The sequence below is a fragment of the Tamandua tetradactyla genome, chromosome 6 (assembly GCF_023851605.1).
Source record: "Tamandua tetradactyla isolate mTamTet1 chromosome 6, mTamTet1.pri, whole genome shotgun sequence".
NCBI classification, from domain to species: domain Eukaryota; kingdom Metazoa; phylum Chordata; class Mammalia; order Pilosa; family Myrmecophagidae; genus Tamandua; species Tamandua tetradactyla.
Genome location: NC_135332.1, coordinates 125,385,362 through 125,457,450, shown reverse-complemented (window position 1 = coordinate 125,457,450; position 72,089 = coordinate 125,385,362). Strand labels below are relative to the sequence as shown.

Below are 72,089 nucleotides of genomic sequence, written 5' to 3'. Positions count from 1 at the left end.
TTATAGAATGTCTTGTCCATACAGCATTGCTTCCGATCAAGGAACCCACTTCACAAAGTACAGGAATCGGTACAAGCTCATGGAATTCTCTGGTGTTACCATGTCCCCCATCATCCTGAAACAGCTGGATTGACAGAATAGTGGAATGGCCTTTTGAAGACCCAATTATGGTGCCAACTAGGTGGCAATACTTTGCAAAGCTGAAGCAATGTTCTCTAGAAGGCTGTGTATATTCTGAATCAGGATCCAATCTATTGTGATGTTTCTTCCATAGCCAGCAGTGACAGATCTAGAAACCAAGGAGTAGAAATGGGAGTGACACCACTCACTATTACCCCTAGTGATCCACCTGGAAAATTTTAGCTTCTTGTCCCTGAAACCTTGAGCTCTGCTGGTCTACAGATTTTAGTTCCAGAAGGAGTGCTTCTACTAGGAGAAACAGCAATGATTCAATTGAACTGGAAGTTAAAATTGCCACTGGCCACTTTGGACTACTCATACCCCTGGATCAACAGACAAAGAAGGAGATTACTATTCTACCTGGGGTGATTGACCCTGACTATCAAGAGGAAATAGGATGGCAATACACAATGAAGATAAGGAAAAGTTTTCCTGGAATACAGGAGTTCCCCTGGGGCATCTCTTAGTACTAGTATGCCCTGTGACTAAAGTCAATGAAAAACTACAATAACCTAAGCCAGGCAGGGCTGTAAATGGCTCAGAAACTTCAGGAATGAAGGCTTGGGCCACCCGAACAGGCAAAGAACCATGGCCAGCTGAGGTGATTGCTGAGGGTAAAGGAAACATGGAATGAGTAGTGGAAGCAGGTAGTAATAAATAAGAACTACAGCCATGTGACCAGTTATAAAATGAGGACTGTAATGATATGAATATTTCTTCCTTGGTTTGTGATGAGAATCTATGTATTTGTACAAAAAGCAAATATCTTTGTTTTCTTCTGTATTTTATCCCCTTTATCACATGACATAAGTTGCATTGTTCATGCTATAGTATTTAAGTTGTAGGACACCAAGTTTAAGAGTGAATATTACCCAAGGACTCATACCCTATCCTAGAGAGACTTAATGCGTTTTCAGTTGAATGCAGGACAGTTGAGTATTGTTAAGTGATTAAAAATATGTCTGTTATTGTTTTCTATTTAGAGGTTAAGTATCGTTTAAGGTAACATGTATAGCTGCCAAATTGACAAGGGTGGACTGTGTTTGTCAAGTTCATGTGTCAACTTGGTCAGGTGATGGTGCCCAGTTATCTCGTCAAGCAAGACACTGGCCTATCTGCTGCTCTGAGGATATTTCATTGACTTAAGTCATGAGCATACTGGTTATGTCCATAGCTGATTACATCTGCAATCAGCTAAGGGGAGTGTCTCCTGCAATGAGCAATACTTAATCTAATCACCCGAAGGCTTTTAATGAGAATTCAGAAGAGAGAATCTCTCTTTCCACTTCAGACAGCCAACCTCTCCTGGGGAGTTTGATGAAGACTTTCATTGGAGCTGCCAGCTCACAGCCTGCCCTACAGATTTTGGATTTTTACATCCCCATGATTGCATGAGACTCTTTTATAAATCTCACATTTACAATTAACTACTGTTGGTTCTGTTTCTCTAGAGAAGCCTGACTAATACAGATGTTTTTGAGAGGCACAAAATCCCTGAGCAACCTGAGGATAGTCATAATGATTTGGAGGTTTCTATGACCAAATACCATCCAGAAGCTGCACCATGACTATCATGCTCTCAAGTGTGGCCAGGAGGTAATTGTGGGAACCACTTCCCCAGATGGCTCAGGGACACAAGAGCCTGCAGGGATTGATGAACTGAGGCCCAAAGGACCACCACCCCTCCAATGCCTTAGTGCTTGAGAATTCCCTACCACCCTTCCCTGCAACTCAACTCTGGGCAAAGGAGGAAGGTATGCAAAACTGACATATTCCACTGGTTGATTAAGGGCTGGGAACAGAAGTTAAGATATTATTTAAAAATAAACCTAAATTGAACCTAATTGGGGCAAATCAAATTGAGCACTCAACTCTTATATCCTTAAGTGGATGTGCGAATTGCAATATCTTGGGGAGATATTCCTTTAGAAAACATGGAGAGGCTCTCCTGGATTTTACCTACTCTATGGTTTAAGGGCAGAATTTCTTATACCTAGGGCTTTCAGTTCTTTTTTCATTCAGAAAATAACAATCAAAAGATCTTCTGAGGAAGATCCTGGATTTGGATCTGGTTAAATAACCAAGTCTGCAGTTGCCTGTACTAGGGAAATTCTGGAAGAACTGGGCCAGGTCTGAACTTGTCTCTGGGCTGGTCAGGAGGCAGTAACAGCAATGGCCCCACCTGCCTGACTTGGCAGAAAGTTCATGCTTTTGATTTTCTGCTCGTTAATATCTGTTTTAGCAAGTGAGCAGTTCCAGATAGATTCAGCTCTTTTGGGGGATATGTGCAGATTGCAGATCAGGGCATACCTGGCCAGTTTGTCAAACATTCCTTGTTAATTATTTGATAACTCCAGGATTCTTTTCATTTTAGCCCACATAGGAACTTTTGAGTATTTTTTTTTTTAACCTCTTCCCAAATACAACTAATTTGCCTAGTACAGATAATTCTACAAGACAAAGGTCACCTAAGGCTTTATTGGGGCAACCTAATTGGGGCAAATCAAATTGAGCACTCAACTCTTAGGTCCCTAAGTGGATGCATGAAGTGCAATATCTTGGGGAGATACTCCTTTAGAAAACATAGAGTGGCTCCATGAACTTTCCAAGCATACTAAAGTTTAAAACATTATACACTTTGAATTACCAGCAATATACAAATAGATGAAATAATGAAAGCAAGCAGCTAAGCAGATCTAGGATTAAAGACACTAGACTTTCAGTGTCTTTCTTTGGACGCTTGGGCTATCCAGGCCAAACCTCAACCCAACATTCTCCACCCCCGTTTCCCCATCAACGATCCTGTTTTCACCCTATCTCCTGTCCACGACAAAAAATTGTCCTGTCCTTCCCTTGTGCTCTGGATCAAGAGACAATGCATACACAGATAAGACAATTTCAGCATTTAAAAAATAATGTTAGAGTCACATTGATTTTTTAAAATCTTAACATCATGCCTTCAATGAGCAGATTTTTGGAAGTATGCTCTGAGGGGATCAAAAATTATTGGAGGGCAACAAGAGGAAACATTTAAAATTAGTTTTATTCTGTAAAATCTACAATTAATGGTTTCTATCAATTAACCATATAGCCTTGTGTTTGTTAGTTTCATGGAATGCAAAGCAGTGGCTTTAAACAACCGTAGCATTTTGCTGATGAAGTTTTAAAAGACTGGAGCACAAAGAAAAGATTATGGTATTTTGAAACAGAAGATTTGGGTTCAAGTTTGGCTTCTGCCATTTACTAGCTATGTGACTTAGCCTCTCTAAAATTGAGCTGCTTCCTATATAAAAAAGGGAATAACTCTTGCTCATATAAAGTAAGATAACATATTTGAAAGCATTTTATAATGTAAAGAAAATGCTAGTTATTACCTGGAGGGAACTTTTTGTGACTAGCAAAAGGCTGCTGTTCTTTCTCATCAATAGTAAAAGAAACACATTTTATCCCTTAAACTCCTTGGAATCCATTGGACACTCTAACAACTGTCATAGTTCAGTACTGTTGACTCAACTTGAAATTAGCACTTTGTTCTTTTTTGCAGTTCCTTCAGTTTTGCCTCCTACTCTGATGAGAGATACAAACCTAGGGAGGCAGAATCCCTGTCTTCACTCTCTTTTAATCCTAATTAAAGAGGAAATTAAGGCAGAATTGCTAAGTCACTATTACTGTTACAACACTGTGGAATGAGACTTATTCTCGATGCCAGCTCTTGGGGCTCCCACGTTTAATGCTGTGTATCTCCATCTGACCTCATGACTGTTTAATCCGGCCACACCCCAGAACCACACAATAAACCACAGTGGTAAAAACCTGTTTGACAACCACCTTGGTTTCTACTAACGACTCTTTTGTTAAATCAGCGCTTTAAACACCAATAAATTTTAGAATATCATTCATCACACCAACGAGGCAAACACAATTAGTTTGCGCAATTTTATTATTTTCCAGGGCATGCATCAGAACTAACATATTGACCCAAATTTTCAATCTTAAGATTGAACTGTTATATGACATAGAATCCATTTGCTTTCTATTTATGAAGTATTTCCATATGAGCTACCATTATTTGATTCACTCAAAAAGACTAGTAGACAGTTACTCTCTTTTACGGATTTGGAAACGAGAACAATTAGGACTTGCCTAAGGTTTCATAGCCACTAAAGGTAAACGGGGACTTGAAGAGAGTTCTGCTGAATTTCCACCAAAACGCACTGATTCTAGGGATTGGGGAAGGTTCAGGAAGATTTCTGAGGAAAAGTTCAATAAAATCCCAGACATAGGCTCCAACCCATGGAGTGGGATGAGAGGACTCATGTGCTGGGAAAGGTGGATGGAAGGACAATTCCCACCTCAACACCTGGGAAAAGGAACACCTACATCCAGCTCATGTGGCAGGCAAAGGCCAATTCAGCAAGAAGGGTGATCATGGCTTCCTTTGCTTGTGGTGGAGAAAGAGCACAGCATAATCATTAGGAGCATGGTCTTAAGTGTCAGGGCATCATTTCCTAGCTCTGCCATCTTATTAGTTTGTATGCTCTTGGGGGAAGTCACTTAATCTCTCTAAGTTTCTGTTTCTATAAAATGAGGATAATGTTCTCTCTCTTATTGGGTTGTTGAGGGTATTAAACGGGACCAAACCTGGTTCAGGGACTGCTGCAGAGTTCTTGAGGAGCACAGAGGGAATGAAATATGGGTTGGAAGATCTCTGCAATACACTGCTTGTATTTTAGCATTTGGATTTGTAAAGTCAGTTCCTCTGGCTGCATGCAGCTCATAGATATGTTTTGTTTGGCCGAGGATGTAAAACAACTTTTCAGTGGTAAATAAAGCAAGGCCAGGAATGCCTTGCCTATGATTGAGAGGAGGTGCTGAAATTAATATATATTTTTTCAGTTTGTTAGTTTGGGGCTTTATTCCAGAATCTTCTCATAGGTGTGGGGGTTTACTGGGTCTCTCCATTTCCTGTCACCCCTCAGCACAAGTAAGGAGTGCAGGAGATAGAGAGTAAGAGTGACTGTCTGCCAAAGGGGAAGACAGTGGGTGCTACGGTGCTGCTTTAATTGCTTCTTCATTTCTAAACAGTTGATAATTCTTTAATGTAAGTCTTTGTCTGATAGCAGGAAATCATTGCTACAGTGTAGGTACATACAGCTGAGGGTATGCTAAGAGAAGATTTTGTTGGAAAAATATTTTCCTTGATGTTTTTCTCAAAGTGAGTTCAAGGAAAGAGATTGTGGTTTGGATGGGAATTGGAAAGCAGGGAAGGAAAGAATAAGTAAATAGAGCATATCACTTTTTCATGTAATGATGTCTGAACCTTCTTACTAAGAACTGTTTATACTACTTGGGAGTCCTTTCTTCCTGTGAATTATGATTCACTAGTTCAGAGATTAAATTGCTTCCTTTTAATTTAATAGGATAGTCAGTAGAGGTTGGTCACCTCAGCCTGCTGACAAAGTATAGCCTGCTAGAGCACCCGGTGGCTTTAACCTTTTTCCAGCCTTGGTAGCAGAAGTGTTACAATGTTAAATCAACCCTTCCTTGAACTCCCAGAAACAATGTGTTAGATCCTGAAATTTCTACCGAAAGCACAGTCTATATCACCAGGGCAAGACTTATCTTTACAGGTCTCAGGAAAGGGTAGGTCAAAAAACTCCCCACCTCATCTTTACTATAGTTGTAGAAAGTAAGACACATGACAAGTGGTGAGAAAAGGGCTCCTTTTTTTTTTTTTTTTTAACCACATTGCTATTGCAATCCCGATCCCTTCCCATCTTGGTCTAGTAAAAGGCAGTGGATCCTAGGACCATAAGTGAAAAGGAAAGAACCCAGGTCTGCTCTTTGCTGATGCCACATTTGAATCAACTGGCCAGCAGGGTATTTCCCAGAACACCACTCTGTAATGGGCACAAAACATTACTGAGAATGTCACAGGATGAAGGAAATTTTATCACTGGAACACCTTCCAGGGACAGAAGTGTTAAGTGTTGAGTGCAATGTTTTGATAGGCCTCTTAGAACAGGAACTGGGTAGGATGGACCTCACAGGGAAATGCTCAAGGAAGAAGGTGTGGGTGCTAACCTGCTTTCTAAGGAGAAAGGGTCAGGTTGAGCTGAGTGTGTATTGCTGAGTGGGGTACAAATTAAGAACCAGAGTGATATTTCTTGGGACATTAGAGAGGCTTCTCCCTGCCACCAGTGGCTCTCCTTCTCTGCCCTTTGCCCTGGAAATTCTGGCCCAGCCTCTATCCATATATATATGTGGACACGTGGTCCCCAAGGGCAGACAAGTCTTGATTGGCTCTGGGTGGCTTCATTGCCAGACTCAGGGCATGTGGCAGCCTGGAAAGGCAAGTGGGCGACAGACTCTGGCTTACTGTGATGCAGAAAAGATGGAGGAGTGTGGCTCTGGGAAATGTGGACTGGGTCTTCCCAACTTCTACTTTTACCCTTCTAGAGCTGCATATAAAGTTCAAAATCCAAGTTCTGAAAGGGTAGAATTCTTACTCTAAACTCTGTGCACCCTCCTCAGTACACATAGGAGAGACCTTCTCATGACTTAGGTGAGTGAGGAGGGTTGGGTGGGATGTGTCCTTGTGTGCCCTTATGGCTGTTTCCTCTCTTTCCCCTTCTGGGGGAGGATACTAACATTCTCCCTCCTTTCAAGGCCCAGGGTGGAGCAGCAAGGGGCAGGTCAAAGGAAACTGGTTCTTCCTATTTGCCAATAGTGATGTTCATGCAATCCTCATGTCCTTTGGGCCTAGGGGGAAGCTTGGGCAATCATGTTCTACTGTGTTCCAGTGGCTTCTTACCCAGCTGGCTTCTCAGGCTCCCCTCACCGAGACTTCCACAGCTGACCTAAGGCCTCCACAGTCTTTCAGCCCAGGGAGGCCTGAGGCAACAGGCATCAGGGTGTAGCTTTCAGGACTCAGGACTGAGCACGAGTATTTACCTGATCAGAGTTGTATAAGACTAAAACCAGATATAAGTGATTACAGAATAAACCTTGTTCCTTATAATAAGTGACTCACTTTTATCCTTCTGTTAATAAATAAAAGACTTGCTGTAGAAAACAAATGGAAAATAATAGTCTTAATTGTGACCCAACCGAGTTAATTGTTACCTCTTAGAAAAAATAGGTGCTCAGTTAGTTCTGGAGACTGGCTCTAGCAAATCCAAGAGAAAGTTAACAATGAGAATGAGTTTTCAATCACCATGGCCAGACATATCTATTTTACGTCTAACCTTTCTTTTCAAATACATAACCTTTCACCCCAAACTTTGCGCATATGCACATTTGACAACTCACCCTCCATATCATCCTTTAAATCACTGGTTAAAACATTAAACAGAATGAGAATAGATATGGTTTTCCTGCTAGTTTCCATCAAATTAGTAATCAATGTTATACAATTAGGATTGAAACTCACTAACTCTAGTGTTACATATACAAGTTTAAAAACCTTATTTATACAGATATCATGAAGATTTACAGAAATGACCTACAGATATCAAGGTACTATATTTGTAGCATGTTTTGAACTCCTCCTTAAAATAGTATGACATTATTAGTGCACTCACGATCCCCTGGTGATCATTTCCTACATTATATTTAAGAATTATTCAAGGAAGAATTCATTATAGCAATTTTCCAGAATTCCAATTTGCTTAATTTTTTGAAAATTAGAACTTTTTCTAGATTCTTCTAGACTCTCAAGCTAACTTTTGTGTTCTAATGTCTCTGGTGATGAAATACTTTTTCCTGGAATATTTATTTTTCTTCATTTCCTCTTCTTAGCTATTTTTTCCAAACTGCAGTTCAACAGAACTAACTATATTTTAACTATTACATAGGATGTTACTTTAACTGATTTGATGCTAATAAAGGATATTTGTAAAAAACTAAAAATTATAATTGTGATGTCCACCTAAATATAGTAAAGTTTAGAAAAAGCATTTAAAAATGGAGAATTATCCTATGCCACTGTATACTTTCTATTGCTTTCATGAAAACTTTATCAGTACTGAATACAGTTGCACTTTAAAACAAGGTTTCAATTTTCAAAGCATTATCTTGCTAATTAGAAAAAAAGAAAAGGAAATAGAAGTTATTCCTTCCCAACTGAACCATTGTCTGGCACTAGTACTTTGGACTTTAAAGTTTTCCAACTGTTATTAAAATTGGGCTTTCTAAATACTAGGCTAATTGTTCAACTTTTATGTTTATTGCCTATAGTTTTCTACCCCTTGGAATGTAAGCTTTTAGAGAGCATGAGATTTACCTCTCTTGCCTTCTGCTGTGTGCCCAGGCCTAGAACAATCAATGCCTGACATAGAGTAGAGGATAAATATATTTTGGCTAACTAGCTAATAGTTATATTCTCTGGCTATTTTAAAAATTATGACCAGGGGTGCAAGGGTAGTTCAGTAGTAGAATTCTCGCCTGCCATGCAGGAGACCTGTGTTTGATTCCCTGCCCATGCACTTCCCAAACAAACAAACAAGCAAAAATTCAACAAACGGTGCTACAATAATGGGATGTTTCACGTAGAAAAGGATGATCCTGCCATACAGTATACAAAAAAAAAAAAAAATGACCATGTGATTATCTCTCAAAGAGTATGACTTCCTTTTTAGCCAGTAATTTTCCCTTGTCGGTTTGGAATGCAGTATAAAGTAACAGTTTTCCTCATTATTTTTTTTTAATATTTTGAAAGAGAAATTTGTCAGCAAAGCAATTCATAGAAAGAAAACATGAAAGTGTTGGCTTTGACCTCATTCCACCTCTAATTCCTGTGGGAGAAGTTCAGGCCACGACTCTGGGCATCAGTGCAGGACCACTTTCTCTGAGACACTGACTCAAGATTCGTTTGTTCCCTGCGGACCCAGGAGATTCGGCTGGTCTTGGTGCCTGAAGATGGTAAATTTTCAGGGAGGCAGGGAAGGTGCTTTACCAGCCCTTGAACAAGTAGAAAGTGGTTCCTTGTAAAAGTGATGTGTCCTTATTTACTGAGAGATTAGCAAAAGATTGAATTTCAAAATGAACAACAACAACAAAAATAAAGGTAGGCTTTACAATCAGACAGCACTGGTTTCAAATCCTGACTCTGACATTGATGGACTGTGTGCCATTGGGAAAATTGTCCCAAATCTCTATTTCTTGGTTTCCCTTCTGCACAGTTATTAACAGGATTAAAATAAGATTGTATAAGCAAGCCACAGGTACAGTGCATTCTACACAGAGGCCTTCAAAAATGGGATCTGTCATTCTCCCATACAGTCAGAGAATCCATGTACCCCCAAATTATTGTTGGTATCCTCCAAAAGCTTAGGTTCCTGAATAACTGAGAACTGCTTCCTCAAAATAGTCATGCCAGTGGAGAAAAGGGCAGAATATAGCATCATAGGTTCATGCCAGGAGAAATTGTGACATGTCCCCTGAAGGTCCCCTGTAGAAAAATAGAGTCCTCTCCAGGGTCTTTAAATAACTTGGGGGAATACTTCTTGCATAAATCAGACTGTGGGAATTTGCAGATATTTAGGTTATCATAAACTATGATATATAAACATATGTATTTATAAACATGCACATATAGGTGTATATATAATGTTTGTTATTGATTTTTTACAATAATACTTACTTCTGTACACTGTGTGGATGCTGGTGAAGGGGGTTGAATTTGCCTACAGAATAGGTCATTTAAGAAGTTTTCCAGAGCCAATATGACAGCTTAATGAAGTACTTAGTGTCTCCCTGTTGTCTACATACTTGACACCAAAGTTATACAAGTGAAGGAAATGTTTGCTATGTTGCTATGTTGATGTATTGTCCACTCCTTTTGTACAATTGCCCTGCAGCCTCCAGAGCATTAGCTCCAGGGTTCCTTGTCCCCTTCTTGACATCTGGAGCAAGTAGTAAGTGTAGCGAGGGTTAGGAAACAATATGAAAGTAATAGTCTTTACCTTTAAGGAGTTTTAATCTATGTGAGCACAGAATTGAAGCACATAAACATGTGAGAAAGTGATGAGAATGATAGTGATAAGCTAGAAGAATGATGTTCCAGTCACCATTCTGCTAACGAACGGTCTTGGGTAAGTCACTTATTCCCTTTGTAAAATAAAAGCATGATATAAGATGCTTTCAATGGGCTCTTCCCGTTATAAAAGTTGATCTTTCTGCTCTGTAGAACAAAAATGATAATGATTACAATCCAGTTAAGTGGTTGTGAAAAATCTATAGACTGTGAGATATGCTTACCATATTAAATAACAATATAGTATAAATGGATTCCTTAGCACTGTCCCTAACTCCGAAGTCTTTGTTGGGTTATAACGATAAAGGGTAGAGTAAATGAGTGATCACCCAGGTATACTATATTAGAACATTAAGGGTTTTTAAAAATTGTAGAAGCCAACTCCCTCCTTCTTGAGATAAGATCAATCAAACAAGAGCTACCAGAAGACACAGGTCTTGCAAAGAAGATGAGAGCTAGGTATTTTTGGAGAGGGACAGAAATCCCTTCTCCTCTAGGTCACTCGGACATCAGTGTTCATCAGGGTGCCGTCCCAGCCCTCCTGTCTGCCTCTGCTTACCTGCATGGTGACCTCAACCAGGATCAGGGCTTCCATTTTCATCTGTATGTTGAAGACTCATGGATACCCAGCCCAGATCTTTCTCCTGGGTTCTCACTACCTCTTTCACATTTCCCTCAGGTGTTCAAAGAGATCTCAAACTAAACAAGTCTAAAGCATAACTGATCACTTTGCTCCTGCACCTACACACAGCGCTGCCTATCTCAGTTAAGGGCACCACTAACTCTCCCCTTTCCCAAGCCAAGCACTTTGGCAATACTCTTAACTCATTTTTCTAATTTACGTGCTATATCCAATTACTCCATTCAACAAATATTCATTGATCTTTTGCTATGTGCCAGGCTCTATTCAAGGCCTGTGGGATACATCAGTGATCAAAATAAGCCAAAAAAATAAAAAATCACCTTCTTCCATGGAACTTAAATTACACACCAGTCCTCTCAATTCTTCTAAAAATTCTCACAAATTCATCCATTTTTCTTCATGCCACTATGGTTATCCTAGGTCCAAGTATTTTCCAGTCTCAATTCCTTTAACAACCTTTAACAATGTCTGCTTTCATCTAGCCTCCAATCCACAATTCACACAGTAGCCTGAATGAACTTATTAAAATTCAAATAGGATCAAATTACACTGAGCTCAACGCTCTTCAACAGTTTCCGATTGCCCTAGGATACCACCTAATTTCCTTTAAATCATAACTTATGATATGGCTGGCCCTTCTTTTATATTGCAGTATTCCCCACCTTAGCACCACCTGTTCTTATCATGCTGAACTTCTAGCTCCCCTGTAGGACCTTGCTCTCTTTCTCACATCCTGGAGTATTTGTACTTCTTGTCCTCTCTGTGTGGAATTTGCATCCACACTTTTTTTTGCTATTCCTGTTCATCCTTCAGGTTACTGTTTATATGTCACTTTCTCAGGAAAGCTTTTTCTGGTTCCCAGAAACTGGTCAAGTGACCTGTGTTCAGCCTCTCAAGCCTCCTACATCAGACCTTTCCTGGCATGTATCACAGATTCTTGTCTTCCTTGTTTGCTTGTATGTGTTCCATATTGTACCAAAGGACCTAGAATAGTATAGGGCCCATTGTAGACATTCAAATATTTGTTACATGAATGAATTAATGAATTAATAAATACATAAATAAATGAGTGAAGTGAATATTTAGAGGAGAAGCCACACAGACCCAGATGAAGCCAGAACGAAGGTGGAAAAGAGAAAACTTGAGGGACATAGTGAGAAATGATTCATGAGATGGAAAATTGCTTTTTTCCTCTTGTGTCTGAAATATATTAGAATAACTATAGGGGTAAGAGAATAATTTAGTTGCATAATGCAATTTTGTTTTATAAAATTCCTGGGAATAATTTAAATTCCTGGGATTTAATAATTAAGTTCCTCTGCATTTTGGAAGAGAGGAGAATTTTCCTTAACTTTGAACCCACCTCTTAGAAATGCATCAACATAATTTTCTGCTTTCCCAAAAGTGGGTAACCCAAAAAAAATAATAGAGAACATAAGACATGCTCCATAGATTGGAATTCTCCAGATTGAACTATGAAATGGGAGCATTACTCCACTCTTTTCATGAGTTATTTTGCCTGAAAAATTATTTGCAATGTTAATTCTAACTAAATACAGAAAAACTCACTCTAAGACAGATGAAATACTTGGAGTATGAGTAAATCCTTCTCCAAAGACAACTGCCAGAATTGGCCCTTCTGCTCATGTTATAACATGAGTCCAATGATTCTAGTTTTTCCATAAACTTTCCCAAGGTTTCAGATTTTCTAAATCCCTCAGACTCAAGCCCTGGGAATAATTTTGACTCATCTTTGTTCTTTTCTACCTACTTAGTACCAATGACTAATTCTTGTTGGTTCTTATTCCACAATACCTCTTTCGTATACCTCATTGTTTTTCTTTGCACAATCATCAAAGGAATAAAGGCTCTCATGATCTTGCGGATAAGTTATTGCAAAACCGTCCTACTTGGTCTTCCTTCCACTAATCATTCCTTCCCATTCTGCAACCACCAACAAAATAATGTTCATAAAATGTCACCCTCAGGAACTTTGGGGTATCGTTATCTAGAAGTTAAAGTAGGAATTTGAAGCACTCATTTGTCTGGTTCCATTGAACTAACCCAGTGTTCTTTCCCAGGATGCTACAACATCACACTCATATTCCATCCAGCCAGTTCCTTCATTATTTTTTTTTTTTATTTTTTTTATTTTTTATTTTTTTTTAAAGGAAAGACAGAGAGAAGGAAGGAAGGATAGAAGGAAGGAAGGAAGGAAGAAAGGGAAACATTTTTTAAACATTTTCTTGTTTTATTGTATTTTGTTTCTTTGTTTTTGTTACATGGGCTGGGGCCGGGAATCGAACCGAGGTCCTCCGGCATAGCCGGCAAGCACTTTGCCCGCTGAGCCACCGCGGCCCGCCCCCTTCATTATTTTTTACACACCAATACTCATCACCAGCTTTGCATCATTTCTCCAGCATCATGTCTCTTTTTGTAATATTGCCACACTTCTTGTCCCCACGTCTTTCTGACTGAATTTTACTTACCTGACCTCCTCCTTCTCCAGAAAGCTCTCTTGATCACTACATTTAAAGTCTATCTCAGAAAGATTCCCTTAGTTTAAATAATTTGAATTCCTCAGTTTTGAAACTTCACATTGATTAGTGCTGTTATTGTGTGTGTGTGTGTGTGTGTGTTTCTATTCTAAGTTGGAAGTCCTTCTTTCTTATTCCCTTAAATCATGGCAATTTTTGAAGTTTCTCTTTTTTTATGTATTAGGTCAATGTATATATTTGAAGATCATATTAGAGTTTAAGATAGTTACATTTGGATAGAATTTCAAGTTCTCAGAATTTTGGTCCAAAATTTATTGTCACTGTAACTGCACACTTTTGTTTTGCTAAATAAGCTCAGTATACATCCCCACAAGACTTTGTGCCAGCATGTTCAGTCTTTAGATGAACCCAAACACAGTACTTCACAGTGTACCCTAAACTTTCTCTGTCTCAAGACCTTTCATAAAATAAGTTTTCAATTTCTGAAATGTATTAACCAACAATGATTAATAGCACTTGGTTGGCATAAATGCTTCTTGAATTCTGAGAATGCTGGGACCTTCCTTCCTGGAGTCCAAAATTTATAGAGACAAAACTTAGAGAATAACAGTTATGAGCATTTGCAACATCGGAGAATGCAGATCATATTTGGAATACCCTTGATCTGTGGCTAGATCTCACTCTTGTCCAGTGATTCCTAATCCCAGCTTCACATTAGAATGACTTGGAGAGCTTTTAAAAATCCAATTAAGTCAGACCAATCATAATCACTGGGGGGGGGGGGGTGAGAATCAGGTGTTGTTAGCATTTAAGCTCCCTAGTTGATTCTAATGAGAACCACTGCTGTAGCCCATAAGACAAACATATGAAATGGTTAAATAGCAGCATCCTGGGCTTCTGTGTCCAAAAGGGGCCAGTTAATATTGTTATAGCAGGAAGCTTCTTGGTTGTCTCTATTTTTGCCCATAAGGGATCCATTTTCAACTCAAACACTATTTCCCCACACAAAGGGGAGACTAGTTGTCCTGACAATGAGAAACTGGAGTTGTATAGCCATGAAAATAAGAAAAGCTTATTATTATGTCTTATGTCTTCTGGAGTATTTAATAGCAGACATTTTATAAAAAGGAAACATGTTGTCCTATCAGATTAAGACTGGGTGGTCCGAGTAAGTGCATGAAGAAAACGTGAATATTTTCTTTTAATAGTAGTAAAGATACTTCTATTTGGTTCCTTTTCTGATTTTCCAGACCAAGTGAGGTCCCTCTGTCATTGCTATAAATGGCTTTCATTCATTGCACTTCCTAGAATTAGAGTTTACATTTCTTTGTATCAATCTTCACTCCTGTCTCTCACTTACACTACTGTAGGGATTCAAACATCTTTATTAAAGGAAAGAGAGGAGAGAGTGGTGAACTGAAGAAGGAGTTCCATTTCATGGATTCATCATCTCCATCCATGAAAGTTCTACTCCGTGAAGTTTCAAGAAATCAAGCACCCACAAAGAAAATCTGCAACATACTCGCAAATCACTGCAATCTCATCAAATGACTGAAAGCATTTCTGTATATCTCATACTTTGAGATGTCATTTTAAGATATCATAAGAATATAATAGGAACAAAATTGTGTCTTGTCTTGTTCAACACTGCATTCTCAACACTGAACACAGTACCATTTCCACAGTTTAGATATTTGTCATAGCAGCACCTAACTCTCAGTACCAAAAAACTGTATTAGTTTCCTGCTGCTAACAGAGATAGTACATAATGGCTCAAAATTTTGAGGCTAGAAGTATAATATTGAAGTATCAGCTTTTCCCTGAAGACTGTGGCTGCTGCATTGAGTCCTTGCCTTTTCTGTGATGTGGCAAAGCACATGGTGATGTCCAGTCCTTTCCCTTCCAGGTTCCACTTACTTCCACCTTCTTGCTTCTCCACATAGCCTTCTCTTCATAAAGCTTCCAGTATTAGGATTAGTCTCAACCTCATTCAATTGGGCTACACTTTAACTAAAAGTAGCATCTTCAAAAGGTCCTTTTTACAATGGATTCACACCCACAGGAATGCATTAAAATTAAGAATACGCTAACTCTGAGGTTGGTGGTGCTATTCACATATGTCCTTCTATGCCGGACCCTTCTGCAGGCTTCTAAAGGTCTCTCTGCTTTATTAGGTCAACTATGGTTGTGGGTGCCATCTTTGACCTTCTGGTGACACTTCCTTACTCTGCCTTGATCCTCATCTCCCTATCTCAGGTGCAACCTCACCCACATCTGCCCCTCAGGATCCAAACTTTCCCTCCCTAAACTAGAGACCTTCATACACTATTGCCCCAGAGGATACCTTAGCTGAACATAATGCCGCTGATCTGGCCTCCAGAACTCCTAATCCATAATGGGCTAAGAATTCTCTGAACTCTTAAATTCTTAATTTGTGCCACCTGAGCTGCCACTTACTGCTCTAATGACTCCTCTTCCTGTTTCCTCGTGTCAGGAATGGTTAGCTGACTGTGGTAGATTGAATTGTTTACCCCCAAAAACACATGTTTTTGGTCTTGGTCAACATTCCTGTAGGTGTGAACTCATTACAAATAGAATTTCTTGAAGATGTTATTTTAAATTAAGGTGTGGCCCAACTGAATGAGGTCAGGCCACTGATTACTGGAGTCCTTTATAAGCAGAAGGAATTCACACATAGAGAGAGCCACGGGGAGGAACAGAAGCTGACAGCCTATGCAACAGGGAAGAGAAAAGAGAGGCTATCACTATGGGACAAGAAAGCCAAGACAACCCCCGAGGACTGTTCACCAGCCAGAACAGTACCAGCCCCAGGAGGAAGCAAGCATTCTAGTCTCTGAAACCATAAGCCAATAAATTCTTGAGGTTTAAGTAAAATAAATAAATAAATAAATAAGAATACGCTTCTTTCTGAGGTGCATAATTCAACCTACCACTCAATACATATTTATTTAATACATTCTGAATGGAATGAATAAATATATGAATGATTGGAGTGGCATCTCACTGCAGATTAGTGTAGAAAACTGAAAAAGAGAACTGACAGATTTTAGACAAATTAAGAAAATCCGTATTGATCTAGAACAGAGAAATGATGTTTAACTACATAGCCACAACAAAGGCCTAACAAACCCAGATGAGTTCAACAACACTACTTGAACAAATGCATGTTTAGTGTCTTTTGCAGCCTTCTGATGGCATTAGGGGTGCAAAATCTATGTGGGCAGAAGTCCTTAGAAGCCAAGTCTGAGCCATAAGTAATAAAATTCCTAGGGTTCTCTGTTTGAAGCCTTTGAAGTACAACTTGATTTATGTTAGCTTTAAAACTCCAGGCTATCTTTCGTGGTTACTATATCAAGAGTACAGATCTCATGCCACACAAAATAACAACAGAACATAGGTTTAGTACCAGTGTCAAGGATTTGAAATCCATAGCCTCATTTAAAAAATAATAATAAACTTAGATTCAGAGAAAAATTGTGCAGGAAGTACAGAAGTGTCCATATTAATACAACCCCCCGACACACAGTTGCCTTTATATACAGCCTCGTTTTTCATTACCCTATTACAGTCTCCTCTTGTACTTTATCCCTGTGATATATTGGCAGCACCTTGACATAGCAAAGAAGAAAGTTTACAGCTTAGTACACTTTTAAAGTTTGCTCTTACAAGTTACGTGTTTCTGAATAGTTGCTGCTTATTCTCTGATGTCAGTTTAAAAAGTAAAGAACAATAGGTAGTAAGCCACTGATGTTTTCTCTGTTGGTGAGTGCCAAAGGCAAAACCTACCTCTGGAGACTCACCTAATTTATCTGAACACTTCTATATGTCCAATCAGATAAAAAGCAAGCTCTTTAGCTTTTCCATCAAGACTTTTCTTTTATGTATTCTGTCATGTTTCCAATTTCTTCTTCAATCTACAATTATGTAGATTTCCTTAACATCATCAACCACCTCATTTCCCCACACATACCATACTCATAGCCTCTTTTTATCCCTCTAACACCTGCCTTTTAACCTGCCAATAATGTCCTACACTTTGCCATGCTTGAGCCTAGGGTTCTTTACCTTTGGTGCATACTAGAATCAGCAGGAGAACAACTAAAGAACAGAGACCTAAGCTTGTAGAAGTAGAATAGGGCCTGGGCATCTGCATTTTATCCTGTTTGGCAGGTGACTCTGATACACAGTAAAGTTTGAGAGCCGTTTCCCTAGTCAAAATTGTACCCTACCTTCAGGTGGTCTCCATATTGTCCATTCCTTTATGAAATTACACATCTATGAACCCATCTCAATTCCAAAAATAAGTTTTAATTTTGTAAATTTGAACACTTTAAATATATACCATACAATGCTGAATTTCCTTAAAACTGCATTCCAAGTGTGTTTTATTTATATGCATTTATCTCTAACTTTCGTACAGCATCAGATTTTTGAGCACGGTGATCTTATATGCAGCATCAATTAAAAAACTAAACAATTCTCAGTCCTGGATGCACATTAGCATCACATAGTGAACTTAAGACTACTTAAGTCTGGACTCTACTTCTAGAATTCTGATTTAAGTACTAAGGGTAGGCACTGGGTTGGTATATTTTAGAAATTCCCCAGGTGATTCTAATACATAGTTAGAGTTGAGGCCCATAGTTATAAGGGAAAGAAATCAGGGAAAAGGACTTTTGCTGATTTTGTATCACGGTATATTCTAGCATGTGGTAAGTGGTCAATTAATATTTGATTGACTGAATCTAGTTTTCATTATTTTCTAGCTGTGTGAACTCTGTGAAAGTTCTTTTACTTCTTTAAACCTCAGTTTCTCATATTTATAAAAAGGTGATAGTAATATCTGTATCAATGGGGTGTGGCTTTGAAGTATAGATGAAATGACAGAAAAATTTTATTTGGCATATAGTTGATATTCATCAAAAGTTAACTCTCATCCCTCCAAAAGTTGCTGTTTTCATGCTATTTCTGACACTGGCAGGAACATTGTGGACACATTAACTTAAGTACACACTGTATTGAGTGAATGAATCAGTTACGGAAAATTAAGTGATAGATACAGCTTTGAGTGATTTAAACTGAGATTTAAAAGTGATAATTGAAAATGCAGCTTTCTCAATAGGAGAAAATATTGGGAAACCACATATCTGTTAAGGATTTGATATCCACAATAAATAAAGTAATCCTGCAACTGAATGAAAAGATAAATAACAATGAAAAGATAAGCAACCCGATTTTAAAATGGTTAAAAGACATGAATAGACATTTTTCCAAAGAGGAAATATAAATGGGTAAGAAAGACATGAGAGTATGTTCATCTTTGCCAGCTATTAGGGAGGTGCAAATCAAAACCATAATGAGATATCATTTCATACCCACTAGTATGGTCACTATTAAACAAACAGGAGGGGCAAGGTGGCAGTGTAGGGAGGAGTGGAATTTAGTTAGTCCCCTAGAGAAGCTAGAAAATAACCAGGAACTGTCTGGAACAACTGTTTGAGGTATATCCACGGCTAGATACACATCATACATCAATCTGGAATGGATGGAAGGGCTGAGATCACAGTGCATAACTATAAGTAAAGCCCCTGGTGTGTGGAGGCTAGTGTCCTTCTTCCACTGGCAGGGCAATGGCTGGAGACACTTTACAGTGGGAAAAAGAAGCAGACACTACTAAGAGCAAGGGAAGGTAACTCAACCAAGCTCAAACTGCAGTTTTCATTGACAAATTTGGACTGCTGAATACAAGCTTTGAGCACAGATAAGTCCTGAGAAAGCAGGAAATTAACCCTGAGGCCTTCTCTCTGGCAGAGAGGAGGGAGCTGTAAAAGAAAAAAATAAATAAACAAAGGCTTTTGGAGTCAGCCAGGCTCAGCATACTTGAAAAGGGCTATGACTCTTGAAAAGAAAAGGGCTCTTTAAATCTGGATACCAACTCTGACTCTTGAATGGTGAATCTTGGGATTGGGGGCTGGCTCTTAAAAGGGATTGTATATGATATTTTTATATTATATATTTTAAATAATATAATATAAAATCTTTTTATATTTTTAATATAAAAATATCATATACAATAAAAATATTAAAAGATTTTATATTATCTTCTTCTCCATCTCTTTTTTAAAAAAAGTATTCTAAGTAGATCTTTAGAAAAACCCTCATTAGAAGAAGGCATTTTCGATTATTAGCACTGACATAGGCAAGAGCAGAGTTAAGATAACAAGTCAAGTGAAGGAGAGAATTAAGGGCATAACTGTCCCCCAAAGGGGGGCAGAACTGAACTCAAGTGGAAGCTCTCCTTAAGAGTATCCAGGCCTAGGTGATGGGAACCAGAGGCAGTTTAAGCCCATCTTCCCCCTTAACGTCTGTCTTAACCATGCCACTGGAGGCTAAGAATTAAAGGCTCCACACCACTTTACCCTGGTAGGGAGCTGTGGGCTGACATGCACCATCTGCTGGGCAGGATAGGAAAAGCACGGAGTCTAGAGGCTTCACAGGAAAGTGGCAACCTGCTGGAACTTTTCCTCAGGGAAACTTGATACTGATTATATCCTCCTCTTGAGACCTGGGCCCGACTTTTCTGGGAAAATATGATTGGGGTCAATTACATCTGGTGAGACTTTCCTCAAAAAAAGCTTCCATAAAGGTAGGACAAGAACCAGAAAAAAAAAAAGAGTTGAAAAATTCAGAACAGCTAAACAGAAGATTTGTTTAAGAGTCTAAAATAAGTTGAATTGAATGCCAAAAAAAAAAAAAAAAAAAACAGATAGAAAACAAAGCCAACCCACAAGAAATCCTAGGTTAAAAAAGTGAAAAACGAGTTCCAGAATAAACTAATCAAGAAAATCAGACGCTGAGACAAAAACAAAAAAATTATGATTCATACTAGAAAAAGCAAAACAGCCATTCAGAGGAGCAAACTGACATGTCAAATGAGTTACAGTAGTTGAAACAACTAATTAAGTTCAACCAGACATGTTAAATAAAGTAAAATATCAAATCAATGAGTTGAGGGAAGATATGGCAAGAGAGATGAAAGATGTACTGAAGATATTGGGTGGCCATAAAGAAGAACCTAAACGCTTGAAAAGACAAATGGCAAGTTGGGAATGAAAGGCACAACAGAAGAGATAACAACAACAACAACAAGAAAAAGAACAATGAAGACTTATAAGAGCAGATTTGAGGAGGCAGTAAAAAGGATGAACTAAAAGATAAGACATCTGAAGCCCTACACACAAAAGAACAGATAGGAAAAAGAACGAAAAACTATGAGCAGGGTCTCAGGAAATTAAATGACAACAGGAAATGCATGAATATATGTGTTATGGGAGTCCCAGAAGAAGAAGAACAGGGAAAAGGGGCAGAAAGAATAATGAAGAAAATTATCACTGAAAATTTCCTATCTCTTATGAAAGACACAAAATTACAGATCCAAGAAGTACAGTATACCCCAAACAGAATAAATATGCATAGACCTATTCCAAGATACTAACTAGATTGTCAAATGTCGAAGAAAAAGAGAGGATTATGAAAGCAGCAAGAGAAAATAATCCTCCATATAAAAGGAAAGTTTGATAATACTATGTGTGGATTTCTCAGCAGAAATCATGGAGATGAGAAGACAATATATGATATACTTAAGATACTGAAAAAGAAAACTGCCAACCAGGAATTCTACATCAGGCAAAACTGTCCTTCAAAAATGAGGGAGAGTTTAAAATATTTTCAGACAACCAGTTACTGAGAGGGTTTTTTGAATAAGAGACCAGCTCAAAAAAGAAATACTAAGGAGAAAACTATAGGCAGATAGGAAAAGAAGGAGAGCGAGGTCTGGAGAAGAGTGTAGAAATGAAGACTATCAATAAGGCTAAAAAGAGAAAAAAAATGACATAACATACAAAATCCAAAAGACAAAGTGGTAGAAAAAGTACTGCCATTACAGTAATAACTTTAAATGTTAGTGGATTAAATCCCCCTATCAAAAGACATAGACTGGCAAAATGGATTAAAAAGCAGGACCTAACTATATACTGTCTACAAGAAACTCAGTTTAGACTCAAGGAAAAAAATAGATTGAAAGTAAAAGGTTGGAAAAACATATTTTACACAAAAAGAAAACAGCAGAGGTAGCTATACCAATATCTGAAAAATTAGACTTCAAATATAAAAAAATAAGAGACAAAGAATGACACTATGTATTAATAATAGGAACAATTCATCAAAAAACATAACAAGCTATAAATATGCACTGAGCCAGAGTGGCCCAAAATACATGAGACACACACTGAAGGGAGAAATAGAGACCTCTATAATAATAGTTGGAGACTTCAATACACTGCTCTCATCAATGGACAGAACATCTAGACAGAGGAGCAATAAAGAAGTAAAGATGTTGAATAATATGATAAATGAACTAGACCTAACAGACATTTACAGAACATTACACTCCCCAACAGTAGGATACACCTTTCTCTCAAGTGGTCATGGATCATTCTCAAGGAGAGACCATATGCTGGTTCACAAAGCAAGTCTCAATAGATTTTTAAAATTGAAATTATACAAAACACTTTCTTGGATCATAATGGAACAAAAGTGGAAATCAGTAACTAGGCAGTGGGCCAGAAAATTCACAAATATATGGAGGATGAACTGTAGGCTCTTAAACAGCCAGTGGGTCAAGGAAGAAATTACCAGAGAAATCAGTAAATATCTCATGGCAAATGAAAATGAAAGTCCAACATATCAAAACTTATGGGATGCAGTAAAGGCAGTGCTGAGAGGGGTATTTATTGCCTTAAATGCCTATCTTAAAAAAAAAGAAAGAGCAAAAATCAAGGAATTAATAGTTCACTTGAAAGAACTATTGAAAGCACAGCAAACTAACCCTAAAGCAAATAAAAAGAAGGAAATTACAAAGATCAGAGCAGAAAATAAGTGAAATTGAGATTATGAAGCAATCAAGAAAATCAACAAAACCAGAAGTTGGTTCTTTGAAAAAATCAATAAAATTGATGGACCCTTAGCTAGGCTGACAAAAAAAGAGAGAGAGAGGATGTAAAAAAAATAAAATCAGAAATGGAAGAGAAGACATAACCGCTGACCCTGCAGAAATAAAAGAGATAACGAGAAATATGAGCAACTATATGCTAACAAACTAGACAATGCAGATGAAATGGATAACTTCCTAGAAAGGCATGAACAGCCAACATTGACTGGGGAAGAAATAGATGACCTCAACAAACCGATCACAAGTAAAGAGGTTGAATCAGTCATCAAGAACCTCCCAAAAAAGAAAAGTCTAGGAACAGATGACTTCACAGGTGAATTCTGCCAAGTATTCAAGAAAAATTAGTACCAATCCTGCTCAAACTCATCAAAAAAATTGAAAAGAAGGGAAAGCTACCTAACTCATTCTATGAAGCCAACATTACCCTAATACCAAGGCCAGACAAAGATACTACAATAAAAGAAAATTACAGACCAATCTCTCTAATGAATATAAATGCAAAAATCCTCAACAAAATACTCACAAAATGGATCCAGCAGCACATTAAAAGAATTATACACCACAACCAAATGGGATTTATTCCAAGTATGCAAGGCTGATTCAACACAAGAAAATCAATTAATATAATACACCATATCAATAAGTCAAGGTGGAAAAAACACATGACCATCTCTATTAACGCTGAAAAGTCATTTAACAAAATTCAAAATTCTTTCTTTAGGAAAACATTTCAAAAGATAGGAATAGAAGAGAACTTCCTCAACATGAGAAGAGGCATATATAACAAACTCACTGCTAACATCATCCTCAATGAGGAAAGACTGAAAGCTTTCCCTCTAAGATCAGGGACAGGACAAGGATGCCCACTGTCACCGTTGCTGCTCAACATTATGATGGAAGTTCTAGCCACAACAATCAGACAAGAAAAAGAAATAAAGGGCATCCAAATTGGAAACAAAGAAGTAAAACTCTCACTGTTTGCAGATGACTTGGTACTATATGTCAGAAATCTGGAAAAATCTACAAATAAGCTACTAGAGCTAAAAAGTGAGTACAGCTAAGTGGCAGGGTACAAGATCAACAACCAAAAATCAGTAGTGTTTTTATACACTAGTAATGAGCATATTGAGGAGGAAATCAAGACAAAAAATTCCATTGATAATACAGCCAAAAGAATCAAGTATTTAAGAATAAATTTACCAAGGACACAAAAGACTTATACCAGAAAACTACAAGAAATTGCTAAAAGAAATCAAAGGAAACCTAAATAAATAGTAGGATGTACTGTGTTCATGGATTGGAAGACTAGATATAGTTAAGATGTCAGTTCTACCCAAATTGATTTATAGATTCACTGCAATACCAAATAAAATCTGACTGACTGACTTTGCAGAAATAGAAAAACCAATAATGAACTTTATTTGGAAGGGAAATGTGCCCCAAATAGTTAAAAAATATCTTGGGAAAGAGGAATGAAGTGGGAGGTCTCACACTACACAGTTTTAAAGCATATTATAAAGCTACAGCAGTCAAAGCTGCATGGTACTGGCATAAAGATACACATACTGACAAATAGAATCAAATTGAGTATTCATATATAGACCCTCTCATTTACAGACAATTGATTTTTGATAAGGCAGTCAAGCCAATTCAACAGGGAAAAAGCAGCTGCTTCAATAAATGCTGTTTGGAGAACTGGATACCCATATCAAAAAGAATGAAAGAGGACCCATTTTTCACACCTTATACAAATTAACTCAAAATTGATCAAAAACCTAAACATTAGAGCTAAGACCCTTAAACTTCTTAAAAGAAAATGTAGAGAAATATCTTACAGAGCTTGTGATAGGAGGTGATTTCCTAGACCTTATATCCAAAGCATGAGCAAAAATATAGGCTAAGCCTATGTAAAATTAGCTTAAGAGTCACCCCCAGAGAACCTCTTTTTTTGCTCAGATGTGGTCTATCTCTCTAAGCCAACTCCACAGATGTACTCACTGCCTACCCCCTATATGGGATATGACTCCAGGGGTATAAATCTCCCTGGAAATGTAGGACCTGACTCCAGGGGATGAGCCAGGACCCAGCATCAAGGGATTGAGAAAGCCTTCTTGACCAAAAGGGGTAAGAGAGAAATGAGACAAACTAAAATCTCAGTGGCTGAGAGATTTCAAGCAGAGTCAGAAGGTTAGCCTGGAGGTTTTTTTTTTTTTTTAGTTTATGGTGTATTGGAGTGGCTGGAGGGGAGCACCTGAAACTGTTGAGTTGTGTTCCAGTAGCCTTGATTCTTGAAGATAACTGTATAAAGACACAACTTTTACAATGTGGCTGGGTGGTTGTGAAAACCTTGTTTCTGATGCTCCTTTTATCCAGGGTATGGGCAGATGATTAAAAGAATATGAATAAAAAGTAAATAAATAAAAGGGGGGATAAGGGGTAAAATATATTGGGTAGATTGAAATACTAAAAGTCAGTGAGAGGGAGAGATAAGGATTATGGGATATATGAGTTTTTTCTTTTTTCTTTCTAGTTCTTTTTCCAGAGAGATGCAAATGTTCTAAAAATGATCATGGTGGTGAATACACAACTATGTAATCATATTGTGAGCCTTTTATCGTATGCCATATGTGGACTGTATATATGCGAAGACTTGTCAATAAAAATATTTTTTAAAAATGGTCAAAAGACATGGACAGGCACTTTTCAGAAGAAGAAATAGAAATGGCACCAAAATATGAAAAGATGCTCAACTTCACAGGCTATTAGGGAAATGCTTATCAAAATTACAATGAGATATCATCTCATACCTACTAGAAAGGGCATTATAAAAAAAAAAACAGAAAACTACAAGTGCTGAAAAGGATGTGGAGAAAGAAGCACACTCATTCACTGTTGGTGGGAATGTGGAATGAGTGCAACTACTCTGGAAGGCTGTTAGGTGGTTCCTCAGAAAGCTAAGTATACTATTATGTATGATCCAGCAGCAATCCCTTTACTACCTACAAATTCAGAGGAACTGAAGGCAAGGACACAAACAGAAATTTGCACAGTGATGTTTATAGTAACATTATTCCTGATTACCAGGAAATGAAAAAAGGGCAAATGACCATCAATGGATGAGTGTCTAAATAAACTGTGGTGTAAATATATATATATACACACACCACATATATATGTATATATATATATATATATATATATATATATATATATATGATGGAATATTACACTTCTGTAAGACAGAATAAAGTCATAAAACATGTAACAATGTGGATGAGCCTTGAGGACAATATGTTGAGTGAAATTAGCCATAAACAAAAAGACAAATACACATGGTTCACTAATATGAACTAATATTAATGAGTGGATTTTGAGAGTTAAAACTGAGAACACAGGTAATCAAGAGACAGAAAGAGGGTAGAAATAAGGAATTTAATGCTGAAGGACTATAGAATGTTCAACAGGACTGATTGTAAAGATCCAGAAATCGATAGCACAATACTATCTTGTGGCAGCACAGTATTGTAAGTGCAGTGAATGAAGCCAAGTAAGACTATGTTGGAGGTAGGAGGGCTGGGGGCATCTATGACAACAGGAGGAAAGATAGAGGACAAAGACTGGGGCAGTATAATTTAGTAATGCCTAGAGTGTGCAATGAGGGTGATTAAATGTACAAATATATGATTGCTTTTGCATGAAGGAGAATAAATACTGTTGCAAGGTGTTGAAAATGGGATGGTATGGGGGGAATACAATCAATGTAAACTAGTGGCTATAATTAAAAGTAACTTTGTAATATGCTTCAGTTGAATTTAACAAAAGCCATATGCCAAAGGTAAATGTCAATAAGTGGGGGATAAAAAAATAGATAAAAGTAAGTGGGGGATATGGGGAAGGAGTATGGGATTCTTTGCAGAAGAAATAGAAATGTCCTCATATACATGGTGGCAGTGAAGACATGGCTATGTGATTATACGGGAAACATTTTTTTTTTTACTTAGGTTAGATTGTATGATAGGTGAATAAAGTTGCTTAAAAATGAGCAGAGAGCCCCACACTCACTTACACTCAGTTTCCCCCCTTCCTTCCCTGCCCCCAGCCTGGTGTATGGCAGCCCTTACTGCCGAGGGAACAGTAGCCCAGGACAGTTGACTGTAAAGTGACCCTGATTCTCTCCTGTCCATCTGACCGCTGAGAAAGAGACACGTCCAGCGCAGGGTGAGGGGTTGGGGAAAGGGATAGTGAACTCGAATCCACCCTGGGAGGAGGGGAGTGGAAGTTCCCGTCCAGGACAGGGGCGAGGTGGCAGCCACAGTTGATTATGGAAGCTTCTCACCAGAGTAACTCTTCAGACACAGCACCTCAACCAAGTTCAGCAGTTCGGAGACCTCATATCTCTCATATTGCCCAACAGAGGTCACTAAGAGAATCTGCTCCAGTGACTACTGTACTTCTGGGGGTCATCCAGACAGCACAGTCTTCTGTAATTCACCCATTGCACATGCAAACGGCATCATCCTTATTAGAAAGTGAGGAGCCTCAGGACTCCTCTTACAGCATAGGCTTCTCACCAAAAACCCATGGGATTCTAGCACAGCACCCATCTTACAGAAGAATTTTGAAAGACCTATCTTCTGAAGATATACAAGGCAGAAAAGGAGACTGAGAAAACACTGGAATCTCTACTGTCACTTCTAAGACTGTTTCAACTCCCATATATCAGATTAGCACCAGACAGTACATTGCCATTGCCCCAAATGGAGCCTTACAGCTGGCCAGTCCAGGCACAGATGGAGTACCGGGACCTCAGACACCAACGGTGACAAATTCAGGCAGTACTCAGCAAGATACAGCAGCAGTTCTCCAGTATGCACAGACTTCTGATGGACAGCAAACACTTGTGGCCAGCAACCAAGTGATTGTACAAACTGCATTAGGAGATGTGCAGACATATCAGATCCACACTACCCCTACCACTACTTCACTGCCATAAACTGTGGTAATGGCATCGCCTGTAAATCTTACATCTCACACAACTAAGACAGATGACCTCCAGTTGAAAAGAGGAATAAGGTTAGTGAAAAAAAGAGAGGCTGCTCGAGAATGTCACAGAAAGAAGAAAGAATATGTGAAATGCGTGGAATATCACGTTGCAGTCCTGGAAAATCAAAATAAAACTTTAATAGAAGAGTTAAAAACTTTGAAGGATCTTTATTCCCATAAAAGTATTTGATTCTTAGGATGGAAATATTTTCGTGGACTTGCCTAAAAGTTAGATGGATTTTGTTTTTTTGATGGAGTTTTATAAAATAAAAGGTAAAAAATGAAGCTTTTATTTAGGTTTTTGCAACTCAGAGATAAATATCTCATGTAAGAGATCTGGTGACAGAATAAAGTGGGAAATGACCTCAAGGAAGCTACTGGCACAACTGGAAGCTTTAAAAATTAAACACACCGAAAAATAAGAATTGAACTTTCAACAATTTGAATTTTCTAAATAACAGTAGTTGTCAACAATCCACAAATGGCAAATAAAATGAAATTCTGGTACGATGTTTTTTTGATATATCAATTTATCCTATAGGTTTCATTTCTCACTGTTTCCTGAAATTTATCTTTTTTCAGTTACGTGTGTGTATGTATTCTCATTTCTGCCAATAGATTCTAAATTACAAATGTAAAAGAAAAACTAATACATAACTAAATATATAAATTATGTATCCTGATTATATATACTTGTTCTATTGACATGTCTTTTAAATCGGATTTTAAAGTTTGTTTATTGGATTTAAAAGGGCTTTTGAGGACTGACAATTATTTTTGAAGCCTTGCTCTAAAAGGCATCTAAGGTAAGGTGAAAGGAGTTGTGGAGACTTTGTAACTAACATTTTTATTAGAATGGAAGAGAACTATTTAAAAGTTTGACACTTTCAACTATTCAAAAGTTTGATACTTTTAAATCATTTGTTTTTTGGCTTCTCTGGGAGCAGCGATTTTCTACAAATACATAAATTGTGTTTTGATCATATGTTCTATAAGCAGTTGAATGTACATTACTTATTCTCTTTTGCTTCAGTAGAATGGAATGTTTTACAAACCCTTAAAATGATATTAGAGGATTTTTTAAAACACTCTGTGGATCTTACTAAAGTTTTTATAATCAGTTTATAATCAGTTTAATGTAGGGTTTATCAAATTCTAAAATAGTGTAGTTATTAGGGCAACTTTATGTTAGAGACTATTTCCTAATGCAGTGTATGGTACCTTTATAAGAAAAGTGAGTGCCAATATATTTTTATAGTTAATCTTTATAAATTTTAATGTTGAACTTTTAACAATTATTTAAATTGTCTATATAGTTTGTTTAGTAATAAGAAATAAATATTTTGCATCTCAGAGTATCATTTTTATTTTATGGGAAGTAATTTCCAGATTGGCTAATATTTGAATTGTGAGTGTTTTTTTTTTTCCTTTGAAGATTGGGACCAGTTCTTAAAGTTCATGATTTATTTCTCCCCAGTTGTACTTCTCCTTCCTCCTCTAGCTCCTTAGAACATAGAATGCCCATACCCCAGAGGAGCTCAGTAAATGTTCCCTTATTTATCAGTATATAGTGGCTAGTTTCTAGTCTATTCTGTCTATCAGAAAGTCATTTCCTCTCTTATGTTGGCAGCTCATTTAGCTGTTTGGAGGCCAGTGTATTATGAGCCTTTATTGCATACAGTTCCTGATACTATACTGCAGGCATCAATTTTATTTTAAAAATAAGTTAGTAACCATGTAGAGTCTCTGAACCTTGGCTTCCTGTCCTGTAAAATGAAGGGAACTGGACCGCAGGATTTCTAAGTTCTCTTCAGGCTCTAAAATCACATGATTAGGCTTTTAGGGCTTATTCCTTCCATTTCCGGAGTGTGACCTTTGGAGAATAGAAGTCACTGGGATGCACCCACCCCCACCCCCGCCACTGGGAATAAGATTTAGGGCCTTCCTTCACAGAACACCAAGAGAGAAAGCAGTGATATGACATCTGTGGCCTTAAGTAACCATGTGTCATCATTTAGGTTGCAATTTCTCTAGTTAGAGAAGGCAGGTAGACATTTTGGATTATCAATTTCCTTCTTTAATTTGGGTTCTCAGAAGGAAGAACCCATGCAACATATTAAAATTGCATTATGTAAGTGCCTACATGAAATGTGATACAAGAACAGTGAACCTCAAATTAATCAACCAACACAAAGAACATGAATGATTTTTTTTCATAAATGGTAAAGCCAGGTTGGGAGGGTGGGGGGAAGGCAGGCAGATATTGCTGAAACTCCACTTAGAAAGTACCTTTCTGCAAGGAGTTCACTGTACACCACAAGAATAATTGTGCATTGTTTCTCTCAGACCTCATTGTAATGTTTTGTGAGTTTTGTATTCAGTTTGAAGCTCAACATCACTATTTAATTTCCGTATTCCATTTGTACACATTTTGAAACTCTACTGCAAAACTGTTGTGTGTGCCTCATGCAATACGTATCATATTGTCTTCTATAAATTAAAGGACATTTAATAAAATTAAGTTTGCTGAATGTAAGATATAATGATTGATAAATGAATGCTGACAGCCATTCTGTTGATTATACTAATGGTTGTGCCTTTGTAGTTTTAAAATGTAGATAAATTTACAGTTCTGGTCTGCAAAAAAAAATGAACAGAGAGATACAGATACTAGAGAAACTGATAGAGACAAATGTACCTATATACTGTTGGTAGGGAATTAGAATGGTGTACACCCTTTGGAGGGCAGTGTGGTGGCTCCACAGGAAGCTAGGGATGGGATTGCTGCAAGATCCTGCAACCCCATAGTTAGGTACATACTTGGAGGAACAGACAGCTGGGATGTTTGCAAGCTGGTGTTAACAGCAGCAGTGATTGCAATTTGCAGTGGATGAAGCCTAAGGGAACATCAACTGAGGAATAGAAGAAGGAACTGTTGTGTATAAATACAATGGACTGTTGAGTGACTGCAAGAAGGAATGAACTTCTGAGGCATGCAATGAGGTGAATGAAACTTGAGGACAGTTGTTGAATGAAATAAGCCAGAAATGAAAAGGCAAATATTATTATACCTTACTAATGAAGACTGACTATAATGAGCAAACTCTGAAAATTGAATTTGAGACCCTAGATTATCAGGTGAAGGCCTATTGTAAAGGTTCCTAGATTGTGAACCCCAGATCTATTCTGGAGTTGTAAATTATTTCTGAATTCTGAGATGTTGAGCTCTTTGTATATAACCTGGTCATTTCCTGAAACTTTCAGTATTTGAATGACACTATAACTGAGAAATCAGGATTTAAGGGGTGATTTTGATTGCTGAAGCATTATATAGTTATTCCTTTTTGCTTTCTAGTGTATTGGAATAGACAGAGGGAAATTCCTAAAATCTCTAAATTGTAATCCAGCTGCCATGATCTCTAATACTGATTGTATAGACCTTATCTTTTGCCCCTGTGATCATAAAAACCTTGTGACTAACCTTCATTTGTACCCAGTTATCTAGTTTTTCAACTTTAGAGTCTTCTAATCACTAAAGACAGCCCTCAGTGTTTATTAATGAAGGGTCTCAGAATTAACCCACCCCAAGTCCAAAGTAATCTTTGTAACCAAGACTGAATCTAAACAAAACGGCCCCACCTGACATGCGCAGTTGCTTAGATTTAACCTGCAAGTCACCTATACCTCATTCCGCCATTTTCCTACATACCTTCTGTGACTAGGCATGTAATCAATCTGCACATGCTCAATAATTAGATCACCTCTAATTACATCATGTGGGGCCACTGTGCTCATTATCCTAAACCCTGCTCATCTTTTCTCAATAAAACTATCAGAATTACTGTGCTTTGGGGAGACAGATTTTGGTTAGGCCATCTGCTCTCCTACTGCACACCTAGTAATAAACCTTTGAAACCCTGGTATCTCAGGAATTGGTTATTGAGCACATTGGGCAAAAGAATCCACGGCATTTGCCCAGTAACAACACCTGAGACTCAGAGCTAGAGTCTATGAAAGTCAGCATTATCCCCTACAGAAACTGTCAAAAACAGTGAAAAAGAGATAAGACTTCAATTGCAGACATGAATGAAGCTTATCTGGGTAGAACTAAGGTAAATCAGACTAAAGAATAAGGATGACATCGACATTATTTTAAAACGTCTACTTCTGTAAAAGACCAAAGGAAGAGATGTTCATTTAATGCAAAATTTATATTTTCAGTAGCACACTATCTAATTTAACTTGTATGGTCAGCTTATTTAAATGCCACAATTGCAATTTAATAATTTAAATGCCGTAAATCTGTCTTGACTAGGAAGACAGATTTGGGGCCACCACCTGCTCTCCTACCAAGCACCTAGTAATAAATTCTTTCTCTCTTTTGTACAGGTTGGTGTGATGTTCTGATACATCCCAGAGTAATCTAGGCAGATGGTTAAAAAGTATTTGCAATCTCCTTTAGGGTCTGGGGGAAAAGACGGAAATATTCAACTTCCCTACCTGAGGAAGACTGATATTTGCACAAGCACTAGGGACTGCCAATCTGATGGGCCAGGCCCTCGATCTTAGGGTTTGCCCTTATGAAACTTATTCCTGCAGAGAAAAAGCCAAGCCTACTTGTGATTATGCCTAAGAATCACCCCCAGATAACCTCTTTTATTGCTCAGATGTGGCCTCTCTCTCTCTAAGCCAACTCCGCAGGTGAACTAACTCACTTTACCCTGCATGGGACATGACTCCCAGGAGTGTAAATCTCCCTGGAACATGTGACATGACTCCTGGAAATGACCCTAGCCCTGCAACATGGGAGTGAGAAAGCCATTTGAATGAAAAGGGAGAAGAGAAGTGAAATAAAATAAGGTTCAAGTGGCTGAGAGATTTCAAATAGAGTCAGGAGGTCATTCCAGAGGTTATTCTTTTGCAGTATGTAAGATATCCCTTTTCAGTTTTTGGTGTATTGATGTAGTTAGAGGGAAACACCTGACACTGTTGAACCATAATAAATTAGCCTTGACTCTTGAAGATGACTGAATAAATATAGAGCTTTTAAGGTGTGACTGTGTGATTATAAAAACCATGTGACTGAGACTCCCCTTATCCAGTTATCAACAGATGTGTAAGAAAAAAATAATAGGGGGTGGTGGGAGTATGGGATGTTTGGGGTGTTCTTTTTTACTTTTATTTTTAATTTTTATTCTTATTTTTATTTTTTGGAATAATGAAAATGTTCAAAAATTGATTGTGATGAATGTACAGCTGTATAATAATATTACGATTGTACATTTTGGATTATTATATGGTACATGAATATTAATATATCTCATTTAAAAATTACCACAAAAAGCCAATCCAAAAATAAATAAATAAATAAGTATGGAAAAAAATGCCAGGAAGCAATAAGTGTTGGAAAAGATGTGGAGAAAGAAGAACACTTATTCATTGCTGGTGGAAATGGAAAATGGCACAGCTGCTGTGGAAGACAGTTTGGGGATTCTTCAGGACACTAAGTACAGAGTCGCTTTATGATTCAACAATCCCAATTCTCAGTATACCCAAAAGAACTGAAAGCAGAAACATGAACAGACATTTGTACACCGAGTTCATAGTGGCATTATTCACAATTGCCAAAAGGTGGCGATAACCCAAGAGTCCTCATCCAATGAATGGATAAGCAAAATGTAGTATACACATAGTATGGAACATTATTCAGCAGTAAGAAAGAATGAATTCCTGAAATACACGACAACATGGATGAACCTAGAGGACATTACATTGAGTGAAATAAGTCAGACACAAAAGGACAAATATTGTATGATCTCAGTTCTATGAACTAATTATTATGAACTAATTATAATATATGAAGTCATAGACATAAAATCTAGAATACAGGTTAACAGGAGATAGAATGAGGCCAGTAATGGGGAGTGGTTGCTTAATATGTGCAGAATTTTTAACTGGATTGAATTCAAATGTTTGCAAATGGATAGAGGTGATGGTAGCCCGTTATTGTGAGTATAACTGAAGTGCTGAATTGTGTGTAAATGTGGTTGAAAGGGGAAGTATAGAGTCATGTATGTCACCAGAAGAAAAGCTAGAGGTTAAAACATGGGGCTGTATAGCACAGTGAATCTTATGGTGGACGATGACCGTGATTCACAGTACAAATATAAAAAAAGTTCTTCCATGAGAACTAGAATGAATGTACAACACTATTACAAAGAGCTAATAATACAGTAGAATTTGGGGGGAAATTAACCTATTGAAATGATAGAGTATAGTTAACAGTAATATATAGTATTCATTCATCATCAGTAACAAATGTAATGATACTAAGAGTCAATAGTAGTAGGAATAAAGAGTATGGGATGTTTATTTTATTTAGTTTTTAATTATTAGAGTGATGAAAAGGTTCTGAAATTGATTGTTGTGATGAATGCACAACTATGTGATGATTCTGTGAGTCTTTGTTTATAAACTTTGGATGGATTGTATATGTGTGAATATATTTCAATAAAATTATATTAGAATTTATTGGAAAAATAAACACAAAGTACCATTCAAATAGCCACAGAACAATCAGAAATTTAGGAGTTAACCGAGAACGTGAATTAAGCTGGTTACATACATGAATATTCTTACTTTGTAGGATAACTACATGGAAACATTACATGTTTAAGGAGTGTAATGTGTGCATCTTCTTGGGGTGGTGCAATGGTAGCTCAGTGGCAGAATTCTCACCTGCCATACCGGAAACATGGGTTTGATTCCCGGTGCCTGCTCATGTTTAAAAAAAAAAATCTAATGTGTGCATCTTCTCAAATGTTGAGAAGATAGAGATAGATAGATAGTTGAGAGAGAGAGAGAATGGCAAAGGCGCAAAATGTTAAAATTGTGGATCTGGGTATCTGTGGGGTGTGGGGGTATATGAGAGTGCTGTGTATGGAGATTCTATTATTTTTGCAACTTTTCTGTAAGCTTGAAACTATTTGAAAATAAAGAGCTTTTGTTCTAGCCTCGCAAATCTCAGAGTCTTGAGGACCCTCAACAGTCCTTAGATCACACATTGAGAATTGCTGCTCTAGAATGTTAGCTACTTCAATGAACCAAATTAAAATTTGATGCTTAAAATTCCCTATCTTGATCATTTAGCAACTTATATGTACTTCTATTTAGTTAGAAATTGAGTCTGTTAATATTTTAGGAATAAGTGGGCATTGTAATGGGCTTTATTAGTAATAGGCCAATGAAATATACCATGGAAGTAATCATAATAACAGGAGTATATAATGTTTACAATGAAGTTTTGCCTGTGTGTCATATTTAATCTAGCAACTTGGGCAAGAGAAAATAAATCTAGATATACAAAGATTTAATATCTGCCTTTTTGACTAAACAGTCAATTACGGTGTATTGAACTTGATTTTCCTATTGACTCTCATTTCAAAGTGAGAGATCCACTCTTGGAAATGAGAACATTTAAAACCATATTATAGACTATGAAGACTATTTATGAAGTAACTTCTCGTTTAAGATAGGCACCAGTAAAAAAAATGGAACCAAGGCAGTTTTTCTGTTTTAAATTCAGTATGCTAAAGGAAGTCTTTGATTTAAGCATTTTCTGATGCTTTGCCACGTGGGAGAATATCTGAATCCCTTTTATGCAACTGTAACTTAAAGATTTATAATAAAAATGTTACCAAGTTTATATTCTAAAAATAAGTGATAGTCTCACTTTAATTGTTGACTTTGTGGGTTCCAATGCCCCACTCTATGCCCTTTTTCACAGTTTCATCAGTAAAGGTTAATAGCTGGATACGTTGCAATTATTTACACTCTGATATTTCTGCCAATACCTGCTAAATGAAAGAGAACATCCTTGTAATTTATGTGCAATCTCTCTCATTAAAACAAATATGTACTACTTAAAGAACTGGAATGTGATCAGATGAACTCATCTGGTCCCAAACCTTTATTTGCAATAACATGTTAGATTTTCACTGACTCCCAAAGACCTTAAGGGTCATTGTGGGGTCCTTATAAGACTGAAAGGGGGCAGGGAGAAGAATGCTTTTGAATTGTTCTTTTATTTCTCTATGGGTTTGTGTGCATGTGCTTTGATAACATGCGTTCACGATGTTCAATTGAACCTGGTCCAGATGTCAGGATTTTGTGAGCTGGTGGAGGTCTAGAGGTCTGTTTCTACTTCTAAATTGATTTAGCAAAGAGGCAACCCTGAACCCGGAATTGTTCAAATTCCGCTTTTCTTCTTCTACCATGAGAATTCTCTTGATTTTTTTTATCTTCTCTTCCTCATATTACTCAGTAAATAAACAGAAAATGAACAAATGAGTTTTGCAAAGAACTCTTGCAAATCTGTTTGAACAAGTAAAAATAGCCTTGAGGGAAAAATGCTGTATTCCAAGGGCCTAGCTTCAAAAGAGATGTGAGTGTCCTGTGAATCAGGAGGGCTTGCAAAGACAGGTGGCTGTCTATGTGGAATGATTCGATTCAGTAATTGCTAAGAAGTGGAAACATAAAGCACAGGTGACAAAATATGTAAAGCTTACCCGTTGACATTTTTCTCACAGAAATTTGCTTAGATAAAAATGATGCAGGAAAAAACGTATGCAGTGCTATCATGTACATTAGACATTAAAGCCTAGTCTTGCTGGAGAACTTGTAAACATGGTAAAATTAATTAAGAAATGTTCCCATGAGGAGAAGTTTTGTTTTCTGGATTATTTTCATGTTCCTACTATATATAAATTATTCTAATTCACTGGAAAATGTTTTTTTCTACCCCTGTATTCTATGTATATCTTGCTCCCTATAAGACCTTTTCTTTTTGAACTACACAAAGATAACTAAAACCAAACTCATTGAAGTTGCAGAATTACTTACGACAAACCCTTAGGCTTTGACACATTTCTGATTTCAGACATTTTTCAGTTCTGAGAAAGGCAATGTGAGGTATTGTTCTAGTTTGCTAGCTGCTGGAATGCAGTATACCAGAAACAGAACGGCTTTTAAAAGGGGAATTTAATAAGTTGCTAGTTTACAGTTCTAAGGCCGAGAAAATATCCCAATTAAAGCAAGTCTATAGAAATGTCCAATCTAAAGCATCTAGGGAAATGTAGCATGATTCAAGAAGGCCAATGAAGTTCAGAGTTTCTCTTTCAAGTAGAAAGGCACATAGTGAACACAATCAGGGTTTTTCTCTCATCTGGAGGGCACATGGCAAACACGGTTAGGGTTTCTCTCTCATCTGGAAAAGCACATGGTGAACACGGCATCGTCTGCTAACATTCTCTCCTGGCTTCCTGTTTCATGAAGCTCCCCAGGAAGTGTTTTCCTTCTTCATCTCCAAAGATGGCTGGAGATGCTATGTCAGCATCTCTGCTTCTCATGGCTATGTCATTCTGTGCTCTCTCAGAAATCTCCTTCACTCTCCAAAATGTTTCCTTTTTTATAGGATTTCAGTAAAGTAATCAAGACCCACCCACTTGGGTGGAGACCCATCTCCACCTAATCCAGTTTAACAACCACTCATACAGTATTGAATAGAGATTAGAAGAAACAGCTGCCTTTGCAAAATGGGATTAGGATTAAAACATGGCTTTTCTAGGGTACATACATCCTTTCAAATCAGCACAGGTATATACCATACATTGTGAGGGCAGCACCTCATAATCAAGTGAGGTATTACTTCAGCAAATGTGAGATTAGTCACTCTAAGGAGGGTAAGTGAAGGTTACAAATGGCCCCACATTAATTCAGGTCACATTGGGCATGGAGTTACACCCAATTTATTTTACAAATATTAGCTTTTCAGAGCTATTTATATTTAGAATTGCAGATAAGGGATTGTTAGCTGTATTTCCCCATTTCCTTTCTCAGCCATTGCTTTCCCTCAATTATATCACTTCCCTACCATTCTCTGAAGCTGGAAAGTCCGGACATCAGGGTTGCCTCTTCCCTACATTAGAGCCTCTTCCTGTATCCAACGTATCATTCATTTCCACGGCATTACCCTGCTCCTTTACTACTTCCCCTATGACTTTTGCCAATAACATTCCTCCCACCAGCTCTTCTTTTTTCTAGTCTTCACCTACTCCAAACAGCCCTTCTTTCAGCATGCTTGTAAAAGTGCATGCTCACACTGTCAATCTCAACCCCTCGTCTCAAATGATTCCTCATATTCTACGGCAGCAAGCAGTCAGTCTTGCTTCTTCTTCCCACACCATTTCTCTTTTCTAGTTCTGTGAACAAATAGTAATATCTGGGCCTTCTTTTTATGGTTTCTAGCAGCTAACATGCTGTCTTTTCTACTGGCAACCATTTAAAGAACAATCATTTATTTCCATGGTTAATCCATTTTCATCTCTTGGGATTCCTCTTGCCCATGCTAATTTCTCTCTCTCCCTTTGAAATTTCCAAAGCAATTATGATCAGTACTTTATAGTTTTACCTATAATTATTTTGTTGCTTAATGTGGATGACTTTTTACATTCTTAATAGAGTAGAAGCTCCTTAGGTATGGGATCCATTACTTTACTCTTTTGTATTTCCCAAACCTATAGAAAAGAGTCAAAAAAATGATTAATGTTTAGTGAGTTTGTTTGTTGCACACTGTTTCTAAATCTGAAATAAGGAATTGCTCAAAGTCCTTATAAAAGTTGGCCACACTACTTTTTGCTTGTGTGTTTGTTTTTAAAGTATAAACAGTGATCAAATGAGCTCCTCAATTGTGGGCACTGAAACATATTCATCTTTACTTCTCCAGACTTAGCTCAGTGTCAACACATTATATGTATCCAACAAATATTGTTGAACTAAGGTTTGATATTAAAGAGAAATGAAAACTGTCCTCAAAAATTCAAATTCTGCTAAATTATGACATCTAGGTGCCTTACTCATTGATCATCTAGACTAAAGGAACAAATTCAGAGATAAGCGTGAGTAACACTTTTTTTAGAGTTCAGACCCACAACTTTCTTTCTAGAGCAAGTTCCCTGATTGTATAGACATGGACTGTGAACTTTTAGACAGAGATAATAAATGTGAGGAAAGAATGAAGCATGACTACAGAACAAAGCATAATACATAGAACATTTTTCTATTTTAGCACTTAAACAGTATATTGCAAGTATATCTTTTAACTTCATTCCTAGAAAGTAATTTTTTTTAAATTCAAAACATCTTTAAACAATATTTGGTAGCTTGGGAGATAGAAGGACAGTTTCCAAAGTAGTTAAACACAAACAACTTCCCAACATTCATAAAGAAAAGGGAAACTTTGGAGAATTGGTCTTTTATAGTGGGAGAGGTGAAGGTCAAAGTGTTTGGAGAAGGCTATGGTTCACAAAATTAAGTAGTCACTTTAAAAAAAAACTGCAGAACTTCTCACAGCCTTTATGAATCTTAAACTTATTTAGCCACAGATCTATATCCTAAAGTATGTCACTGGACTAGTTACTAATGAAATATATATTTTTAATGTTGTACTAAATTAATTTATACTAATTGGTCTTCCAAACTATAGTTTCCATTTCAATTAATCCTACCCAAAAGGAATTTTTCTAAAACAGAAAACCCAAATTCTCCCATACCCCTTATCCACCCTCCCCATTATGTATTGGAGTAGTACATTTGTTACTATTGATGAAAGAGTATTAAAATATTGCTGTTAATTTTAGCCCATAGTTTGCAATAGTACATTTCCTCCATACACTCCTCTATTACTAACTCCTTGTAATAGTGTCATACATTTGTTCTAGTTCAAGAAAGAATTTTTAAAATATATGTACAGTTAACCATGGACATCATCCACCACGAGATTCATTGTGCTAATTACTTTAATGCTGACCTAATTGACTTCATTCTTATCTCTAAATACCAGATTAAACATATATAAAACAACCTCTCAAAATCCATAAATAATAATTAACACTCTGGACTAAATGTGACTGCTATAAGAGTTTACAATCTAGGACCCTGTTTTCCTATAAGCACTTTCTAAAAGAGATCATACAATAATTGCTCTTTTGTTTCTGGCTTATTTTGCCTCAGGTTGGTGTCATTTTGATGTCTCCTTACATGTTAGCTTTCCTTATAATTCTGCACCTAGTCTTCTTATTTTCCCTAACCTAGAGGGATCTCATTTAGTCCAGATCACTACTTTTTTTTTTTCTGATCCAAGTCTTTATTTCCTGTGCTTCAGATCTGTCTATCCAACGTTAACCTGGCTATCCTACAGACTCTAGCTATTCAAACTGCACTCATAACATGCTTTGCTTCCCTTCTGTATACCCTATTTCCTGAATAGCATCTGGGCAGCTTTTTAGACTAATCTCTGACCTAAACTCCCACATCCAGTCACTCCCACAAGACTTTACTGAATATACTTAATTTTTATAATAAAACTTCTTCTAACTATAGAACAATTTTAGATAAATCAAAATTACCAATAGTAGAAAGAAAGAAGGAAAGTTACTAGTTACTCATAGCCCCACCATGTAAGACAATCACCAGGAACAGATTTGGTGTGGTTGATTCCACTACTATTATTATGTAATTTAATTCATATTTATGATCAGAGTGTATATAATTTTGTAGACACATAGATGTTTGTTTTCAGGATCCCTGAAACAATTCCTCATCTGTTACCAACAATCCCTAAATTAACTTCAAAATGTACTTCTCATCATCACTTTGACTTGAACCAGAGCCCAGACACTAAACCCTTCCCCCTGCCTTATGTTCCTTCCCAGTGGAGCCATCTTCATTAAAGTAGCATGAGATGACACATTCCCTTATGACAGCTACTCCACATTGCCCAAACCTGCTAAAGAATTATCATATGCAATTGTTCCTGGAATGTCATCATTCATTTTAGATTTCACAGTTGATGTTAATATGAGAAGAACAAATTACTCATATTCTGCCTAACTGAAGCCAATTCATTTCATAATATACATAAATGACTACAAAGACAAAGTCATGAATATGCTTTAATCTATGACAACATCTTTTACTATTGGATATTTCATTGAAATTTTTAAACTCCAAGGTGTTCAACATTTAAACTTCAATTATGTTAAGATGGAGGTGATATCAGATTTGAGAAAATAATGGATTTCTTTTCTATGGTTAATAGCGAAATCACCCCTGTTTGCCTTAGGACACAGTTTGTCTTCTCCTTACAATAATATGAAGGCCTTTCACGGCAGGAAGTGGACCACATCTTCAGGTAGCTTTTGCTCCCTCCCTCTCAGCAACCCTGTTTGTGCAGGTTTTGCAATTGTATTAGTCATTGCTGGTGGGAAAGATATTAATCTGTCAATTCTGATCAATATGTGAGAAAATCTCTCCACCTTTTAGTACATCAGGAATGAGATTAGACTTTTTCAAAAGACATTAAGAGAAGATTAAGAGAAATAAGACACATAAACTTTAGAAATGGGTGCATTAGTTGGGTATGGTTTGTTGGTCTACATGCATGTCTCCAGGCCACTGCAGCTTGAGCCCATTTAGCATGCCCAGGGAATTGCCCGCTGGTCATCTATGACCCATCTATCACCTGCCAATGATGGCAGGGCGGGGGTGGGGGGCATCCAGCCCCATGTGTGCTTTCACAATTGAGAGAAGTGTGAGATTTTATAAGTTTCTCCACATCTCCCACTCACCAAGTGGGTTCTAACTTTTAGGTCATTGCAGGGTTGCCTCAATTACTCCCAAATCTTCTGGTTGCTGGTACCTATTGCCTGAAAAATCCATGCTCTGCAGTCAATTCAAACCCAGTTTCCTTAAGATGCTGGGACTCCTCAAGGTGAAAGCCCTGTATTTCCCTAAGAAAGCAAGAAGCTCCAAGCTCCCTGACACACTGAGTTAGGGACGTTTTTCAAGGAATAATTTCTCCTGACTTTTAACCTTCAACAATTCACCTCATTCTGTTTCCCCAAGTGAAGAAGGTCACTGCCAACAGCTCCAAGGGAAGTTTCCATTTTCACCATTTCAACAAGAGTTGAAAACACCACATATACAGTCTTTATGGAAGCAACAGGTTCTTATTTCTGAGATTTAAATGACACAAAGGTCAAAAATGTCTGGTGACAGAAGAAATTATTTACCTTTGCACTTTTACTCCCAGGCCTCCCTTGGCTCCTAGCTCTGAGCTTAACTCCTTTCTTTCACAAACATCCTGGTTCTTGGAGAAGAGACTTCCAAGAGGAGACATTTAAATATCAGATAGGTTGTATATTAGCAAGAGAGAAGTCTGCGGCAGGTGGCCCGAGGAACAGAGTGAGGGATTGAAGGCAAAACTTCAAGGGGTCTCCAGTCTAAGGGTGAAAATGTCTGATACCATTTCTCACCCACCTGGATGGTTATTATTAAAAACAAACAAACCCTGGAAATAACAATGTTGGAAGGGAATGTGGAGAAATTGGAACACTCTTAAACTGTGGGAATGTAAAATGGTGTTACTGTGAAAAACAATTTGGCTGTTCCTCAAAAGGTTAAACAAAGAATTACCGTATGACCCAGCAATTCCTCTTCTAGGTATAGATAACTCATATGTTAATATGAGAAGAGTAAATTACTCACATTCTGCCTAGATTGAAGCTAATTCATTTCATAATATACATAAATGACTACAAAGCCAAAGTCAAGAATATGATCTAATCTATGGCAACATCTTTTACTACTGGATATTTCATTGCATTTTTTAAACTCTAAGGTGTTCAACATTTAAACTTCAATTATCTTAAGATGGAGGTGACATCAGATTTGAGAATCTGATGGGACTCAAACAGATACTTGTACACCAATGTTCATAGCAGCATTATTCCTAAGGTGGAAACAATCCAGCATCCATCAACAAATGAATCGATAAACAAGATGTGGTATATCCATAAAATGGGATATTATTCAGCCATGAAAAGGACTAAGTTACTCATCCATGCCATCATGGATAAATCTTGACCACATGTTGAGTGAAATAAGTCAGACATAAAAGGACAGATATTGTTTGATTCTGCTTATATGAAATATATAGATAAGCAAGGTTAATAGAGACAGGAAGATTAGAGGTTACCAGGGAGCAAGAGGGAAGGAGGGGGGAATGGGGAGCTATTGCTTACTGAGAACAGCTTTTCTGTTCGGGGTAATGAAAAAGTTTTGGTAATGGAGAGTGTAATGGAGGCACAACATTGTGAATGTAATTAACACCACTGAATTTACACTTGAAAATGGTTAAAATTGGAAACTGTGTGTTACGTGTATGCTTCCACAATTAAAAAACAAAACAAAATGGGCACAGGTTTCCAGCTGAATTGATGCCATATCCTAGGCTTATGGAAAAGAGCAGGGCTTCTCAAATCTTAATGTACATTAAATGACTCGTCTGGGGATCTTTTGAAAAATGTAGATTTTGATTTTCTCAGTCTGGGGTGGGTTCTGATATTCTGTGCTGTTGATGAGCTTCCAGGTGATTGATGCTGTGAACCACAATATTTTTGTTGGCTTGTTTTGATTTTTTTTCACTTGCTTTTAAATATTTTTAAATTTTGGAATAATTTTAAATTTACAGAAAAGTTGCAAAATAGTGCAAAGAGCTTCTATACACCCTTCACGTAACCTCCCTTAAATTTAACATCTTGTGATACAGTGTACCTTTGTCAAAACTAAGGCATGAACATTGGTACAATACTACTAACTAAACTATAGACTTTATTCAGCCCCACCAGCTTTTCCACTATTGTTCTTTTCTCTGTTCCTGGGTCCAATTCAAGACGCCTCATTGCATTTAGTCTTCATGGCTTCTTAGTTTCCTCCTATCTGTGACGGCTCCTCAAGTTCTTCCTGATTATTCATGACCTGGACATATCAAAGAGGATTTTGTAGAATATACCTCAGTTCCGTCTCTCTTTGTCTTTTTCGTGATGGGATTTGGGCTATGGGCATTTAGGAAGATAGCACAGAGGGATAGTGCCCTTCCCAAAGCGTCAAACCAGGAGCCTGTGATATCAGCGTGACATCACTGGTGAGGCTCACCTTGATTACCTGCTAAGGTGAAGTCTGCCAGGTTTCTAAGATTACTATTTTTCCATCTCCATACTGCATCCTTTGGGTGTTCATCTAAGTGTGGGCAGTGGTTCTCCAATGAAAGAATGAATCTGAATTACCTGGAGGGCTTGCTAAAGCAAACATTAGCTCTAGGCTCCTTTCCCAGACTTTCTGATTCAGCTGGTCTGGATGTGACTTTAATAATTTGCATTTTTACCAAGTTCCCAGGTGACACCAATGCTGCTGGCCCAGAGACCACCCTTTGAGAACCAGAGGTCTAGAGTATTTGTCCTTGATTGCTGAGACTTAGACTTGAGTCAGAATCATCTGGGAGAAATTTTTTTAAATACTCGCTCCCAAGCCCCATCTTTGGCAGATCTTATTGGGAGGAATGAGGATGGTGCACAGGACGCAGCAGGTTTATAAATGCAAGTCATGTTTGGGAACCAGGGGTACAATGCTACTTCCCAGTTAATGTGTAATTGGTTGGGCCTAGGGAAGGGCTAAGGCAGCAGGTCTAGTTCATATAGCTCCAGCTGTGGGAAGTGAAAGGCAGGAGAGCCTGGGAATCCAGCAGGGTGTGAATCATAGGCCTCAGGCTGCCTGACTCTGGCCTTTTCAGTCTTTATTCCTCCTTCCAGGAAGTCTCTCTGTCATTTTATTTTTAATTAAAAAAATTTTTTATTAATAAAACCAATCAACATACAGCACAAACATTTTTAATGTATGAACATTCCACATTTGGTGTGCAATCAATGGCTCACAATATCATAACATAGTTGTGTATTCATCACCATGATCATTTCTCAGAACATTCACATCACTGCAGAAAAAGAAATAAAAAGAAAAATACTCATACATACCATACCCCTTACCCCTCCTTCTCATTGACCACTAATATTTCCCTCTACCCAATTTATTTTAACATTTGCTCCCCTATTATTTATTTATTTTTACTCCATATTTTTTACTCATCTGTCCAAACCGTAGACAGAAGGAGCATCAGAGCAAGGTTTTCACAATCACTCAGTCACTTTGTGAAAGCTATATCATTATACAATCATCTTAAGGAAACATGGCTACTGGAACACAGCTCTACAGTTTCAGGCACTTCCCTCTAACCTCTCTAATACACCTTAAACTCAAAAGGGATTATCTATATAATGCGCAAGAATAAACTCCAGGACAGCCTCTCGACTCTATTTGGAATCTCTCAGTCACTTACACTTTATTTTATCTCATTTCTCTCTTCCCCCTTTCAATCAAGAAGGTTTTTTTCAATCCCTTGTTGCTCAGTCCCAGCTCATTTTGTCCCATGTTGCCAGGGAGGTTTACACCCCTGGGAGTCATGTCGCACATAGACGGGGGAGGACAGTGATTTCGTTTGCCATGTTGGCTGAGAAATAGCCACATCTTGGTAACAAAAGAGGCTCTCTAAGGATGACTCTTAGGCCTAATTTTAGGTAGGCTTAGCCTATCCTTTGTGGGAATAAGTTTCATATGAACAAACACCAAGCTTGAGGGTTCAGCCTACTGATTTTGTTGTCCTCACTGTTTGTGAGAACATTAGGCATTCTCCGTATGGGGAAGTTGAATTTTCCCTCATTCTTACCATTTCCCCAAGGGGATGTTGCAAATATTTTTTTATTCACTGTTCAAATCGCTCTGGGATTTATCAGGGCATCACTCTGCACAAACCTATGAAATTTCATGCCCTACTCAAGGTTCCATGAACTTATGGTATTCAATTAAATTGTCCATATAAGTTATATTAGGACATGCACTAGTCAAAATATAAATTTTGTACCAAATAAACATTTTGTTCTTTAGTGTCACACGTAAGTTAACATTTTAAAATATGTATTACCATCTGTTTTCAACACCCTGCAATATTGCCATTCCTTTGTTCTTCCTCATGCAAAAACATTTTTAAATTTGTACATCTAGTCATTATCATTATACACTCAAGGCATTCCTGGATTTGCCATTTCAGACTTTATCATCTATCTTTCCTTCTGATTTCATTTGTGCCCCCAGCCCTCCTCCCTCTATCATGCTCACATTCAGCTTCATTCAGTGTACTAACATTGTACTATAGTTAGGTAGTATTGTGCTATCCATTTCTGAATTTTTACAATCAGTCCCATTGCACAATTTGTATCCCTTCAGCTCCAATTATCCAATATCTACCCTATTTCTATCTCCTGATGACCTCTGGTCTTAACTGAAATTCTCCAAGTTCATTCACTAATATTAGTTCATATCAGTGAGACCATATAGTACTTGTCCTTTTGTTTCTGGCAAATCTCACCCACCATAATGTCCTTAAGGTCCATCTATGTTTTTACATACTTCATAACTTTATTCTGTCTTACAGCTGCATAATATTCCATCATATGTATATACCACAGCTTGTTTAGCCACCCCTCTGTTGATGGACATTTGGGTGGTTTCCATCTCTTGGCAATTGTAAATAATGCTGCTATAAACATTGGTGTGCAAATGTCCATTTGTGTCTTTGCCTTCACGTCCTCTGAGTAGATACCTAGCAATGGTATTGCTGGATTATATGGCAATTCTATACTTAGCTTCCTGAGGAACCACCAATCTGCCTTCCATAATGTTTGTACCATTTGACATTCCCACCAAAGTGGATAAGTGTACCTCTTTATCCATATTTTCTCCAGCACTTGTAGTTTTCTGTTTATTCTGATTATTGATAATAGCCATTCTGGTGGGTGCGAGATGATATTGCATTGTGATTTTGATTTGCATTTCCCTAATAGCCAGCGAAGTTGAGCATCTTTTCATGTGCCTTTTAGCCATTTGTATTTCCTCTTCTGAGAAGTGTCTGTTCATGTCTTTTGCCCATTTTGTAATTGGGTTGTTTGTCTTTTTGTTGTTGAGTTGAACAATCTCTTTATATATTCTGGTTACTAGACTCATATCTGAAATATCATTTCCAAATATTGTCTCCCATTGTATAGGCTGTCTTTTTACTTTCTCAACAAAGTTCTTCGATGCACAAAAGTGTTTAATTTTGAGGAGTTCCCATTTATCTATTTATTTCTTCAATGTTTGTGCTTTGGGTGTAAGGTCTAAGAAACTGCCTCCTATTGTAAGATTTATAAGATATTTCCCTACATTTTCTTCTAAAAGTTTTATGGTCTTAGATCTAACATTTAGGTCTTTGATACATTTTGAGTCAATTTTTGTATAGAGTGTGAGATATGGATCCTCTTTCATTATTTTGCATGTGGATATCCAGTTCTCCAGGAACCATTTATTGAAAAGACTGTTCTGTCCCAGGTGAGTTGGCTTTACTGCCTTATCAAAGATCAGTTGGCCATAGATGAGAGGGTCTATATCTGAACACTCTATATGATTCCATTGGTCAATATATCTATCTTTATGCCAATACCATACTATTTATTTAAAATATAAATGCTTCATGAATTTGCATGTCATCCTTGCACAAGGGTCATGCTAATCTTCTCAGTATCATTCCAATTTTAGTATATGTCTGCCAAAGCAAGCCCAGTACCATACTGTTTTGACCACTGTAGCTTTGTAATACACCTTAAAGTCAGGTAGTGTGAGACCTCTGACTTCATTTTTCTTTCCCAGGATATTTTTAGCTATTTGGGGCACACTGCCCTTACAAATAAATTTGTTTATTGTTTTTTCTATTTCTGAAAAGTAAGTTTTTGGAATTTAGTTGGTATTGCATTGAATCTATAAATCAATTTAGGTAGAATTGACATCTTAACTCTATTTAGCCTTCCAATCCATGAACATGGTATGCCCTTCCATCTATTTAGGGCTTCTCTGATTTCTTTTAGCAATTTCTTATGGTTTTCCTTGTATAGGTCTTTTGTATCCTTAGTTAAATTTATTCCTAAATATTTTTATTCTTTTGGTTGCAATTGTAAATGGAATTTTTTTCTCGATTTCCCCTTCAGATTGTTCATTACTAATGTATAGAAACACTATAGATTTTTGAGCATTGTTCTTGTAACCTACCACTTTGCTGTATGCATTTATTAGCTCTAGTAGTTTTGCTGTGGATTTTTGGGGGTTTTCAACATATAGTATCATATCATCTGCAAACAGTGAGAGTTTTACTTCTTCCTTTCCAATTTTGATGCCTTGTATTTCTTTTTCTTGTCTAATTGCTCTGGCTAGAACTTCCAACACAATGTTGAATAACAATGGTGACAGTAACACCTTTGTCTTGTTCTTGATCTTAGGGGGAAAGTTTTCAGTTTTTTCCCATTGAGGATTGATGTTAACTGTGGGTTTTTCATATATTCCCTTCATTATGTTGAAGAAATTCCCTTCTATTCCTAGCCTTTGAAGTGTTTTCAATAAGAAATGATGCTGAATTTTGTCAAATACCTCTTCTGCATCAATCTAGATGATCATGTGGTTTTTCTGCTTTGATTTGTTGATATGGTGTATTATGTTAATTGATTTTCTTGTGTTGAGCCATCCTTGCATAGCTGGGATGAATCCTACTTGGTCAGGGTGTATACTTCTTTTAACGTGCTGCTGGTTTGATTTGCAAGAATTTTGTTGAGGATTTTACATCTATATTCATTAGAGAGATTGGTCTGTATTTTCTTTTATTGTTGTATCTTTGTCTGAGGTATGAAGGTGATGTTTGCATCATAGAATGAGTTAGGTAGCCTTTCCTCCTCTTCAATTTTTTTTGAAGAGTTTGAGCATGATTGGTACTAATTCTTTCTTGAATGTTTGATAGAATTCACATGTGAAGCCATCTTGTCCTGGATTTTTATTTTTTAGGAGCTTCTTAATGACTAATTAAATTTCTTTATCTGTGACTGGTTTGTCGAGCTTGCCAATTTCTTCTTGAGTCAACGTTGGTTGTTCATGCATTTCTATGAAGTTGTCCATTTCATCTACATTGTCTAGTTTATTAGCATAAAGTTGTTCATACTATCCTCTTATTGCCTCCTTTATTTCTGCGGTGTCAATGGTTATACCTCTTCTTCCATTTCTGATTTTATTTATTTGCATTCTCTCTCTTCTTCTTTTTGTCAACCATGCTAACGGTCCATCAATCTTATTGATTTTCTCATAGAAACAGCTACTCATTTTGTTGATTTTTTTGATGGTTTTCATGTTCTCAATTTCATTTATTTCTGTTCTAATTGTCATTATTTCTTTCCTTTTGTTTGCTTTGGGGTTAGTTTGCTGTTCTTTCTCTAGTTCTTCCAAGTGAACAGTTAATTCCTCAATTTTTGCTCTTTCTTCTTTTTTGATACAGGCATTTAAGGCAATAAATTTCCCTTTAGCACTGCTTTTGCTGCATCCCATAAATTTTGATATGTTGTGTTTTCATTTTTATTTGCCTTGAGATATTTACTGGTTTCTCTTGTAATTTCTTCCTTAACCCACTGGTTGTTTAAGAGTGTGTTGCTGAGCCTCCATATATTTGTGAATTTTCTGGCCCTCTTTCTATTATTGAGCTCCAACTTCATTCCTTTATGATCTGGAAAGTGTTTTGCATTATTTCAATCTTTTTAAATTTATTGAGACTTGCTTCGTGACCCAGCATATGGTCTATCCTTGGGAATAATCTATGAGCACTTGAGAAAAATGTGTATCCTGCTGTTGTGAGGTGTAATGCTCTATAAATGTCTGTTAAGTCTAGCTCATTTATTTTATTATTCAAATTCTCTATTTCTTTATTGACCCTCTGTCTAGATGTCCTGTCCATTGATGAGACTGGGGAAGTCTCCAACTATTATGGTAGATGTGTCTATTTCTTTTTTCAGTATTTGCCTCATGTATTTTGGAGCACTCTGACTTGGTGCATAAATATTTATGATTGTTATGCCTTCTTATTGAGTTATTCCTTTTATTAATACATAGTGTCCTTCTTTGTCTCTTTTCATTGTTTTACATTTGAAGTCTAATTTGTTGGATATTAGTATCGCTACTTCTGCTCTTTTCTGATTGTTGTTTGCATGAAATATCTTTTTCCAACCTTTCACTTTCAACCTATGTTTACCCCTGGGTCTAAAATGTATCTCTTTGAGACAGCATATAGATGGGTTCTGTTTTTTAATCCATTCTGCCAGTCTGTGTCTTTTGATTGGGAAGTTTAATCCATTAACATTTAGTTTTATTACTGTAAGGGCAGTACTTTCTTTCATCATTTTGCCTTTTGGACTATATATGTCATATCTAATTTTTCTTCTTTTTTACCTTTACTAATAGTCTTTATTTCCACACTCTTCTTCACACCTTTCTCTCCTGTCTTTTCCTGTCCCTAGTGCTCCCTTTAGTATTTCTTGCAGAGCCAGTCTCCTGGTCACAAATTCTCTCAGTGATTTTTTGTCTGAAAATTTTTAATTTCCTCCTCATTTTTGAAGGACAATTTTGCTGGTTATAGAACTCTTTGTTGATAGTCTTCCTCTTTTAGTGTTTTAAATATACCATCCCACTGTCTTCTCATCTCCATAGTTTCTGCTGAAAAATCTAACCATAGTCTTATTGGACTTCCCTCATATGTGATGAATTGCTTTTCTTTTGGTACTTTCAAGAGTCTCTCTTTCTCTTTGACATCTGTCATTCTGATTAGTAAGTGTCTTGGAGTACGTTTATTTGGATCTATTCTGTTTGAGGCACACTGTAGTTCTTGGATCTGTAATTTTAAGTCTTTCATAAGAGTTGTGAAACTCTTTCCATTCTTTTCCCTATATTTTCATTTGCTTGTCAGATTTCAGATGTCCCATCCTCCAGTTCACTAATCCTATCTTCTGCCTCTTGAGATGTAACATTGTAGGTTTCCATTGTTTTTTTCATCTCTTCTACTGTGCCTTACATTCCCATAAGTTCTGTGATTTATTTGTTCAGACTTTCAATTTCTTCATTTTCTTTCTTCCTTCCTTCTTTATATCCTCCCTAAATTCATTGATTTGATTTTTGATTGGGTTTTCTATATCTGTTGAACATTCTGAATTAATTGCTTCAACTCTTGTATTTCATTTGAATTGTTAGTTTGTTCCTTTGATTGGGCCATATCTTCAATTTTCCTAGTATGATTCATCATTTTTTGCTGGTGTCTAGGCATTTAATTTCCTCAATTAGTTTATTCTGGGGATAGTTTTCACTTTTTTCTTTATCTTGGATTTTCTTACTGGATGACTTTGTTGTCTATCTGATCTTTGACATTCAGTTCAGCTTATTCTAGACCTCTAGCTTAGGTTTTGTTTAGCAGATCATAATTTTTCAGTTCTTGCTTTCTTGTTTCTTGCCCTGCCTGTATGGTGCCTTTTTTTCCCTTTAGGAGGGTCTGCTTAGGTATTATAGACACCAGTCAGATTTTCCCAGACCAAAATGGCATCAATTTTCCCTGAGGATGAGACCCAGCACATTGAAAGGCTTTCCTATGAAGCTCTAGGTTCTGTGTTCTTCCTATCTGCCCAGTATGTGGTGCATGTCTGCCTGCCAGTTCCACCAGCATTAGCTGATGTGGTGCCTTTAACTTTAGCACACTCTCCCTGCTGGGGATGTGGTGGAGACAGAGGAGAAGTTGTAGGCTGGCTTTAACTGCTTCAGTCTTCCAAACCCTTGGGCCTGAATTCCTTGAGGGAGGGATTCCACCAGAGCTGGGCCCCACCCCTCTCTTGGGGAAGGCACAGCCTCCAGACAAGCTCTTAGACAAGCTTAATTCCACCCTTGCCTGGGGCAGTTGGAGCCTAAGAAGTCCTGCAGCTGTATCCAAGCAGCAGTCAAGCTGTAGAAACACAGCCACAAAAAAGAAAAGAAAAATAAATCCTCCTTTTCAGAGCAGGACCCCTGTTCCTCGGGTTTGCCAGTCAAGAGCTTAAGTTGGTACGTTGCTCTGTATATCTCCAGGTCTTATGTGCCCACTCCTTTCCTTCAGGGCTCTGACCCTTTCAAGTATTTTGTGCCATCCAATACAAAAAAAATCTGTTTTTTTTTTTCTTTTTCTGTCAGCCCTGCCCCCTCTGCACTGGGGCAAAACCCAGCAACCTCAGCTTTTACTCGAGGCTCAACTGAGCTGAGCACCTATTTTTAGTAGTCAGAACTTGTTAATTAATTTCACAGATTTGAGCTTAGTTGCTCAGCCCCTGCTGCTAGTAAAGCCTCTTTACTTCCCCCTCTGGGAAGCAGCCTGTAGGGGAGGGACAGCAGCCTCTATGGTTTGGGGAACTCACAGTTCTGGGTGGGCTCATACCTGGTCCAGCTTGTCCAGACTAGGGTACACCGTGTGTCCGGTCATTGATGTGGCTCCAGCAGTTGTTCTGTTCCTGGCTATTTACTACCTGCACAAGAGGACGAACTAAATCCCACACCTCACTAAGCCACCATCTTCTATCCTCTCTCATTTTGATTTGGAGGAAGCACATGATTGCACAGAAGCAGACAGCACTTGCAAGGCATCTAAATCCAAGATCCGCCCAAAGTCAGCAGTCTGCTAAAATTCTGAATAAGAATGAAGCACGCATAGCACTATTTACCAGCATTGAGTAATTTATTTTATTGTCTAAGCCTTAAGTCCTTCAATATTCACTCAAAGGAAGTTATATGATTCAGAATATGTTTTTTTTTTAATGAAGTGGAAGGGGAGATGAAAGAAACTAGAGAAATAAGGGAAATTTTTTCTTACACAAACTTCTTTTTCCTACATGGAAAAAAATTAATTCATATAATTATATAATAGTGTTATACAACTGTAATATTATTGAATATTATTCTATTCTTTTATCTAATTATCATAATTATTTAGTAGTATTACTTATACTCATCCTTGGTGAGTAGGATGACCTATTACTTATGACCAGCAAAAGGCAAAACAACAAAAATCAGTGAAATGAAGACATTAACAAATAAGTTTAAAATTATTCAAATAATGAAATGAACTCCTTACTTTGGACATAAAGAGACCTTAGATTTTTAAAACCACGTTCTTGCAGTATTAATTTTCTAGGGTTGCCATAACACATTACCACAAATTAGGTGGCTTGACACAACAGAAATTTATTCTCTCTGAAGGCCAAAATCAAAATGTTGGTAGGTTGGTTTCTTCTGGAAGTTGTGAGGGAAAATCCACCCCATGCTTCTCTCCTAGCTGCTAGTGGCTACTGGCAAACCTTGGCACTCCTTGGCTTATGGCCACCCTGCAGTCTGCCTCTGTTTTCACATGGCCTTCTCCCTTATGTCTGTGGGTCTCAAATTTCCCTCTCCTTTCTCTTGTAAGGATACTAGTCATTAGAGTTAGTGCTCACACTAAATCCAGGATGGTTTCATACGAGATCCTTAACTTAATTGCATTGGCAAAGACCTTAATTCCAAATAAGTTTACGTCCATCAGTTCCTGGGGTTTGGATTTGGACATATTGGTTTTTTTTACTGGGGGAAGGGGAGAGGCACAATTCAAACCACTATACTCCCAATCCTACTAAAAAATATTAAACAAGAATTTTGGCTTGGATAAATGCCACATCATTGCCTGCCTTGGTGCCCATGTGCCTCATTCCATTTCTGACAACTTCTAGTGTCTTGTCTCCTGCTCTCCTTCAGCTGCTCATTTGAATAGTCAAGACAATGCAGAAACACATGGAGCCTCATGATGGCCTAGTTGCCAGCCCCTTCCCATGGTTCTTGATCAGCAAACGCTGGAGAGTGATGGGTGGTTAGGCATGGTTAACACTCTTTGCAAGTTCCTCAAATACCCTTTCTACAAAGTCTACTGAAAATAAAGAGAACCATGTTGATATTTAGGTCATCATTTTTCATTTGCCAAAGCACCTCAAATTTTGTGGTGGACTTTCCTTTTATTTCAATAAATTTTCCTTTGATATGTCATTACAATTTTTTTCCTACAGCATGGTTTTAATCTACCTGCATAAGAACTGCATGAAAAACATGAAGGCTTAACATTAAGGTGACTCAAAGTAGGAGAATTTTGTAGATAATTGGGGCCATTTCTGAAGAAAGCCCTATAATGTAAAAGGACCACTAGCCAGTTCAGATTAGACTCAAGAAGAGGCAGGCAGGAGGATAATTTTTTACCTGCTTTCTTTCCTAGTCAATTTTTTATTTTTGTGTATTTCTGCTTTGCACCTCTCAGAAAATTAAAAATATATATATTTCATTTATATTTAACTTATGATGATTTCTTGTGTGACTTTTATAAAAATGCCAGAGCTGGGCTCCTTTGTGATTAAATTTTCTGTTGGTTTATCTCTGACATAATTATAAAAATGTCTTTTTACTATGAAAAATCCATGAAGAATGTTATCTACCATTCCTCTACACCAAGCAAAGAAAAGTCTGCAAACACTGTAGTTGTTATTATCCCCAATTCTAAATAATCATATTTGAGACTCTAAAAATAAAGGTTGGCAAGCTTTTTCCTTTAAAGGGCCAGGGGGTAAATATTTTAGGCTTTGCAGACCATATGATGCTTATTACAACTACTCTACTCTGCTGTTGAAGCATGAAAACATCTGTAGATATATGTAAAGGAAAAGCTGTGGCTGTGTTCCAATAAAACTTGACATCTGGTTGTGGTCTGAAGCCATGTTTACCCGAGAAAAAATATGTTCTTTAAACCATTCCTCTGGGTGTGAACCCATCCTAAATCAAATTTTTTGATGACCCTACTTCAGTTAAAGTGTGGCCCACCTCAGTCAGGATGGGTCTGAATCCTATTCTGGAGTCCTTATAGACAGAATGATATTCAGACAGAGGGAGAGAAAGCCACAGGAAGAAAGAAGCTGAACAGAACTTGGAAGAGAAGGAAGAGATCAGGAGATACCCCTATTGCATCGCCATGTGACAAAGAAACCAAAGAGCACTGGCAGTCAACCCCAGAATGCCAAGTCTTTGAGGAGAAAGCATATCTTGATAATGTCTTGATTTGGACATTTTCTCTGCCTCAAAAACATGATCAAATAAATTCCCATTGTTTAACTGGCCCCATCTCATGGTATTTGCTTAAGCAGCCAAGGAAAATAAAAATTTCTAGGTAGTAGGCCAAATTTGGCCTGGGGCTGTAGTATGCCAACCCTGTTCTAAAGGGTCAGCCAGCTCTCCAAGTGGTTGCTGTATAGACAGATGTCCCTGTAGTTACCTTGAATTCTTAACCAGTGAAATAAGAGCTATCATAACGGGGAAGGCCAAGTATGAGTTTCTGAAACTGCACTCCCTAGCTAAGAAAGTGAATGAAAAACAATATGGTGTTTGTTGGTGTTGGTGGTGGCAGGTTTGTGCTTTCTTTAAAGAATCTTAAAAAGAAAGCAAGGTGGTAGTTCATCTCATAGCTCCATTTATGTCAACAATCTGACCTTTGCTGAAACCAAATGACTCCTAGAGAATGACTGTAGACAACTGCAAACTCAGCCAAGAATCCTAGATGTGGCTCCTGAGTTAGATGTAGAATCTTTGCTAGAATAGATTAACATGGCCTCAGGCACATGGTATAAAGCCACTGATCGGATATTGTTTCTATCCCAATCAAGAAAGAGGAACAGAAACAGTTTACATTCACATAGAATGGACAACAATATATATTTAAAGCTTTGTCCCAGAGCTATGATTCTCATGCTCTGTCATAATATTATCAGATGAGATCTACCCTATTTGGACATCTGGCAGAACATTATGTTGTAGAATGAGCAAGAAGTGGCAAGCATACTGGAAACCTTGGAAAAACACATGTAATCTTGAATTTAGAAGATAAAATCTACAATGATTGAAGGTTTTTCACTCTGGCAAAGTTCCTACGGATTCTGTTGGGTCAGGGGCATATGGGGATTGCTCATACAAAAGAAACATTTTTTACCTCTTGATTGCCACCCAGAAGGAAGAAAACTAAAGCCTCTATAGCTTCTAATGGTGACATATTCCATGACTAGGAAAATTACTCCAGCCCATACACTGGAAAGGCTGGCTGTTTTAAGTAGGGTGTACAGGAGGAAAGTTATCATCAGTCAGTCAGGGGTGCAGTACCAGCAGCCCTGCTGCTTGGCCCATGTAATATGGCAAACCCTACAGCTGGAGGTGTTAGTGATAGGGAAAGATGCAGTATGGTATTTGGTGAAATCTGAGTCAGAGCATCACAACCCAGGCATCTGGGGTTCTGGAAGAAAGTAATGTCATCCATAATAGAGACCTATGTTTCTTTTGAAAAAGAGTTCCTGGTGTGTTACTGGGCTCTGGTAGAGACAGAATTGTTGACTATAGGACACCAAGTAACCATGTGTCGGGAATTGTCCATTATGATCTGAGTTCTGTCAGACCCACCAAGTCATAACCTTAGGCAGCCTCAGTAGCAGTTCATCATAAGATTAAAATTCTGCATCTGGGATCCAGCTAAGGAAGACCAGAAGTCATGAGTTAACTGCACGAGCAGGTAGCCCAAACCCGCATATCACCTACCACGGTTGCACAAGTGCCCCTCCATTAGGTTACATGTAAGGCATAGGGAGGTCCCATATGATGAAGTGAAGGAGAAAGAAAAGTTCATATATGTCTGATGGGTAGGTCAATTCACTACATTGGTGCAAGCTGAAAAAGGACAATTGTTGCACTATACTCAAGGAGGAGAGGGACTTGAAAAACCATGGAGAGGGGAAACCATTCCCATGGACAAAGCTCAAAGTAGTACACCTGATTATCCATCTTGAATGGAGGGAGCAGAGGCCTGAGAGGTGAATATATGCATAGCCGTGGGTAGAGGCAAATAGTCTGCGGGTATCTGGAAAGAAAAGGGCTAAAAAAAATTGGAGACAAGGAAACTTGAGATAGAGGAATGTGGATGAGCATATGGGAGTGGGTGTAAAATGTGAAGGTTTTTAGTTTTTTTTATTTTATGAGTATTATTTTATTTAATCCTTATAATAACCCTATAACAGAGCTGTTATTATTCCTATGTTATACATAAGGAAACAAAGGAATTGTATTTTTAAAGATTGAAATTCTTTTCACTATTACTACTTCTAAAAATTATGTGACCCTAGAACAACAATAAAATGACATTTTATTTTATTTATTGCTTATTGAATTGCAATGATTTAAAAAGCTATAATAGCCAATGTTTTTGAAGATGCAATGAATGTAAAACCTTTGAATGACAATTTGACAATGTGATTTGGCACAACCCTTTTAGAAAACCATTTGGCAATATATGTCAGAATATTAAATACTCAATTAAAAGTGAAGGTTTTTAACTCCCATATTAATGAAACCAGAAAGTTTCCATCCATCACAAAAGACGTACTGAACAATGAATGAAATAAAAGCATCATGCCAGTTAACAATAGCCAGTCAATGAACTGGCATGATGGGCATCTGGCGGGTATGGCCACTGGCAGGGACAGGAGTTACTCATGGGCTCCGCAGCATGGATTCTTATTTACCAAGACTGAGTTCACTACTACCACCACTGAATGTCCAACTTGCCAATGACAGAGAACAATATTTAGCTCCCAATATGACACGTTCTTCAAGGAGGTGATTTTCTTTATGTTGGACCATCAATGTGCATCCAACATATAGGGAAACACAGCTCACATTTTCTGGAAAAATTCTAGGATTTTTAATACCTTCTATGCCTAATTTTATTAGACTCAGTACCTCCAGTGGTAGGTCATTTCCTAGTTTCAGCCTCATGCCTATTGAATTATTAAGTGGTCTTAACCTTAGTACACATTAATGCAAAAAAAAAAAAATCATATTGTTAAACTACCTAACTCAGGAAAGTAAAACAAACACACATACTAACTATGGTATCTTTACTGATCATAACTTGGATATAAAATCAGATGGTCTATGCAAAATTTCTAAGCCACATATTAGGTGCATGCTAGTTGCTCCATAAATGTCAGCTGAATAATTATCAGGAGGATCATTGGCCCGGATAAGTGCCTTTTATATTGGAATTTGGAAATTTGACATTTAATGGGAATTGTTATGAAAATGCTGCATCCTCTTTCCTGTATTCATGAAAGGGTTTGTAGTTTTAGTTTTTCTTAATAATAGCATTAGCTTTGGACATCCAGCATTTCCTGGAACTAGCAATGATGTTCTCAGGTGCTAAGACACGTATGAGGCTATGTTTGTCCTTCGACTTAATCTTTGGCGTTTCTTCTTCTCTAATTGGTATATTTGCTATCATACTCCTTGTAACCTCCTCTGCCCTGATTTCTCACAGATGTCAGTGTATAGCAGAGTGTTATAGTCAAGGTTGAAAGGATATTTGGTGAAGATATTTGGTGTTCTCATGGCAATGGTGACTTGCTAAACTCATGGGATATTGAGCTCGAACCTAAAAACCATCAGCAAAAGGCTGTACGTGTGTGTGCATTTATGTATGGACATGATTTCTTTACCTCCTTTTCTCTTCATGGATGTTTCACTCTCTTGCTTATTCATCAGTACGCACATAGTATACAATGGCTGTTGTAGCCCTAATAAGCTTAAATTTTTAGTGCAAATGTCATCTATGAAGCCCCTATTTTTTAGTTCAAATAATCAAGAGTGAGAATATGAAAAGGTCTTTAATAGCCAATAAATTGTTTTTTTTTTTTCCTAGATCACCCTTGGACAGAGAAAGACACAGGATCCTATGGCATAAACATTGCTATTCTGTGTGTATGGCAGTTCCTTGGAAAGGAGCTAGAGGGCATTAGAGATGATTCTAAATTAGAAAACAGTATCTAGTCCTGCTAAAAACTCTATCATGTTTCTATTTTCATCTTGACTTATTTAAAACAGCTTTTCTGCTGTAGATGGTATGAAGGGAAAATGCAAAGATTAGAGTTCCTTATGTTTTTCCCTGATTTTTCTCACACCATTATCTACCCAGCATGGTATAAAAATAGATTTCAATACTATTTCAAAGAACACCAATATACCTATCTATATGATGCAATTTTTCTTTAAGATCAATTAATCTCAGACAGAATGGTGGATCAGCTCCAGGGAACATGGAAATCCATATCTTGTGAAAACTTTGAAGAATACATGAAAGAACTAGGTGAGCCACATTTACTTGCCCAGTATCTCCAGTAGGAATGAGAGCTTTGATAATTCAAGACTTTCTTTGCAGGAAATCAGATTAAACTTGGACCTCCTGATTTTGTACTTGGAAGCAATATATATTGATTGATCATGTATTAGAGATACAGTTCTTGGCAAGGTTAGGTTCATGTATTGGGTTGAATACTGTCCTCCATCCCAACCACCCCAATTCAGGTCCACCTGGATCCTGAGAATATGACCTCATGTGGAACCAGGGTCTTTGGGGATGTAATCATGTTATGATGAGGTCATACTAGATAAGTGTGAACCATAAATCAAATATGACTGGTGTCTTATAAGAAGAGGGAATTTTGGACTTAGGGAGAATGCCTTGTAATGACAGACATTGAAGTGATATGTCTGCAAGCAAAAAAAAATGGCAAGGAATGTTGGCACTCACCAGTAGCTAGGAAGAGGCCAAGAAGGATTCTTCCCTAGAGCCTCTGGAGGGAATATTTACCTGCCAATATCTTGATCCAAGTCTTCCAGCTTCCAAGACTGTGAAAGAGTAAATTTCTGTTGTTTTCAGTCACCCAGTTGGTAATACTTTGTTAGGCAGCCACAGGAGTCATAGTTGGGATTGACATAGTTCCTGCTCTTAAGTAATTTAAAATGGATTTACATAAATAAGACATAAAAGTACCATAAGTTAAAGAGAAAATTATTTTAATACAAGATTTAAAGCAAATGACAATTATTGTTTTTAATGATCACTTTGCAAATATTTGCTCAGAATATTTAGAGAATCTTTAAAATAGATCTTGTTGTCTCTGACAGCATTCCCTGGCTTGTGGCTACAATACTTTAATCTTTGCAGCCAGGATCCCATTGTTTTCTCTTCTTCCGTAGCTTAATCTCTCTCTAACTACCCTTATAAGAACCCCTGAGATTACATTTAGGGTTTATCCAGATAATCCAGGATAATCTTTCCATCTGGGAATTCTTGATTTAATTGCACTTACAAAGTCCCTTGGGCCAAATAACTGAACAGGAACATTCACAAATTCCAGGGTGAGAAAAAATTGATGCATAGAAACTAACTTAGAAAGTTTCCAAGACATACAGATAAGGGGAAAAGCAAGTTGATAACAGTAGACATAATATCACTTGTAATTCTTAAATCCTATATATGTATACATGTACAAAAGAATGTAAGTGAAAAGATAAAGATGTAAAGAATTAACCTTTAACTATTTTGTTTATATGTGAATGCATGTATTTTTTAAATAGGGAGATGATCTGTAGCTTTAATCAGATTCCCACAGGGGTCCATGAACTAATAAAATTGACAGCTGGACTAGAGAAACATAACAATCACTAGACAGAAACTATAAAGTGATTTTTTTCCTGCAAAAAAATAGTCTAGTTAAACATATAATGGGACCACTGGTCTTACATATTTGAATTCATGCAGTATTAGAGCTATTTAACTCACAAACCTCTCAGTTAGCAAAGAATTATACAGCTAATGGGAGTTCTTAGAGCCAACAGCAGATTCAGCTGCTATGTCCTTTTATCTTGTTTCCAGGAATAGGAAGAGCAAGCAGGAAACTGGGCTGCCTGGCAAAACCCACTGTCACCATCAATACAGATGGACATGTGATCACTATCAAAACCAAAAGCATCTTCAAAAATGATGAGATCTCTTTTAAACTCAGAGAGGAGTTTGCCGGAAGCACAACAGGTAGCCCTAAAACCAAGGTGAGGCCTAAAACAGTCTTTGAGGTAATTTCATACAGATGTTAACTGGAAATCATTCTAAGTAAGAAAGTAACTGTAGCAAACTATCTAACGTCTTTATTAGATGAGTTTTTGACTAAAACCTAGGTCTGAGGATCTCAAATGAATATGCATACAAATCTCCTGGGATACTTGTGAAAAATACCTAAGTTCTAGGTCCCGACCCAGAGCTCTGATGGCTGGAATGGGAGCCTGAAAATCGCATTTTTAATTATTGTATTCAGGTATTTACCAGACCCTAAGTTGAGGATCATTTCCACAGATTAATATTTAGTTCTCTCAGTATCAAATGTTCTTACCGTTTTGTGGCAATTGGCCACACATAGAATCACAATGACTTGAATTAGCTGGTACAGGCTAGGTTATGCCATGATAACAAATGACCACAAACTCACAGTGGCTTAGCACAAAAAGGATTTATTTCTAACTCACAGAGCATATTCAGTATTGGGGTGCAGCTTAGGGAAGTTTGGGTGGGGTAGTTAGGGAATCTGTCCCATGGAGTCTCTCAGGGATCCAGGCTGAGGGAAGTTCAATTACTTTGTAGCTGTACCATCTGGAATCTGTTGTCCCCTTGGATGATGTTGTAGGGAAGGAGAGAGTAGGCTTTTTGTTGCCATATCCTCTAAAGTAACACACATAATTTTTGTTCACATCTCATGGGTTCCAACTAACTCTAGGAAAGCTGGAAAATAAAAGGAATCAGATGGGAAATTTGGTGATCATCATTTTCTCTGTCACAGAAAAGGATAGTAATTAATTTGGTAAAAGGCCCAACTCAGTGTAACTGTAAATTTGGAAATATACATCACAGTGATTATAATACATGAAATTGCACAGGACTGCCTGTGCATAAATCCCATCTCTGCCACCAATCAACCATGAGCAAGTCACAGAACTTGCTAGCTCACTCTTAATATTTGCAAAAGAGGATAATAATGATACCTAGCTTATGAGGTTGTTGTGAGGATGAAATGATATATGTGAATCTCACATAATAGTGTTACATAAGTGGCAGCTATTGTTGATAAGATTATTATTACCTTTCTTTCTATATTGTTGGGGCAAGAAGAAGAAAACAAGGCTTTTCTTCTTTAAATAAACTCTTAACAATGGGAGTTTGAATTAGCTTCACATGCTTTTTTTTTCTTGGCATGGGCAGGCACCGGGAATTGAACCTGGGTCTCCAGCATGGCAGGCAAGAAGTCTGCCTGCTGAGCCACCGTGGCCTGCCCTTCACATGCATTTTTAAAGTTGAAATTAAATTTACTTGTGATTCTTTATGCAAAAAAAAAAAAAGCAAATTCTTTGCCTAGGCAGTAAAGGATTTTTTAAAAATCCTTCACGAAATCTTTGAGATGATATTATGCTTTTGCCCTTGTAAAACTTCTCTTATTACAAAAGAATCAGCCAACAAACATACTGTTTGCAAGATCCTGAAACTGATGGAGTAGTAAATGGCCTTCTAAACTACCTGCGAGTATAAAAACAGCTGAAAAGAATTTAACACCTGATAAAATGTTAGTGCTGAAATATGGCCATCTGAGCTGAATTTGGTGTTTGTTCTTCAGAGTACCGTAACCTTAGATGACAACTCCTTGCTTCAGGTTCAGGACTGGAATGGCAAAGAAATCACTGTAAGGAGAAAGTTGGCGGATGGGAAAATGGTGGTGGTGAGTGCATGGTTTCTCACTATTTTCTTCCCTACTGAATCACCTACAAAATCACTCAAATAGCTTGTTTTAAAACAATGAAGATGAATGTCACTTTTCTTTTTCTCATGGACTGGGAGAAAAAATGTTATCAGATAAATGTATGATCTTTAATAATATAAATGTGCAAGGACAAAAACTAAAGAGGATTAAAAAAAAATCTGTGGCCCAACACTTTGGCCCACGTGGAAGCCAAAACAAGTATGTATTTGTGCGATAGAGTTTACCCAGACATTGAGGGTCGTTGCCTGTCCTCTCCTCCTTAGGGGGATTAACTTCTCACTGTTTTCCTGCTGAACAACAAACAAAGCATGAAAGGGGCATTTAAACTAGAGGTGTGAAGCTGAAGTGGTGTTTTTTGGTGTTTGAATGGGTGAGCACAAGTAAGAACAAGCATTTAGGTGGATATAATACCCCTGAATTTTCATGTATCATATATCTAGTCGCCAGAATAATCCCTGGGGGACAGGTTATTAGCCCATTTAATGGGTGCTGAAAACTTGAGATTCTGATATTGGCCCACCAAAGGATATACAGCTATAAAAATATGGTAGTGCTTGGATTAAAATCCAGGTTAGTTTAATTTCAAAATCTATACTTTTTGTTTTTCTAGTCCATTCCTCTGCCTCAAATAGCTTTCCAGGTCATCATTTCCACTTCTACAGAGTAGAGAGAAATATGCCAGTGATTCCGTTCCTTGCAAACCCTACCCCACAAAAATGAATAAAAAGGTAATTTTGGATGGAAGATGAAATAGTTCTTAGGGAATACACATGATTTGTGTGGAGGTTAAAAAAAAAAGCTTCATTCTTAATAAAGGAAACTTTTCCTCTTTCAACAATGAAGAGTACATTTTGGTCCTCATAAAATCAGAACAGGAAGACTAGGGATGATTGATTTTATTACTTCTTAGAATGACATTAGCTAATAAACAGACAAATTTTACAGTTTATTAGAAAGAACTCTAGACTCCAAGTCTGGGGATGTAGATTTCCATCTCTGCCGCTCAGTAGTTATGTGGCTTGACAATCGTTTATCCTTTCCAAAATTCAATTCCTTGTTTTCAAAAGGTGGACAGTCTTCCTCGAAGCTTTTCTGAGAGAATTAAATATCAGCATGTATATATTAGTACTCTGAAAACCATAAAATACTACATTGATGTAAGTTATTGTTTAGAAACATAGAGTACTATGCAAAATAACAAAAATATATCAAGGTACACATTTAAAATATTTTAATACTTCAGATTCCAAACTGTATGTATTGTTTTGTGTGCATATTTATAACAAACCGATGCCATCTATAATTGCTTATGTAGGTCTATTTTCAAGATTTTTAATTAATGTATGTATGGCTAGTACTTAGTTTGCATTTTTTTTCAATGCCAGTTTCACCCACATTACTGAAATATCTCATCATTCTTTTGTCTTCCAGGAAAGTACTGTGAACAATGTTATCTGCACTCGGACATATGAGAGAGTATAAACAAACTCAGTCTCCAATTCTTAAGCACTCCCAAACTGGATCCAAACTGCTGAGGGGTTTTAAATAAAACTCCCAAGTAAAATATAATGACTGTGACATATAAGGGAGCCTTTGCACAAGCATCAAAAATTTTGGTTACCATGTTAAATATGCCTGTAACATATTGTACCTTGGGATTGACAGAGATAAGAAACCAGGATGATTTATCCTGCTAACACAGGACTGGGATAATATATTCAGAGAGCAACTTCATGTCAAGTTTTTCTTATTAGGCATATTCTGTCAGTTCTTTAAACTCACATGATCTGCACTACATTGGAAAAAATAGTATTTCTTGCAAACAAATAAAAACATAGTATGCTTCATAGGTTTACGTGTCAACCATATGTGAAAAGATAAGAAATGTTTAAAACTAAGGCAATACCTGAAAGTCCAATAAAATACCAAACTATTTTTATGGAGAGCACCATAACCATACTGCCATCACTGAGAGCCAATGCAAAGGAGAATGTTACTTGTTTTATCAGAACTAAACATGCATCGTGAGGCCTGGAAGGGATCTAAAAGCTATGTGGACTGGTTGCCTTATTTGGGCAATGAGAAAAAGGCCCAAATCAGTTAACTGTATAGTTCACTATCACCCAAAGGGTTTCAGGAAGAACTGGGGCCAGAATCCATGTTTTCTGATGATTAACCTAACAATCATAATGAAGCAGATTTAAGTGGGCACAGTTAAGTAGAAACAGGTTCACAGTGTACGATTATGAATCAAATGCAGCAATGCATTAAGCTAGTGAATAAACAAGTTTCTCTTTGTCCTAAAATGAGTGGTAGGATGCCACAGCTTAGTCTAGATGAGGACCCTGAGCTTGACTGTTTGAACTCTGGCCTGTCACTGATTAATGTCCTGAAGTGATAGATAGGTAATCTTGGTGTTCTAATGGAAAGGAGAGAAGTGTCTGTTTATTTTCTGGTAAATTGAAATGGCAAAAATGACAATGGAAGTCATAGAAGGACATCTGTACTCTGAGTTGCTTGGACTCGTTTTGTGTCCGAGGAAGAGATGACTCCAAGCAGAGGCTGAAGGAGTTGTTTTCCGGAGGCCCCATGTAGGGTGGTGGACATGAGCAGCTCCGAGGCAGGGCTGAGGTAACAGCTTATTGCACAGAGGCATAAGGAAGAATTCTCCCCCAAGAAAGTGGGACCCAGGACTGCTCTGACACCTCACAGGTCAATGGCTCTGGGAGCTTTGGGAAGCAGTGCCCTTGGTGTTTGGGTTTCTTGCCCACTGTGGTAATGGTGATACTCTCCTGTGATACTCTCCTAGGCAGCCTTATGATGACATGGACAAGAAGGAGCTGTGAGAAACCCCTTGGTAAAAGGATACTCATCAGTTCCCAGGTGTTGTAGTTTCCTAGGTTGCTTCAGAAAAATACTATGAAATGAGTTGGCATAAACAATGGGAATTTACTAGCTTACAATTTTGAAGCTTAGAAAATGTCCAAATCAAGGCTTCATCTAGGCAATGCTTTCTTTCCAAAGACCAGGGGCCGACATTCCTTGGGTCCTCTGCCACATGGCAAGGCATATGGCGGCATCTGCTGGTCTCTCCCCTCTCTTCCAGATTTTGCAGCTTCCAGCTTCTTGCTTCTGTGGCTTTCTCTCTCTATTTCCTTCTCTCTCTTTTTTTCTCTCTCTGTCTCTGTATTCATTTCATTTATAAAGGATTCTAGTAAGAAGACCCACCCTGAATGTGGTGGATCACATCTTAACTGAAGTAGCCTCATCAGAAGATCCTACTTACAATGGGTTCATATCCCCAGAAAGGATTAGATTTAAGAACATGTTTTTCTGGGGTACATACAGTTTCAAACTGCCACACCAGGAAAACACAGAAGGGATGCCTCCAATGACTCACAGGAACACCTGGTAGGCAGGGGGGCACTGAAAAAGACTGGAGCTGTGAATGAGCAAGAACATGTCATTTGGATTTTGATGTTAATGTGAATTTTTTGGGGGGTCCCTCCAAAATTTTTTTTTGCGTGGTCCAGGAATCAAACCTAGGTCTCTTGTATACAAGGCAAGAGTTCTACCACTGAACCACCCACGCACCCTAATGTGAATTTTATTTGTCAACAATCTGGTGAGATTTAGAGACATTTGGACACTTGAAATAAAACAAAGTAAAAAAATCCCCCACAAAATATTCTCATGGGAAGTAATAGCATGCCTACCCTCTTCCATGCCCTCTACTCCCACTCAGAGTTATTAAGGTAGAAATCACCTCACTGCGGCTGATGGAAGTGCCATATCTCTCTGGTGTGGTAAGGCCACCGATCTAAACCAAACCAAACACGTTGTTGCTCTAGTGTGAAGCTGTGATTTGGGATTTACTGCACGTCCACCACGTACCAGGTCCTGCTGGGAACAGGAGTACAAGTCACATTCGCTGTCCTTGGTTTGCTCAATAGAGAAGTGAAATGTAGAAGTGTTCACCCGCATGCTGAATATAGGGAATCAGGAAATAACAGAAGGTTTCCACCTGGAGATAAGATCCAACACTGCCTTCTTGGTGAATACTAGGAGGAAAGAAAACCAGCAATCTGGGAGGCAGAGGCAGCAACAGTGAAGACAGCACTTTGGGTGGGAGAAGCACCAGCGGGCTCTTATCCCCTTCTTGTCACAACTTCCATCCTACAGAGGCTTTTTTCCTTCTGGGCTGGAGCCTCAGTGCAGATTTTATCAAGTCAGTTCAAGTCAATCATCATTATTCAGGACATTTAAGGAATATGGAATTATTCCTAGAGAGGAATTGCCTGTTCTTCCTCAGCTGGGAAACTTATTATCATTATTATTATTATTTTATTTTTATTTTTTGCTTTGCTTTGTTTTAATTACCTTTGGCCAAAATTTTACTGGAACAGAAATTTTAAAAGCCAACTAACTACAGGAAGGATGGATGTTTAGGTTTTATTTAAACAGTAAATAATGTTGAATATTTCCTACCTAGTAAACAGGATATTGCTGAGAAAATAATCCTCTGAATAATTCAGTTGGCAACAACTTGAGACGGAATATAAAACAACAACAATAACAAATTCTGTTTTTTGAGTACTCGAGTGCCAGCGACCATGCTTAGCCCTTTATACCCATCTCTTCATCTTGTCCTCTTGGGAGGCGTTGACAAAAGTATAAACTGAGTCTCAGAGAGGTTAAGTGAGTTGCCTAAGGCTACTCAGCTGATAAGCAGCAGCAGGGCCAGAGTTCCAAACAGGGTCACTGTGATGTCACAGTCTATGTTCCTTAGCCTTGATGCTACAGTGCGTCTCTAGAAGCCAGACTCGAAGTCACTAGGGACACGACGGAGGAGGCGCACCATGGCCGTGCCCTCGGCCCCGCCCCGGCCCGCCACCCACCTCATCTTTGACATGGACGGTCTCCTACTGGACACCGAACGGCTCTATTCAGTGGTGTTTCAAGAAATATGTGACCGCTATGACAAGAAATACACCTGGGATGTAAGATCCCGCGTGATGGGGAAGAAGGCGTTGGAAGCGGCCCAGGTGGTCATCGAAGTTCTGCAGCTGCCAATGACCAGAGAGGAGCTGGTGGAAGAAAGTCACCTGAGGTTAAACCAGCTCTTCCCCACCGCCGCGCTCTTGCCAGGGGTCGAAACGCTCATCCACCACCTACGAAAACACAACATCCCTTTCGCTCTTGCCACCAGCTCAGGGTCCGCGACGTTTGCAGTGAAAACAAGTAGACACCAAGAGTTCTTCAGGCTGTTTCACCATATCGTTCTGGGAGACGACCCCGAAGTGACGAGGGGCAAACCCGATCCTGCCATATTTCTCACCTGCGCCAAGAGATTTTCTCCTGCCGCTCCGGTGGAAAATTGTCTTGTGTTTGAAGATTCCCCCAATGGGGTGGAGGCGGCCCTGGCAGCTGGGATGCAGGCGGTCATGGTCCCCGACGAGAGCTTACCCCCAGACTTGACGCGGAAGGCCACCGTGGTGCTGAGCTCCCTGCAGGACTTCCAGCCCGCGCTGTTCGGCTTGCCGCCCTACGGCTGAGAGGGCCGCTGCCGCCCCAGCCCTCGCCCCCCCGCTCCCTGTCCCCTGTCCTCGTCCCCTGTCCCCCGCCCCCCGTCCTGCCTCCCGCCCCTACCCACTGAGCGCAAACTGCCCAGCCGGCCTGCCTTTCCGCAGCCCACCTTCTCCGGTAGCCCCAGGGGGATGTCGAACCCTCGGGAAGGGTACCTTCCAGGCCCGGCTGGCCCTGCCCACTCTCTAATGGATAAACCCTCACTTGACAGTTGAAGGGAAGCAAAGGAGAGACAGGCCCAGAAACAGAGATCAGTCTTGAATTACCACTGGAATAAGCAAACTGATTATGCTGTGCTAAAGTGAATATATACACGAACATATACATATGGACATACAAAATGTGTATATGTGTGTATTCTTGTATCTGTATATGTGTGCATGCATAAAATTTGCTTTGCCAGGACAAAATGAAGTTATGTTTGTGTTCAATTCTTTTCTTTTTAGTTTGTTAAACACTGACTGGAAAATGTAAAATACATATGCTTTTATGTGTATGTAAATATATGTACATGTATATTATATATTATATGCTGCTTCACTCTAATCAGCACCTGTCTTCACATGCAATAGCAACTGATAAAAGCAACACGGTAATTCTATTTGATTTATAATCTCACTGAAAAAGTCACATTATTGATGACACTTAAGAAATCATTTTCCTTATTAGCAAACATTAAAATTATTTTTGCTTCCCCGAAATGCCTCTTTGGACTTTTACTCCGGGGCTAACACTGAGACATATCATTAATAGTTTCCTTTTAGTATGAACATAACTCAAGCATATGCCTGATATCAACACAGTTATCCATCCTTGACAATGTTTACTACCTCAGAAAAGTTGTTTTCCTCCATTAAGAATATTGGTTGCCTAATACATTCTTTGATGGAAGCAAGATTTTCTTTCAGAATGCACACTTGGCAGGACCAAGGGACAATTTATTTATGACACTTGAGTGATTAGCCCCTTCTCATCGATTTGCTCAGCCTTTGGGATTTGTCTCTAACATGTCAAGGAAAAAAGACAAGATAGAAGACTGGGGAACAGAGACCTCAGGCTGTTCTGTCTGAGCCACTCTGCTGGTGTTCTGTCGTTTATTCTAAGCTGTAGAAATTGTAGTGGCCAGCATGCTCATCTGTCAGGCAAACCTATTTCAGCATTCCTTGTAGCTAATATTCATGTCTGCTCTTTGGATTGTCCTTTGAACCAGGTGCAGTATCTTACCAGTCCCCTCTCTCATTTTGTGAATTAAAATCTTTGATATATGTTGTTGTTAAAAAAAAAAAAAAGTCACTGGAGTTCCTTTCCAACTTTCTCTATAATAATAAATATATGATAAATAAATGCATAGTTAAAACCACTGACCTGAACTTGTAAAGCCTGAGAAACTTACCCTACCTAAATTCTCATGCCCTAACCTGAAAACCTTTTACAACTGAAGAATTAGGAAGAAGTGGGAAACAACCAAACCATGACTGATTTGTCACCCCTGTGAGAAGACTTTGCCAACATATTGTTTTGTAATGATGCAACAGGAATTAAATCTAAAGAAAGGAGATCAAAGGAGTTGAAACAGGAGAAAGAGAAGGTCCAAAAATTTTTCGCTTAGCATTTATAGATTAGAATTATGTTTAAGAAAAAGTTGAGGATATTATGTGTTATGAATTTGGGAAACATTCGTATTGCACAGTGCAGGGAAGTCATGGAAATGTATTTTTAGTACTAGCCAGGACTCTGGGTGTCATAAAATAGAACTTCTCCTTTGACCGGTTTAGAGATCTGAAGAACCCTTGGTGAGAAAGGTGGATAATCTGTGGTTTTGCCAATTCTGACTGACTACTGGTGAATTGTGTGAAGTTTCTCTTAGCAATCCGAAACCTTGTGGACAAAACCAAAGAAAAACTAAACTCACTCTTCTAGAACTGCTTCGACCAGAAATGTTGATGAGATATAATAATTAATTAAATTAAAATAGTGAATCAAGTCTAGTGCCAGGTACAAAAATGGCAGTTTTGCTGACAAAAAGAAACTCATTTATACCTTAAAGTGAAGAATTGTACTTTCTTTATTTCATGATATGAGCACATTTTCACATACCTTGCATCTCATTGACTTAATTTTGTTTACCAGCAGTTTTCTTTTTTTTTTCAAGCAATGGTGTGCTTTTACTAAATAAAATGTATGCAGAACCCCAATGTGTAAAACAGTTCAGCTGAGAACTCTTCTGTTTGTTGTGTAGGATATTTCATCTGCCTTTCCCAACTCCCAGGAAAGGTTCCAGAGAGAACATTTTAAATCATGTTTCTAAATTCTGTCTGCCAACAGCCCTAGTTTTCTGTTAGCACCATCCTTCCTCTTCATGTTCAAAATTTAGCTGTCATAATTATTATCAGGAATTATTTATCAAACATTCCATTATTCAAGTAATGATGCAGATAGACATGGAAAGAAAGGTGGAAAAAAAAAAAGATACAAACACTGTAACAATCACACCAGTTACTGCAATAGAATATTTTTTACTTTTAACAGTTTGGGATTTAATTTATAATCATAAATTTCACCTATTAAAAGTGTACAGTTCAGGGCGGGCCGCGGTGGCTCAGCGGGCAAAGTGCTTGCCTGCTATGCCGGAGGACCTCGGTTCGATTCCCGGCCCCAGCCCATGTAACAAAAACGGAGAAACAGAATACAATAAAACAAGAAAATGTTTAAAAATGTTTCCCTTTCTTCCTTCCTTCCTTCCTTCTATCCTTCCTTCCTTCTCTCTGTCTTTAAAAAAAAAAAAAAAAAAAAAAAAAAAAAAAAGTGTACAGTTCAATGGCATATTTAGTGTATTTACAGAGTTGTACAACCATAACCCTAATCTAATTATAGAACATTTTATCATGCCCCCAATGAAATCTTGTATACATTAGCAATCACTCACTTCAGCCAGTCTTAGGCAACAGCTAATCTATTTTTTGTCTCTAGAGATTTGCCTATTATATATGGTCTCATGTAGATGAGATCATACAGTATATGTTTTTTTGTGCACCATTTTACATTCCTACAAGCAAGGTATGAGGGCTCCAGTTTCTCCACATCATCACCAATACTTGTTATTGTTTATCTTTTTTATCATAGCCATCTGCATGAGTGTGAAGTAGATCCATGGAAGTATTTTCATATAGCGAATTGTTAATCAGATTTTGGAGAATTGAAGAGGAAAAAAGTGACTACTAAGGTATCACAAACATAGTAACTGCAGATAGCAGCTACTTCTCTTAGGACTGGAGAAAGAGGGGGAGGGGTTGGGATTTTAAAAACTTAGTAACCAGTCTAGTCTACCATCACTGACCACTCCTCCATACACACCCTTCTCCACATATTTGAACTTCCATATAACAAAACAATTTTACGCTTCCCATCAAACAAGATGCAATGATCTTACACAATGATGTTCTCACCCTATCCTAAAATGAGGAGACACAACATCCCAGCAGTCATTTTCCTCATCTTTAGACAATCACCCTTTCCATCTCTGAGCTATGGTAGTCACTTCTGAAATTCAGCTGTGCTCCAATTTCTTTTATCCCTAGAGATACAGTGATCAATCGGCCATTGCCAAAGATCCTTAAAGTCAAAACATTTTGAACATACCGTAGTTCTTGGTTCCCATGATGTTACCTGCCTTGACTTTAGTAAGCCCTGCCACTTTACATTTGCTCATCTGAGCTCTCCAGGGAAATCAGGGAGCCCATCTCAACAGGGCCATCTCCCACTGTGATACCCAGCCGCCAGCAAATAGGCTGGTTCTGAAAGTGCTGTAAACGATGAAATCAGCTACAGGTCCTGGAACCTACTGCTGCTACTGGCCATGGGAGATGCTGAGGGAGCATCAAAGTGTGAAAAGTCCCTATTTCAATTTCCTGCATGAAGAATAGGCATACTAGTGGGAAAAGGTATGGTGGGCCTTGTAAGCTATTACAAGGACTTTGGCTTTTACTCTGAGCGAGCTGGGAAGCTACCGGAAGGTATTTAGGAAGTGAGTGAGTGTGGCTGCCGAGTTCAGATGCTCAGAAGCAAGTAATTCAATTAGCTAGTGGTATCAATGTTCCAGGCATGGGGCAAAGGCGCCTTGGAGTAGGGGTGGCAGTGGGATGGTGAGAAGTAGTAGGATTTTGGATATATTTTTAAAGAAGAATTTACTGGAGGTTGCATTTAGAGGAAGAGAGAGTTAAGCCTGATTTCAAAGTTTCTGGTCTAAGACAGAAAGATGCATGCCAATAATAGGTTATATGTAAATCACACAAAATAATTTCTTGATTTTTTCGCATAAAAGCAAAACAAAACCAATGAAACTGATCCATTTAGAAAGCATTAGAGACTTCCTTTTCTGGCCAAGATAGAACAACAAGGGCAAGACTTACCCTCTCACCTGAAAAAATATAAAACAGACGGAATATTTTAAACAATGGTTTTCAAAACA

At 37.9% G+C, this 72,089-nt stretch overlaps 1 protein-coding gene, 1 long non-coding RNA gene, 2 other non-coding genes and 2 pseudogenes across 6 annotated transcripts; 3 read left to right on the top strand and 3 right to left on the bottom strand.

Moving 5' to 3' along the window:
- The first annotated feature begins 26,709 nt into the window (after positions 1–26,709).
- On the top strand, positions 26,710–27,621 carry LOC143686343 (cyclic AMP-dependent transcription factor ATF-1 pseudogene; annotated as a pseudogene).
- Positions 27,622–46,929: 19,308 nt separating this feature from the next.
- LOC143689183 (U6 spliceosomal RNA) lies at positions 46,930–47,033 on the bottom strand. The gene has a single exon (XR_013178645.1). It is a non-coding gene; the product is annotated as a U6 spliceosomal RNA (small nuclear RNA).
- Positions 47,034–55,797: 8,764 nt separating this feature from the next.
- Positions 55,798–63,879, top strand: FABP12 (fatty acid binding protein 12). 3 transcript variants are annotated; one of them, XR_013178312.1, is made up of 7 exons: positions 55,798–55,911; positions 58,093–58,147; positions 58,444–58,536; positions 60,109–60,281; positions 61,892–61,993; positions 62,646–62,763; positions 63,467–63,879. XR_013178312.1 is itself a non-coding variant. In XM_077167088.1 (5 exons), exons 2-5 carry the CDS (start codon positions 58,464–58,466, stop codon positions 63,515–63,517), a joined length of 399 nt encoding a protein of 132 aa, XP_077023203.1. In that variant the 5' UTR covers positions 55,798–55,911; positions 58,444–58,463; the 3' UTR covers positions 63,518–63,879. The 3 variants fall into 3 exon arrangements, 1 of the variants encoding a protein (XP_077023203.1); XR_013178311.1 differs by lacking the exon at positions 58,093–58,147; XM_077167088.1 differs by lacking the exons at positions 58,093–58,147; positions 62,646–62,763.
- LOC143688791 (uncharacterized) lies at positions 62,925–66,778 on the bottom strand. Its single transcript, XR_013178313.1, has 3 exons — positions 66,524–66,778; positions 65,802–65,935; positions 62,925–63,127 (listed from the first exon to the last, which is right to left on the bottom strand). It is a non-coding gene; the product is annotated as an uncharacterized LOC143688791 (long non-coding RNA).
- Positions 65,557–65,627, bottom strand: TRNAT-UGU (transfer RNA threonine (anticodon UGU)). Its single transcript has one exon. It is a non-coding gene; the product is annotated as a tRNA-Thr (tRNA).
- Positions 66,779–66,831: 53 nt separating the features above from the next.
- Positions 66,832–68,046, top strand: LOC143688787 (pseudouridine-5'-phosphatase pseudogene; annotated as a pseudogene).
- The last annotated feature ends 4,043 nt before the right edge of the window (positions 68,047–72,089 follow it).

Bases quoted from the DNA above. Each gene is read 5' to 3' on its own strand.
- FABP12 (XM_077167088.1), top strand. From the start codon at position 58,464: ATGGTGGATCAGCTCCAGGGAACATGGAAATCCATATCTTGTGAAAAC. The intron at 60,282-61,891 runs GTGAGGCCTAAA...TTTGTTCTTCAG, and splicing joins CAGGTAGCCCTAAAACCAAG to AGTACCGTAACCTTAGATGA. The intron at 61,994-63,466 runs GTGAGTGCATGG...TTTGTCTTCCAG, and splicing joins CGGATGGGAAAATGGTGGTG to GAAAGTACTGTGAACAATGT.